Source organism: Impatiens glandulifera, chromosome 1 (genome assembly GCF_907164915.1).
Source record: "Impatiens glandulifera chromosome 1, dImpGla2.1, whole genome shotgun sequence".
Lineage (NCBI taxonomy): Eukaryota > Viridiplantae > Streptophyta > Magnoliopsida > Ericales > Balsaminaceae > Impatiens > Impatiens glandulifera.
This window is the reverse complement of record NC_061862.1, coordinates 153,744,392-153,816,480: the sequence shown is the minus strand read 5'-3', so window position 1 is coordinate 153,816,480 and position 72,089 is coordinate 153,744,392. Positions and strand designations below refer to the sequence as shown.

The 72,089-nt window shown below is 30.8% G+C and overlaps 6 protein-coding genes and 3 non-coding genes across 9 annotated transcripts; 4 read left to right on the top strand and 5 right to left on the bottom strand.

Moving 5' to 3' along the window:
• The first annotated feature begins 7,786 nt into the window (after positions 1–7,786).
• On the top strand, positions 7,787–9,240 carry LOC124920237 (probable galacturonosyltransferase-like 7). The gene has a single exon (XM_047460681.1). The coding sequence runs from the start codon at positions 7,955–7,957 to the stop codon at positions 9,056–9,058; it is 1,104 nt and encodes a 367-aa protein (XP_047316637.1). The 5' UTR covers positions 7,787–7,954; the 3' UTR covers positions 9,059–9,240.
• Positions 9,241–9,323: 83 nt separating this feature from the next.
• On the bottom strand, positions 9,324–13,357 carry LOC124920236 (cellulose synthase-like protein D5). Its single transcript, XM_047460680.1, has 3 exons — positions 12,303–13,357; positions 11,405–12,215; positions 9,324–11,315 (listed from the first exon to the last, which is right to left on the bottom strand). Exons 1-3 carry the CDS (start codon positions 13,253–13,255, stop codon positions 9,543–9,545), a joined length of 3,537 nt encoding a protein of 1,178 aa, XP_047316636.1. The 5' UTR covers positions 13,256–13,357; the 3' UTR covers positions 9,324–9,542.
• Positions 13,358–29,781: 16,424 nt separating this feature from the next.
• Positions 29,782–33,476, bottom strand: LOC124916255. The gene is made up of 5 exons (XM_047456987.1): positions 32,884–33,476; positions 32,446–32,657; positions 30,610–30,820; positions 30,455–30,540; positions 29,782–30,385 (listed from the first exon to the last, which is right to left on the bottom strand). The coding sequence occupies exons 1-5, from the start codon at positions 33,241–33,243 to the stop codon at positions 30,061–30,063; spliced, it is 1,194 nt and encodes a 397-aa protein (XP_047312943.1). The 5' UTR covers positions 33,244–33,476; the 3' UTR covers positions 29,782–30,060.
• A 4,241-nt stretch (positions 33,477–37,717) lies between these two features.
• On the top strand, positions 37,718–39,824 carry LOC124916246 (programmed cell death protein 2). Its single transcript, XM_047456979.1, has 8 exons — positions 37,718–37,824; positions 37,900–38,381; positions 38,452–38,549; positions 38,622–38,710; positions 38,794–39,015; positions 39,084–39,154; positions 39,246–39,360; positions 39,451–39,824. The coding sequence occupies exons 2-8, from the start codon at positions 37,912–37,914 to the stop codon at positions 39,622–39,624; spliced, it is 1,239 nt and encodes a 412-aa protein (XP_047312935.1). The 5' UTR covers positions 37,718–37,824; positions 37,900–37,911; the 3' UTR covers positions 39,625–39,824.
• An 815-nt stretch (positions 39,825–40,639) lies between these two features.
• Positions 40,640–44,032, top strand: LOC124920235 (alpha-L-fucosidase 2-like). The gene is made up of 10 exons (XM_047460678.1): positions 40,640–40,928; positions 40,998–41,143; positions 41,215–42,050; positions 42,118–42,250; positions 42,327–42,485; positions 42,574–42,798; positions 42,875–42,976; positions 43,055–43,190; positions 43,296–43,491; positions 43,576–44,032. Exons 1-10 carry the CDS (start codon positions 40,688–40,690, stop codon positions 43,904–43,906), a joined length of 2,505 nt encoding a protein of 834 aa, XP_047316634.1. The 5' UTR covers positions 40,640–40,687; the 3' UTR covers positions 43,907–44,032.
• Positions 44,033–45,588: 1,556 nt separating this feature from the next.
• LOC124916235 (ribosome production factor 2 homolog) lies at positions 45,589–47,863 on the top strand. Its single transcript, XM_047456968.1, has 7 exons — positions 45,589–45,822; positions 45,895–45,969; positions 46,052–46,255; positions 46,774–47,019; positions 47,103–47,348; positions 47,429–47,494; positions 47,576–47,863. Exons 2-7 carry the CDS (start codon positions 45,901–45,903, stop codon positions 47,684–47,686), a joined length of 942 nt encoding a protein of 313 aa, XP_047312924.1. The 5' UTR covers positions 45,589–45,822; positions 45,895–45,900; the 3' UTR covers positions 47,687–47,863.
• Positions 47,864–52,826: 4,963 nt separating this feature from the next.
• Positions 52,827–52,899, bottom strand: TRNAK-CUU. The gene has a single exon. It is a non-coding gene; the product is annotated as a tRNA-Lys (tRNA).
• Positions 52,900–53,721: 822 nt separating this feature from the next.
• On the bottom strand, positions 53,722–53,950 carry LOC124923222. Its single transcript, XR_007098224.1, has one exon. It is a non-coding gene; the product is annotated as a small nucleolar RNA U3 (small nucleolar RNA).
• Positions 53,951–54,826: 876 nt separating this feature from the next.
• Positions 54,827–55,064, bottom strand: LOC124923234. The gene has a single exon (XR_007098236.1). It is a non-coding gene; the product is annotated as a small nucleolar RNA U3 (small nucleolar RNA).
• Between the last annotated feature and the right edge of the window lie 17,025 nt (positions 55,065–72,089).

Sequence of the window (72,089 nt, the reverse complement as noted above, 5' to 3'; positions counted from 1 at the left end):
TATTCTGGCACGACCCTTGGTTCGAAAACCAGCCTATTATCCATAAGGAGGAGTTTCAAAATACCCGTATCAGAAGGTCTGCGCAAAAGCAAAAATCAGAGACATCAAAGACGGGAATTGTAACTCGCTCCTGAGAAGAATTCTAGAAGGGAAGATGATACTTGATCATATAAGTAACATACAACTACACGACAGACCGGATATTTATGAATGGAAAGTTGATGACAATGGGAAACTGGTATTAAAGAAAATACTGGAGGTAACCCGGGAAAAAGCGCAAAAAGTAGAATGGGCTCCTCTTGTATGATCAACGAAGATTATTCCTCGACACCAGTTCATCATATGGCTCGCCTTCTGGGAAAGACTCAGCACTCGTGATCGTATCAGCAAGTATATAAGCATCCTGGACGCGAGCTGTCTTCTATGCATAGGAAATGAAGAAACCATATATTACCTATTCGGGAGCTGCTATATTGCTTCGGAGCTTTGGGACAGATTCTATAAAAGCCTGGAGCTGGTCAGTTTCCCGAGCGAATGAAAAGAAATCAAAGAAACGACACTACTCAAAGCCAAGGGAAATAGATTTGCAACAAGCGTGTTCAAGTGCGGCTTTGGAGTAGTGGTGTATAACATTTGGCAAAACGGAATGCAAAGGTATATGGTAGAACCCGCATGAGCGTTGAAAAGTTATGGAAAGATATTGTATCGGATTGCAGCACCCTCGCGGAAACGTGGAGAAGAATTCCAAGTACGGAGCAGAACTGGAATATCTGCAGGAACTAGAATTTACCGTTTTTTGAACTCACTAGAATTGAAATCATTGTAATCAGATAATTCATTTACGTTTTTAGCTTTTTAATTTTTATTCAGAATGTTACGACTTCAAAATCATTCTAGGTCTGTCTAGAATAATCTCTTAAATTCGTGGGTTTTTTTTCCCGTTTTTGAGAATTTTTAATGAAATGATTGTAAGTCGTTTTAAAAAAAACAATTATGCATCAATCAACCATTATTACATCTACTAAGATTATTAGATTCATCAGACATTTCAGGCTACATTTAATCATAATAATGTTTAAAAGAAAAGTATGTGCATTTGCTTAATAGGACTTCCAACTCAAAAGTTGTCTTGCTTAAGAATAAGATTTGATTCAATCAAATCCTTTATTTCTTCATTCTTTGCACTCCTAACAAAATCCAAGTTAGCTTTAGCCTCACCATTTTTATCTTTCCCCATTTTAGAATGTTTGATCAACACCCTTCTTTCCTTTCCTCGGAGATTTTAGCCACCTTATTTTTCCAACATTTGGCTCTGGCTAGCATATATATATGAAGAAGTGAATTTCTGATATAATCTTAGAAATCATTCATGTGTAGAGATTTTTTTACATAAGATTAGTAAGTCTTATTTTAAGGAGCTTCTCCTCTACAACTTCATTACTCATTAGAATCATGTTCCTTCTCCTTCGGCCTCTTGGAGTCATTTCCCTCCGGAGGAAGTAGGGAATTCACCAGACTCTTAGAAGATTTCATCAGCTTTGAAGCTATTCTGGAGAGGATGAAACTATATATTACATATAGAAATTGTATCGATCAAATAGAATAAAAATCCATAAATTCCTATATTTGTATCAATAGTATAATAATGATTGATTTCTAATTTTGGTTTTGTAAAATTGAAAGAAAAAAAAATCATTTTTTTAAAGATTTTTGTTGATTTTACAAATCACAAAAAGAAAATCAACAACTGCTCTTATACCATTGTTGACCTTGAATTAAATATTCTTCTAGTGTACATCCATTCATTCCTGTCAAATTTTATTTTACTTACGCGCAAAATAGGAATCAATAAATCTAATACCATTGTTACAACTATAAGAATTTAAGGACTTCCTTATATTATTGGATCAATACAATTTCTATATGTAACATTTATTCTCCCTTTTATGAAGATGACGTCCTCATCGACTAATTCGCGCTAAAGTCCGTAAAGAATAAATATTTCAAGTCGACATTCTCATCGTTATGCTTAGGTCGACGATCTTTTAATTCAGTGTGTGATAGATTTAGTAAAATTTAAGATAATGGTGAGTCACTTCTTCAACTTTGTTAGGAGACTTCTCTCGTAGTATTTTTTTTTTTTGATAGAATCTAAAAGTGAGTCTGGAGGTCGTTCTTGAAGTCTTATTTTAGAAAATTTAAATGTTTATTTTATAGAATATAAGATAGTGGCGAGTCGTTTTTTCAACTTCGTTAGAAAGTTTCTCTCGTGGTCTTTTATCGGTAGAATCTACACAGAAGTTTGGAGATCATTCTTAAAGTTCAGAATTTGTAACAACTCAATTTGCATTAAAAATTTGTAAAATCCTTTACTGTGCATACCACACCATTTGAATAATTTGACAATCAGACACTTGTTCATTCGTCAAGATATCAACGTCTTCCAAACATAACCTTAAAATTTTTAAGAGTTCAATTATAAGAAAATCTTATTTAATCATTATATAAGGATCTAAACGAGAGCTCTAAAGTTGTAAGACCTTAGAGTTGCTGTTGTTGGTTTAATATTAGGAATAGTTTTCATTATTTTTTTATAAATATTTTATTTTCCATGTAGTTTATTTATTAATTAATTATATAAAATTATTATAATATAGATTTATAGTTTATTATAAATATATATAATATTATTATGAATATATAAATGTAATTATTTTAAATAATAAAATATTTATATCTATATTTTATATATTTATACTAATGAGTGAGTGATATTTTCTTATTTATTTAATTGTATTTTTTTTTATTAATTTTAAGGTTATATATTAATAGAGATTTATTAAAAAATAATAAGTAAAATAATAAATAATAATAATACAATAATTTGTAATAATAAATATAAAATGGAATAATATGTTATTTATTATTGATAATCAATAAAAAAAAGTTGATAAAAAATTAAAGTGGTTAATATTTAAAAAAAAATATAATATATATATCTAACTATCTATAATATTATAAAATATACATAATATTAATAATTAAATATTATTATAAATAAATAAGTTTAACTTTTTTCTAAGTTTAAATTGTATTCCAAAGATTACTAAAATATAATTATAAAATATTATTACTAAAAAAGTATTTTATTTTCTTTTTTAAAATTTCACTTCATTTGTCATTTAAGATACTTAGAAATTATTACATTTTTTTAGGTAATTATGTATGATTCTTTTATTTCTGAAGAAAAAAGTTATAGAAAAAATTAAATACTTACCAAATAAGGTCGACAAACTTTTAGGCCCATGGGCCGAATCATGTGATCCTAATATAACAAGCAAAAGTAATTTCGCAATGATTGTAAAAATAATGTATCATTTTATTAACAAAAAAAAATGGTTAATATTTATTTTTTAATATATTAAATCTAATATTATATCCTGTTTTTATTATATTCATTTAACTTAAAATATTTTAAATTAAAATTAAACTTGTAATTGATCATCTTAGTTACCTTAGTGTGGGTTAAACATGGTTCATCCATATTGGTATATATATTTTTATTTTTATTTAGAAAATTAACACAACCCAAATATTTCAAATCTAATTAAGGCATTTTATCAAAATTAACTTTTTATCACTTATCATTACTTTTTGTATGAGAATGTATACTTTAAATATAAAATGTCAAAAAAAATCATAATAGTCATTCATGAAAATTATCTTTAACTTTTGTTTAGATTGAAATTTTTTTGACACATAAACAATATAAATAGTTTTCAAACCATATATATATATATATAATTATAATGTTGCTTAATTTTTAAAATTTTCGAAATTGTCGAGTCGATTGTCGAGAGTTACGATTAATTTGAATATATATATATATATATGAGAATAAATGAATACTTATGTCGAATTATAAATTGACCTACTCATAAACTTAAAACGATTAAAAATTATATTAAAATATTTTAAATTAATGATAAAAGAAGTCTGAACAGTTTTTATATATATATATATTCTACCGACAACAAAATGGACAGTATTGATTGTACGATTTTTTTTTTTTTTTTCATTTAATGTCTAAATTGGTTATAATTTTATGTTAGTTTTTGTCTCAAATCAATTGCTTCGTTTACACAATATTTTTGATTTATCTATAAATTCAATAATTATAATAATAATAGGACAATCAGACAATTGTTATTGTTTACTCGTCATTCATATATTTATTCTTCATTTTTTTAAATAACCTTCATTTTTCAATAATAATATAAAGACTTCATTAACTAATTTTCACAACATGAATTTTGTGAATCAATATATTCATCTAAATCACTAAAACCCTAAACACTTTATTGATTTTGTATTGTGCTTGATCAATTTTATATTCACAAAAACAAAAAGTATTTTCAAAATAAGAGTATAAAAGTGAGTTTTAAGTAGGGCGAGAAATGAGGAAGCCGAGTTCAAGTCAGCTTTAGCTCGACTCGAGTCATTATTTATTAGCTCGAACTCGAGTTCGAACGAGTTTATAAATTTGAGCTCGAATTCGACTCGACTATTTGTCTACAAATTTGGTTCGACTCGACTCGAAAAATTTGAACTAAAATTAAAATTTTAAATATTTATGAATAAAATATTTATTTTAAATTTTAAAATTTTAATATTAAATTAAATAAATAAATATATTATATATTATGAAACTCGAAAACTATCAAACAAATATTATATTAGCTCAAACTCAATTATTAAATTAGGTCGGATAAATGTATAATTAAAATACTTATATAAGAAATATTTAAAAATTATATATATATATATATATTCTTTAATAATAAAGAAAGTGAATCAAAATTTAAAATTAGGTCGGATAAATATATAATTAAAATACTTATATAAGAAATATTTAAAAATTATATATATATATATTCTTAATAATAAAGAAAGTGAATCAAAATTTAAAATTAGGTCGGATAAATGTATAATTAAAATACTTATATAAGAAATATTTAAAAATTATATATATATATATATATATATATATATATATATATATATATTCTTTAATAATAAAGAAAGTGAATCAAAATTTAAAATTAGGTCGGATAAATGTATAATTAAAATACTTATATAAGAAATATTTAAAAATTATATATATATATTCTTAATAATAAAGAAAGTGAATCAAAATTTAAAATTAGGTCGGATAAATATAAATGTATAATTAAAATACTTATATAAGAAATATTTAAAAATTATATATATATTCTTAATAATAAAAAAAGTGAATCAAATTTATAATGAAACTGGGGCCATATGTAAATGTCCGGACAGCCCGCAAATCAATTTAGGCTTCGAAAAATGAAACCAGGCTGGCAATGAAAGGTTGTGCCCTTTACTTTGTACGGAAATTACTGCTATTGGACCTTCTTCTGAGTATTTGACCAATATGTCATTGTTTATATTTAATACATTTGAAAACAAAATCATCATTATTTAATAAATAAATAAATTAATTTTATTAACAATTTCTCAATGGAGACAAATTAAAATCATATTAAAATCTAACTAATCAATTCAACAACTTACAAAATATATAAAAGAATGTGAAAGGAACCTTAATAATAATAATAAGATAAGGTTGATATAAAGTTTTTTTTTAAAATAATATGAATTATTTAAATAAAAAATTGATTATTTATAATTTTGAGAAAGTGAGATATTTTTAATAAAAGAAAAATATATATGATATCTTTATATTTTAATTAATAAATTAAGTAATTTATTATTGAAATAATATTAAAATAGTATTTAATTATATTAAGATTATTTAAAAAAATCAAACATGAGATGGATTGAATCTTATTGAATATAACCAATAATATATACAAACTTTAGTTTTAATTGTTTCAAATTATACAATTTTTTATTACCTAAATGCATAAATATGTTTGATTTATTTATAAACGAAATGTATCGTTAAAATCCTTAATTGTACATGCTTTATATAACATATTAGAGGATTAGAAGTGACCAAACATTTTATCTAAATCAACTACTAGTTAAGAATATTCTTTTTGTTTAATTTATTTAGAAAACATGCTTTTCAACTTTAGATCAAATAATTTATAATTCAATTATATATTTTCTTATGAATTAAATAATAATTTAAATTATTAATATTATTTTTGTTTACTTAAACTCAAATAATTTTACCCTTCAAACTCCACTCTAATTAAAACTATTTGAAAACAAGTATTTCCTTTACCCAAATAATCAATTTAATGTACAAGTCTCAAAAAAATCCTACAACAAAGAATAAAATATTTTGATCAATCTATTTTCAAGAAGAATAAAATTATTAGTAAAGAGAATAAAACCAAACTAGGCCTAAATTAAGGTTTATTCTTTCAGGATACTTATACGTATACTATTATTCTTATTCTTTTTTTTAATTATTTCCGATTCTATTTAACTTATTTAAATATATATAATAAATTATTCACAAATATTATTATAATAATTAATTTGTGATTATAACTTATAATGCTAAACCTGTGGTGCAGCAAAGTGCCATAATCCCGTGTTGCACTATTATCTATAAGATGTCGGTGTTTGATCAAATCAAGTCCGTCCACGTAAGTTGGATTGATCTAAGCCACACGATAAAATAGCCCTATTTTCCTGATATTTGTCCTCCTCTTAAGAACTAGAGAAAGGGAAATGACAACGGAGGACAGCTCCCCTATTCATTACTATCATAGGTCCCACGTGGTCAAGATCGTCATTTTGCTCCGATAATAAAATATATTACTTTTTATCATAATTATCATTGCATCACATTTTTTTATAAAAAATAATTTATTATAATTTAATATAAATATGTCACTAAAAAATAAAATAATGTAAAATTAAAATATAAATATTTCAATAATAAAATTTTATTTTTAATAGAACGTAAATCAGTATTATGCGTTGATAATAATTTATATGTGGGATATTTTACAAGTTAATTGTTTTTTCTCAAAAACTTAAAATTTAATAAATTATCGAGTACTTTTTTTTTTAATGTTATTTTTATTCTTAAATAATTTTTTTTCAAATAAAAAAATAAAATATATGAAAAAGATAATTTTTTAAGTTAAAATTACATTAAAAAAAAATTTTGATTAACTTTATATGACAAACTTAATTTTTTGATAAAAAAATATTTTTTAGCAAATAAATTCAATATTATTTATTAATAAATATAAATTAATGATTTTTTAGAAAAGAGTTTATTCTGAAATTTTATTTATTTAAAAAATATTAATTATTGTTGATTGTAAGAGAATGGTTTTTAATTTAAAAAGTATTAATTTCTAATGATATATATCTTTTTATAAAAAAATATATATATATTTTAATATTTTAATTAATTAATGACTTAAAATAAAAAAATTAACCCAAAAAACATTTAATTTAAATTTGTGGATCAAATTTTTTGATGTTTTTAAGTACAATTCTTAACCATTAAGTCATCCTAATTATATACATTAATTTACATTCATTAACTGGTTTTTAAACAAGTTGTTAAGGAAACTACCATATATATAAATTTATTTAATTTTATACTAAAAATATACCAATTTCAATTATTACAGTTCTTAATTTAAATTAATATTATACCATATTGATTGAGATTATAAAATAAAATAAAAAAATAAAAAAACAGAATGAAATTAGCTGTGTAATTTATCTGTTTTGAGAAATGAACAAACTCCAACGCACGTCGTCGTTTTCATCTCCTTCTTCTCCGAATAGATTCCATGGATTCTCATCCAAGCTCGCTTTGACCCCACGCCATCGAAAGGAAGGAAGGAAGGAACCTTAGCGTTCCTTATCTTCTCGCATTTCTGATCCAAACAACAACAAGAAGAAGAAGATCAACTGTGTTCAAACTTCAAAGATGCTATGGATGATGCGGTTATCAGGTTTTCTATCAGCCGCAATGGTTATCATAGTTCTTTCACCATCTCTACAGTCTTTTCCACCTGCAGAAGCAATCAGATCATCAAATCTAGATGGAAATCTGCGTTTACTAACTCAAAATTCACCAACAGATAAGTTTTCCTTCAGAAAATCATCTCAATTCCGTAATGCTAAAGAATGCAGCTCGTTACTATTAGGAAGAAACGGAAACGGAAACAGTGTATACGTATGCGATCCTTCCTTTGTTCACGTTGCGATCACTTTAGATGTGGAATACCTCAGAGGCTCGATTGCTGCTGTTCATTCGATTCTTCAACATTCTCAATGTCCAGAGAGTGTTTTCTTTCATTTCATTCTATCAAATACGGATCTGGAAACCCTAGTTCGTTCTACTTTTCCACAGTTGAAGTTCAAGGTTTATTACTTCGATCCGGATATTGTTCGTAGCTTTATTTCCACGTCAGTTAGACAAGCACTCGAACAACCGTTGAATTACGCGAGAAATTACTTGGCTGATCTTCTAGAGCCTTGCGTCGATAGAGTTATATATCTTGATTCGGATCTCATCGTCGTCGATGATATCGCCAAGCTATGGAGAACAAAATTAGCAGGGAAGACAATCGGTGCGCCGGAATACTGTCACGCGAACTTCACAAAGTACTTCACGGCGAGGTTTTGGTCTGACAAGCGGTTTTCCGGTACTTTCTCCGGTAGAAACCCTTGCTATTTCAATACTGGTGTTATGGTTATTGATCTTTATAAATGGAGGCGGTTTGGATATACAAAGAAGATTGAGAAATGGATGGATATACAGAAGAATGAGAGGATTTATGAACTTGGTTCTCTTCCTCCGTTTTTACTTGTTCTTGCTGGACATGTTGCTCCGATTGAACACCGATGGAATCAACACGGTTTGGGTGGTGATAATGTTAGAGGTAGCTGTAGAGATTTACATCCAGGTGCGGTGAGTTTACTTCATTGGAGTGGTAGTGGTAAACCTTGGCTGAGAATTGACTCGAAACAGGCATGTCCTCTTGATGCACTATGGACACCTTATGATCTGTTTGCACATTCAATGTGAATTGTTGTTTTAGGGTTCATGTATCTGATAAATTCCTCATGTGATTTTGCTCCTTCTTGTTCATTTATTATTATTGTTCATTACCCTTTAGGCCATTTGTATTCTATTCCATAACCTTCATCATTGTTATCAGTGAATAAGAGAGAAATAGAAAGATTGTTACCATTCTAATTTGACCTAGTTCTTGGATGTTGTTTGCTTTTATTGATGTATTAGCAATCTAGGGTTTGTTTTCTTTGTTGTTATCGTCATTGATTGTGTTAGATAACTGAAAAGACTTGTCAACCAAATACAGAACATTTGTTTAAACTAATACAATTCATGGTTTGAATAAGAGGAAAGTGATGAACATGAACAAGAACATGAACATAAATAAGAACAAACATCCAAAATGAATTAGAAATTCACAGACAATGAATGGCTGACTTGGGAAGAAGTTTGAGTGCAACTTCTTCTTTGATTGAATTCAATTCATTCTTCTTTCTCAGGGAAACTCAAACGCCATGAATGGCTGTCTTCCAGAAGGCGGGTCGATGTAAACCGCCAACAGCGAGATAATAATACAAAGCAACATCGACCAGAGGTAAACAATAGTCGGAATCTTTCCCCTTTTCCCCATCAACCCTTTCGCAAATGGATATAAATGAGCCAAAACCCAAAAGCTAAAGAACACGCCTCCTATTAACTTACTCCACTGAGGAAACGGGCTGTACATTGTCCTGAATACTCCAACTGCAATCGCTGTCATGTTCACCAATATAATTGTTATCGGAGGAATCATTAGAAATGTAAACCTGAAGTCATGAAGCTCCGCGAATTCATCTTCCCCTTCTTCAGGAACAGCAGATTTCGAAGTCAGAGTGAAAGAAATATCAACACCAGCTATCACCTTCAACAGCCCTTGAAAAACTGCAGCCAAATGGGCGCTTGTTCCTCCAATCAGCCAAAACTGCTCGTTTCTCCACCAATCATGGAGAGTAATTCCAGACCATTTGATCTCAAGGAGAGCCAACATCGATAAAGTAAGCGTGATCGCTAACAAGAACACGAGGAACGTGGCACTAAGCGACTGCACGATGAATTTCCCAGTGAAAAGGGAGAATGCAGGCAAGAAACAGTAAGTCAGAAGGAAGATGGACGTGAATGGATACATCCCGACGTTAAAGTACGCAATCCTCTGAAGGAACTTCAATCGCCCCGTCGCGAAAAGCGCGTTGTTTCTCGAAAAGAATATCTCAACTGAACCCGTAGCCCATCGCAGAACCTGATTGAGTCTATCGGTTAGATTAATTGGAGCTGTCCCTCTAAACGCATCCGGCTTGGTGACACAATAAACTGATCTCCACCCTCGATTATGCATACGATAACCCGTCACGACATCTTCTGTAACCGAACCATAAATCCAACCAACTCTTTTTCCCCACTCTGTTTTATCCTCGTAAAAACATGTCACAACGCTGATCGCCTCCGCGAGCGCCAAAGCATCCAACGGCTCCCGTTGAACTGCAAGTGATCCAGATGGTCTACTCTGGCTTCCTCTCCCACGTAAATCATGAATTGGCCTCCCACCAAATTCCGCCACCATTATCGAATCGATTAACGATGTTGAATTCCCGAATCTTTGAGGAACAAGCGCCTTAGTGAACTCATCTTCATCCTTATCCTCCTCGTTTATCGGAAGAATCATTTCCTCATCGTCATCAATTTTCTTTGCAGTCTTTTTCCTCAACAAGAACTTAATCTTCTTAGTACCGAACAAACCCAAATGTTCGGTTGCTCTTGGAGGACTGAATCCATATAAAGCAATTCGTCTGAAAATGCAGCCTGTTCCCACATACATTGGACCTTGTAAACCGTCAAGAGCCCTCATGCTTACATCGAAGAAGACTGTGTTGTGATTCGCGTAACGATCGTTTGGATCGATTCCTTCGAATCTCTGAGGAAATTGGACGTAACAGATTTTATCCCCGCCTCGATCGAGCATGAAACACATTCCTTCCCTAAGAGCCAATGAATTGTAAATGTAGTGATCGCAATCGAGGTTCAGAATGAACGAGCCGTTGGACATGATTGCACTCGTTCGAACCAATGCGTTCATTGCTCCAGCTTTCTTGTTGTGGTCGAAACCTGGTCGTTTTTCTCGAGAAACATAAACCAGCATCGGAATTCTAGTGTCCACTTCTGTTGTACTGATTAGATTTGATATGTCTGCTTCTGTTCCAAAAACCGGCTCTGGATTTGGTGGTACCAACATAATCTACGGGAAAAACACGAGATCATTAAACCCTAAACCTTAAACTCTAAACCTGTAAAGGCGTAAACATTCGAAATAGAACAATAGATTACCTGGATAATGCCTTCGTGGTCGCCTCTAGAATGGCCTGGTTCGGAAGAAGACCAAGTTCCAGGCCAATGAGAGCCATCAGACATCCATGTAGCTTTTGGGACTTTAATGGGTTCAAACGGATTTCCACCCATTTCCATCTGTTTCTTCTTCGTTCTAAGTTCATTCTGAGCATTATAAGCATCGGATCTTCGTCTAATTGATTCAGGTAAACCATTGATTCTCACTTTAAACTCATCATACTCTCTCTTAACTTTCCTCCTTTCTCTAACGAAATCGATTCTCACTTTATTCTTCAATGGATCACGTTTCGAACTGAAATAAGCCTCTGGATTTCTCGGTTCAATTTTGTGTTTTCTGCAGAAAGGAACCCAGATTCTAGCAAAGCTTGCTGCTTCAGCCAATGCTTCAAATGTAACTAAAGAAGCACCGTCGTCTGAAACATAACAAGCCAACTTCTCCACCGGATAATCAACCGCTAGAATCGAGAGGATTGTGTTTGCGGTTACTAAAGGCGGTTCTTTTTCAGCATCGGCTGTGGAGACAAAGACGTCGACTCCGGGAAGATCTGATAGGCCTTTTGGGTTTCGAAGGTTTAAGCTTGATGATTCGAATCGTTCTTTGAGGACGGTTAGATCTGTGATTCTGTTGACTGGACATAACTTGGGAAGCTGATCTAAAAGCCATGAAAGTGCGAACCAGAATTCGCAAATGACTGATAAGATCCATAGCCACATTGCTTCGTGATTGGGATGGGATACTCTCCATGTTAGAAAACATGCTAGAGCTGCTAGACGGGCGAATATCAGTAATCTGCAAGAACATATCACAAATCACAAAATCAGATCAATACAATACTGGGTTTTTTTGGGTTTATTTGAAAATGATGAACTGACTGACCTGTAAGGGCTGATGATTGCAGTAGAAATCCCGACTTTTCTAGTAAGAGGTCTGTTTCTTCTCTCGTTGAAATCTGGAGGTGGGTTTGCTTCTCTACCAAATTCATATTCATCTTTTGGCCAAACAGCATTTCCATACCCATAAGTTCCTTTTGTCTCAAACAGCCATCTTGCATGGTCAAACTCGTGATTCTGTCCGCCGGCGCCGACACCGGCCTTAAAGGACTGAACCAGAGAGAAATTCTTCTCCACTCTCGGGATTCCTTTCTTCGCCGCCGCCGCCGGCAAAGGACCAGCATGATCCTCTTCTTCAGTACCAGAACCAGAAGATTCAGAGGTTTCATAATCGGTTAAATCCTTATAAGCCTCTTTACAACCATTACAATATCCAGTACCATTAGAAATACAATCCAAATAACAATCTTTACAAATTCTAAACCCACATTCACACTGACCTTTCCAGTTCTTATCCTGTGCATTATCATCACAACCTTCGATTTCACAAATCAATTCCGATTTCCCAATCTCTTCTCCATCGTTGATAGACGAATCGATTACGTGGGCACGTGTCACCGAATTGAACCCGCCGGTGTAAAGCGTATCCTTTACATAAGACCCGATGTGGGGTCCTCCGGCCGCACTCTTTCTGCTCTCCAACGGACTATTCTGAGATTCCGATGTCGTTCCTCGGTCAGGTGTCGGCGGGATGTGAACTGTGTAAGCTACGAATTCATCGGTGTCTTTTGAAACGGAAAGACGACGACTTCCTCCTCCCCCACCGCTGGAAGCTCTCTGTCCTCTGTTTCCACTCAGAGGTGAATTAACATTGTTTGAACCTGAAAGTCGCCGGATCGGACTGGTTAATCCGATTGTACGAAATGTAGAAGATGAAGAAGAAACTGTTATCTTCACCGGAGATGACGACGGAGAAGTGTGAGAAGTCACCTTCACCATCTTTCTCTTAGATCTGAAACAGATTAAGGAAAATAGATCTAAAGAAAGAGGATTTGGAAGAAGATGTTTGAATTCTGAAGAGTGTCAGGTGGGTTTTTGTAAGTGAAAGATTTGGTAACAACGGTCGAGTAATCTCAGCCGTTGATGATTTGAAATCGGACGGTTGTGTTCACACATGAAACGTCTCTGTTTTTTTTTTTTTTGAAAGTCGCAAAAAGTCAAGAGTTAAAAAGATAAAGGAGAGATCTTTTTTTCTTCTCTCTCATTGATTTTCAAATTCAACGGTCGAATAAATTAAATGAGACTGAATTTCAAATTATTTTAGTATGAATATTTTTCAAATAATTAATTTGAACCATATAAGTAAACCCTAGATCTTGCCTTATCAGCTTCGGTTGTCTTTTTGTAAATTTAATATTTTTTAAATGATATACAAGTTATTTGAATTTGAATTTTAAAAAGTTGTGTACAGTATAAATATTAAAAATGAATTATTTAGTAGATCTTTATTTACATACAATTATTTAAATATAAAAATATTATTACTTTATATATAAAAGAAGATTACATTAATTTAACCATTTAACAAATAAAATCAAACAACCCAATAAAAATCTTAAACTTTTAAGCGTTTTTAGACTATTAATTTTATAATAAATTAAATTTGGAAAATAAGTAAATTATTAGGAGAAAAAAATCCTTCCAAACAAGTTTATTTGTTAGCCTATGACTCATTAATAAATATATTTTTTTAGCAGTCAATCCTGATAATTTATTTATTTTCTTTTTCAAAATGGTCAAAAAGATATCTAGATAATTTATTTCATCAATAGATGTTCATTAGGTTTATATAAATAATAATAAAATTCAAAATTTAAATTCATAGATAAATTTAAAGTGACCACTCAATTAAAGTTTTTGCAGATTGTCACGGTATATACATGTAGTAATAATAATAGGATTGATTTTATCTTTTATTATGTTGTTAGATAGAAAAGTTAATTATTTAAATAAATTATTATTATTTTAAATGTTGTTGTAAAAATTTAATAGATATATTTAGTATTTAGTTAATAATTTTAAAATATAATAATAATTGATTAGATACTTATTATTTAAGAGAAATTATCAATTAAGGTTGTTTGATATGGTTGAATTACTAAAATATTTTACTTTTATTTAATATTTAAATTTATAAAAGATAAAATAGGAATAGTTAGATATATTTATTTATTTATGATTTAATTGATTCAATAATTGAGATAATATAAATAAAAGTTATTTTGAAAAAACAAAATCCAAACAAGTTATGCACTTTCAACCCCCAACGGTCACCTACTTAGGAACTATTTCCCACCTAGCTCCATTTTTTTGGATTTATTTGGATTTTGTTTAAATATTTTTTAATCATATTTATTTTAAAGGTAGTTTAATGATGATTAGAATTTTAAATGATATCAATTATTTGAGGCCACAAGATTATTTGAAAAAAATATATGTTAGGTGTTTAGTTTAAACTTTAAACAAAAATAAATCATTTTGTTAATCTTATCATCCTTACTTTACATTTATTTATATTGTTTTTTAATTGAAAATATTTGTACATCCTTTAAGTTTATAATAAATAAATGAAGTATCATTTTTATGATAAATATAATGTAACTCAACTGCTAAATTGTCTATATTGTCTATTTTGCTGAGACCTTATTAAATGTAATTTACCCTTACAAAATATTGTAATATTTTTTATTATTTAATTTGTGTGATTAAGTAAATGGTGTTTGATGGCATAATATCTTATTTGAATATAATCTCACATAATCAAACTAGCTCCAAAATTTATTTTGAAATACATATTTTCAAAATAATATGTTGGAATAATGTAGATAAAGTAAACATTAATAATACGGTTTAGTTCAGATAAGATAAGAGAATGAGAATATGAATATTATTAATAAAGATGTGAAATGAGAAATAATATGATTACATGATTATAGAAATGTAGTGTTTGGTTAGGACGATGTAATTATTATCGTTGATTCGAGTAATCGTAAACTAATAACAATAGAGAAAATAAAAAAACACAATATATAACGAGGTTCGACTATATTGTCTATATCCTTGAGAGTGTCGTCGATTATATTAATCTCACATTTAGGGTTAAAACTCTATATTACATGGTATTTATAAAGTAGTATATAAAGTCACAAAGACTAAATTACTCTAGGTCCAACCCATTAACTCTAAACTTAATTAACATGTGTACATAAACCAAATACACAACAATCTCCATATTGACGAATATTCCATCACGTATGAGAGAAATCATATACATCCACTTTCGAGAAATTTCAGTCTTTCTAGAAGATAACAACATAGAGTCTTAGACACTCAATGGGATGACCTACCACCATTCATTAGCAACTTGAAACATTCAAAAAAAATCAAGCAATTTGAAATTGTCGATAGTAAATGGTTTCATCAACATATCAGATGCATTCTTACTAATATGAATCTTCTATAACAATATCTAACCAGATGTGATCAACTCTCCGATCTTGTGAAGTCTCACATCAATATGATTCGTTATAACATTGTACACCCCATTCTTTGCTAAATAAATGACGATATAATTATCACAAAGTAACTGAACTCTCGCCCTACTCAATACTCAATTCCTTGATTAACCTATTAAGTCACCACATTTTTTAGCAATTTTAGTTATTGCCATATATTTTGTTTTTGTTGTTGATAGTGCCACAATAGACTGAAGTGTTGATAACATATAAGTCCCCCACAAAGAGTAATACAAACCCGATGGTAGACCTTCTTGTTAGAGTATAATATAATATATTTGTAAGATATTATCACAATATTATAAATTGTGATAATATCAATATTATATTATTTAGTTTCTTTATATGTCAATTATAATGTCTATATAATAGACATAATCTATGTAACCATAAATAATAATTCAATATAATCTTTCTCTCTTTAGTTTAACATGGTATCAGAGCCTTGTTATCGTTCTTAAGTCAATCAAGTGATAGACTTCCACTGCCTTCATCAATGGTTACCTTAGCCATTGATGGGGGGCTCTAATCATTTAGTATTATTATTATATTTTGGTCTTTGTTTGATTGGATTTCATTTGAGTGGATTTGTTTTCGTTTAGTTGGATTGGGGATTTTGGTAGCTCGATAAAAATGAGTTTGGTTGCTTAGTTGGACGGATCGAATGTTGATTTGGTTGAATTAACTGATTTAGAAGAATGTTGGTTTTATTATTAGTCTTGGAGGAGAGGAAATCAAAAGTGAGTTTTTGAAGCTTGGTTTGATTGGTCTTTCTTTGAATGGTTTTGGTTTGGTTGTTTTGTTGAGTATAGGAAGTTAAATTTGGTTTGGTGTTTCCTTATGTTTGTGAAACTTGGTTTGATTGGTTTTGGTTGTTGTTGATAATAGGGAGTTGAATTTGGTTTGGATTTTCCCTAAGTTTGTAAAGTTTGGTTGTTGTGAATTGTTGATTTCAGTTTGGTTTTTTGGAGGAATTTGTGAAACATGGTTTGATTGGTTTTGGTTTGTTTGGTCTGAATCAAAGAAGAACTGTTTTTTTGTAGATGGTTAATGGATTGGGCAGAAGAGAGAAGAGAAGGAAGAGAAGAAGATTAAGAATGATGTGTAACTTCTTGTTGTTCATGCTTTCATTTTCTGACTGTCAAACTCTCAATACTTATTGTTATTACATCGTGAGTTTGAGTGAGGATGTTAGAGTATAATATAATATATTTGTAAGATATTATCACAATATTATAAATTGTGATAATATCAATATTATATTATTTAGTTTCTTTATATGTCAATTATAATGTCTATATAATAGACATAATTTATGTAACCATGAATAACAATTCAATATAATCTTTCTCTCTTTAGTTTAACACTTCTGTCATTCATATCACCAGCATAGTCTGAATCCATATATTCAACAACTATAAAATTAACTCGTTGACCACCAAAAATAATAATATAACTTGAATTGTCCGTTAGATATATTAAGATCCATTTGATTGCTTCACAATGTTGTTTACCCAGTTTTACCATTAATTTACTAGTTTGACTCACAACTTGAGCCAAATTTGAATGTGTACAAACTATTGCATACATCAAACAACCAACTACACTTGCATATGGAACATTTGTCATGTCTTCAATATCCTTGTCCGTCTTTGGACATTGTTTAGATAAAAATACTTAAAATGATTCCCCAAAATAGTGGACAATGTTAGAATTAAACTAATTTCATCAATTAAATGAAAATGATAATTTAGATAAATTTAATCCAATCGAAATTCACATTAAATTCAAATGTGTATTAGGATAAAATTTAATCCAAATTAAAATGAATCTGTTAATTCTTTAATAACATTAATTCCTTAAACGGGGTAATTAACAAATATTGAATACATCCAATGTGGTTAATTGTCATTGTAACAATTATGAGTTTATTACTTTTATCGATTGTTATTGATAATTATTGCTAGTAGTAGTTGAAACTATGTGAAGATAAAAAATGAAGAGGCAAGCAATGTTAACCATTGGATGGATGAATTAGTAGTCGTTTGATTAAAGAATTAATGAATGATTTTAAGGTTTAATTTCCAGGTATAAATATCAATTCACTTTAATTAATTTTAACACACTATCTTATCATTTGTCACTCAAGAATTCCAAAAGTTATTTTTCTTATCTTTGTGAGTGTTCTTCGAATTTTTGACTCGCCTATCTTTGTTAAAATCGATGATTGGATTTATGTATCTTTATCATGTTCGATGCGTAATGATTCTAGTGTAGAATCACTACTAGATTTGTTGTATCTTAGGAGACAATCATCTGTAATAAGCTCCAACACAAACGGGAGATGATGAAACTATTTTAATGGAAATATGTGTAACACATGCCTCAAATCATAATTGTATTCCGATGATTTCATTCATTGTATTTAATTAATTTCCTTGTAATATCATTATATGTATATTTTTTGTAATTTTGAACAAAATAATACTAACAATCTTAAAACATTTCTAGTGTGTTAAGCTATATAGTAGTTTGCGCAACCAAAATTTTTTGTCTTTATTGTTTCAGAAATAGGAGTTGCGATGTTGCAAAAAAGATAATGAATCATTTTGATAAGTTAAAATTATTCATCTTGAGGAATAGAAGAATCACTAAAAAGATAAGTCTTTATTGTATAATGTTAATTAACTATTAACAACATTTTTGTGTGTTGTAAAAGCTTAAATGTTTAAGCTAATATTTGTTATATATATATTCTCATAAAAAAATGTATATTAATTATACAATATATAAGTCATTCTCTATTTTAACTAAAGACTTGGTTGATTATTAAGAAACAATACTAACAGGAAAGGACATGGAATTACTCATCCCAAATATGTTTAGTACTTTCTCAACATAGTCTCGTTGAGATAACCACAATTTTATTGAACTTTTATCCTTGTGAATTTTCATTCCAAAAATCATTTTCGTAGCAACTAAGTCTTTAATATCAAACTCCTAACTCAATGCATATATTGTGCAACAATCAACATATCATCCACATAAAGTAACAAAAAAAATAAAAGACTCGCCATCAAGGCTTTTAACATAAATACAACAATTATACTCACATTGTTTATAACCAATTTTAATGATGTAGGAGTCAAATCGTTTGTACCACTATCTTGGAGACTATTTTAACCCATACATCAATTTTTTAACCTGCACATTAGATGTTCACGTCCAAGTTGAGTGAATTCTTCTGGTTGCTTCATGTAAATTTGTTTCACTAAATCACCATACAAAAAACAGTTTAACATTCATCTACTCTAAATGCAAATCACAATTGGCTACTAACACAAACACTACCCTAATTGAAGTATGTTTAACCACCGGAAAAAATAATTTATCATAATTTATCCCCTTATGCTGCAAAAACCTTTTTGTAACAAGTCGAGCCTTAAAATTTTCCCTTTTTTCTGACACTATTGATTTCTTCTTATAGACTCATTTACACTCAATCGTCTTCTTATCCTTAGGAATCTCATCTAACTCTCATGTTTGGTTCTTATGAAAATATTACATCTCTTAAATCATCACACTAATTCATTTATCTTTCATCAGACTCGTAATAACTTTCTGAAAACTTATCTGATCATTAGAATTGATAAGTAGTGTGAACGAAACAATGTCTTCATAATCAAATCTATTATGAGGTCTCACATTTGTGTGTATTTGTCTACTCTAAGTAGACTGTAGTCTTGTAGACTATTTGTATCATGGCATTCAAAAGCTGATTTTGAACTCTCACCCCTATCGAATATCACTATAGGATGTTCTAAATCCATCTCAACCCCGCTAGATTCAACCAATGTTTTTTTAATTGATTTGTAATGTATTTGAAATAGAACAATCTTTCATCATATTGTCTTTGCTCTTTTACAACATAGATTGATCATCAAATATCGCATCTCTGTTTATCACTGTTTTCTTTGTAGTTGTATCCCTTAACACCTTTTTAGAAACCTAAAATGATGCATTGCTTGAAATTTATATCAAGTTTTGATCTTTCATCACTAGGTACAAGAACATTAGTTGGACAAACAAAAATCTTTAAATTATTAAAGTCAATTGCATTATTTTTCTACATTACTTCAGCAACTTTACATCTACAAGATGATTGTAGTGATCTATTAATGAGGTAATCTGCCATATTTAAAGCTTCTACTCAAAAACTTTTAGGAAGTCTCACATTCAATCTTAAGTACCTTGTCTTCTTAGCAATGAATATGTTCATCATTTCTACCACATCATTTTGTTGTGGTGTCTTACATATTGTAAAATTCCTTTGAATATCATGTTTTTCAAAAAAAATATTGAATGACGTATTTGAGTATTCTATACCATTATTAGACCTAAATACTTAGTTTTTTACATGTCTAGTTCTCTTCCTCCGTTTTTCATAGCTTGAATTAATCATAAATAAATTCAGTCTAGAATAATCATAAATAAAAGTCACATAGTACAAAGTTACACTCAATGACAATTCTCTTGTAAGACCACATATGCCGGAATGCACATAATAAAAATCCTTCTATATCGTGCTTATCAAATGCAAAACTAATTTTAGTCTGATTTCTAAGAGCATAAAATTTGCTAAATGTCTCTTTACACCTTTCAACATGTCTATTTTATGTAATTCAACCATTTCTACAATTGCCCATACGCCTAAGACTAGGGCTGCAAATGAGTCAAGCTACTCGTGAGCCGCTCGGTCAAAGCTTGGCTTGAGCTTGACTTTGATCGAGCTCGAGCTCATATAATGCTTGCTCGATGGCTTGTCGAGCTTTTTCGAGCCTAAGTATATAATATATAATTTCTTAATTTAATATTAAAACTCAAATAATATATTTTTCCCTCTCTTTCTCTTCAAATCCCATATGAAGGCCCACAATCCATAAGTAAAACCCTAATTTCTAACATATTTACGACTCTTCATCTAACTTAATCTTCTTCATCTAATCGCCTCTTTTTTTCATTCTCATCTAACCTAATCTTCTTCGTATTTCATTCTCATCTAATCTAATCTTCTTCATCATTTAATCGTCTCTTCTTTCATTCTTCCTTCATTTTCTCTTCCATCTTCACCATTTCTTTCGCTCACTCTTCACCGTTCTTTCACTCTTAATTTTTTCTTCATTCATTCTTCACTATTTTTTTATCTCTTATTCTTTAGTCTTCATATATTTTTCACTCTTCATCTATTCATTTTCTTTTTTTTCGTCTTCACATCGATTTCATTCAGAAGAGGCTTATAGGTAATTAAATTTTTTTTCACTTTTATGATAACTATTGTTTTTGCTTTTTATTTAACTTTGATTTTTTTTACTTTAAGGAAATCCAACAACAAAGAAGAAAGGAAAAAACTATTTTACTGGTGAACTTAGTGGTAAGATAAGTCTTATTTATCTTTTTTTCATGTATTAAAAGAAATTTATGCTTATATATTCTTTTTTTCATGTATTAGGATAAACTTAGACTTCGATTATTCTATACATAGGTTGGATGAATATATATAATAACATTGATTGGTTATAAAAAAAAATTATATAAAAAAAGACGGAAATGATTTTTTTTAATAAATTATATATAATATTGATAGAGATAAATAAGACTTAATATATTATATATAATAAAAATAATATTAAGATATAATAATTAGTTTAGTATAAAAAGAAATAAAAATGGTTAATATTTTATTTATAATAAAAGTATATTATACTTTATATTGAAAAGAGATAAAAAGAAAAGGTTAATATATTATATATAATAAAAATAAATATTATGGATATAATAATTAGCATGTTATAATATATAATTATTTACGGATAAAAATAGTTAATATATTATATATAAAAAAAATGTTTATTATATATAATATTGAAATTGATAAAAAAATGTTAATATATTTTAGAATAAAAGTATAATATATATATATTACAAAATATATATATATATATATATATATATATATATTGTAATATTTAAAGAGAAAAAAAAATTAATATATTTATTATATATAATATGGAGATAAAAAAGGATATATATATATTATATATAATATGTTTAGAGAAAAAAAATAATTTATAAGATTAATAATATATTATAATATATAAAAAAGTAATAAATTGTTGTTATGAGTATGATTCTTTCTATAATGTTTGAATCTTATTATATTTGCACCAAAATAATTCAAATATATATAATAATATCTAATAGTAAGATAAGTTTTCATTATTAAATTCTTATGTTACATACTGAGAATTTTATCACCTATTTAATTAATTTTTCACCTTTTCGGAAAGATAAGACATATTAATTGTTGACGGTATCTACCTCTTAAAGTAAGTTAAATTTTAGCTATTTGTTTTAAAATTTATTTTTTATATTAATTATTTTTAACATTAAACATTTCATATTGTTGAATGCAGGTAGTTGTACGTGTGGTATGATTGAAGAACATGAGTTAAAAAGATTAATATATTGAATGTTCAAACAATTTTTATAATTTTGTACTTTAATTTTTTAATTTTATGTTTTAGAATTTTGATTAGTAATGGTAATTTAATAATGTTTTGAATTATTATGTTTTAGAATTTTGAATAGTTATGATTGTTTCATATTTTAATTTTGAAATATCATGTTTTAAATTATTAATATGTATGAAAGTTTGATATTTTAATTTTATAAATAAATTTGGTTCGAGTTCGAGCTCGAGTTTAAGCTTGAAAATTAAATTTGTGTTCAAGCTTTCGAGTCGAGCCGAGCTTGTAGGTAATATAGTCGAGTCGAACTCGAGCTCAAATTTATAAGCTCGTTCGAGCTCAAGTTCGAGTCGAGCTAATAAATACTTAATCGAGTCGAGCTCGAGCTTTAGCAAACTTGAGCTCGACTCGGCTCATTTGCAGCCCTACCTAAGACACATATGTCATAATTTTGTGACATCATCATTTGACTCAACATAATGAACTTCACATGCTATTATATTTTCCAACAATGTGTAGATATTCTATTAATTCGCTTTTCTTTCATAACAATCAATGCACTTTTACGAATCTTAATGGTTTCTCGATATTCATCTATTTTGTGAGAATAACCATTATCATGTAAAATATATAACGAGATCAAGTTTTTTCTTCACTTCAGATATATGTCTAACATTACAAAGAGTTTTAACAATATCATCATACATATTAAATTTAATTTCATTTATATCAATAATATTACAACATCTATTGTCACATAGTGAACAAAGTCAAAATTACTTAACTTGTATGAATTGAACCATTCTTTGTTGGACATTATGTGATAAGAACATCTTGAATCAAGAATTAATGTAACTTTTGTGTGTAATTGAAAGTACATCACAATCATTTTGTTTTGAGTCATCTTTCTAGATAACGTTCACATATTTGAAAAATTCAACATCATTAGTTGACTTTGGACAATATTTCTTTATATGTCTCGATTCATTGTACTTATAATAACGAAACATCATTTTGCTTCTTGACTTGGATTTAGATTTTTCTCTTTCAGAATGGTAAGCACTAAAATTTTACCTATCCAATTTATAAATTTTAAAATAATTATTTTGAATAAATAAACTCAAAATAATTAAAGTTAAGGCCAATGCATGATTAAATAATTAATTTAAATAATTATTGTTATAATTAAACCCTAAATAATTAAAATAATGGCCAAGTAAAATAAATAAAATAATTTGAGATAAATGTTGTATTCATTTTATCTCAAATTAATTTCAAGAGGTCAAAAGAAATTAAAATAAATAATTTAAAATAAAGTTTGTATCCATTTTATCCCAAATAATTTATTTAGAAAACCTCAAAAATATACAAAAATAAAATAAAATAAATAGGTAACATAAATGTCATATTTATTAAAAAATATATTTATATATTTTATAGGTTAAAAATGGAGCCAAAAGGGATTGAAAAAAACAATTTCAAACAAGCCCTAAGACTAAAAATAAAGTGTGATCTGTTGCCGTCGAAATTGGGAAGATTCAGTGCAGTAGACCCTACATCCATTAGATGAGCGTTGGAAACTCATCCAACGCACAATAGTTAGTCGCGTTGACCGCTGCAACGAAGGAAGCACGCGTTTACAAAGTAGGGAAAGTACTAAAGTGTGCCTCAGCTTTGTTATCCCGAGCGTTGACAGAAAGCTCAAATGCAACGGAGTGCTAACGGAACGCCTAAGCGTTCGCATTTCAACCCAAAGCGACGTCGTTTTGTCTTTGGTTTGTCTTCTTCCTCGTGACGAACAACCATCATCATCGGCCGAAACTTTTGATTTTTCCAAAGTAGAGCTCGACTAATACTCAACAAAAACGGTTGATTCGAAAGCTAAAATGATCACCCTAACACGGTGATCATTTCACCTACAACCATAGGCTTCATCATCCCTTATATCGATCAACTGGATAAAGAACAGACAAAACGTCATTAATGGCTTCTAACTGAAATTCGATCCACTTGGTCGATTAACCGACCTTGTGAGGCAAACCGAAGGCAATGATCTCAATCACAAACCCTCAATCAATTCCATACGAAATCTGCCATTAAAATTTTCAACATTTACTTGAAATTTTTGAATTTTGTGTAAGGATGTATAGCTCGGATTTGGGCATTTATAAATCTTTTAAAAGAGTTCAAAATTTCTTCAACTCATAGTAATCTTCAAATTACATTATAATTCGATTTACAATTTCAAATTAAAATATTTACATTTTAGTTTGACCAATTCTATAAACTACTTGATTGTTCAATTTTTTGATTAGAAAATGATCCTGAGATCATTTATAAGCTTTTTATCGTAACTAATTTGAATCAATCGATCCAAATCAAGGAAACCCAAATTTGATTTTGAAAATTTTCAAAATCAAGTTTCTATTCATGAGTTATAACTCAATAACAGCAACCTAGAAACATTCTCAACATATTTCTAAAAATGTTAAGAGTGCATCCAGACCATTTACAAACAATCATGTTTATGTTTGATCAAAAATTATTATTTTTTTTTATAAAATTAAAAATCTTAGTTCTTGAATAGTTCAAAATGAACAATCAATGTTTATGTTTTGGTTTCATTAAATCATATGAAGTATAAGAAAGTTATTGACAAGCTCCTTACACTTCATTAAACCTTAAAAATGAAAACACGTTTTTTACTTCAAAACTATTTGATTTGAATGGAATATCATCCCGATCGAATGATGCATCGGGATGATATTATAAACGACCATTAGGCCTAGACGAAGCTCCCCATGCCTTTGGATCGAAGGATTATGACCCTAGTCAAATTCATCAAACCTGTAGTTTGATGTTCTTGACAACCGATCGAGAACTTGACCTGGGTTCAATTTCTGACTGAGAAAATTGAACCCTCCCCTTCATCCAACTAAGAAAAATCTAACACATGCTTGATTTTAGACCGAAGATTTCTAGCCCTAACTGAGAGAGATTTTCACACCCTGACTGAGGAATCTCGCACCCGACCGAGAATTCCTAGACTAGGATCAAGAGTTCCTCGCACCCTGACCGAGGAATCTCACACCCGACCAAGAATTCCTAGTCTAGAATTGAGAGCTCCCCGCACCTTGATCGAGGACTCTCCACACCCGATCAAGGATCCTTAGCCTAAGACTAAGAGCCTCCCATACCTTGATCGAGTGTTTCCCACACCCGACCAATAGGTCTCGACCTAGGACCGAGGGTTTTAGCCTGAGACTGAGGGATCGGCACCCTAGACCGAAAGGACCGATCTTAAGGTATGTTTGGTTGAAATTTTGAATTTAAAAAATTATATTTTTTAATTTGAAATTCCAAACCATTTTCTAAAAATCTGGAAAAAAATATATAATATTTTTATAAAAATATTTTGATAAGGGTTTGTTTGAGATTTATTTTTAAAACATAATACCTTAAACTGATATTTTTCAGGTACTTTCATGAACAACTATCGATATCAATCACAAATACCATCATTTAAGTATTATTCTATAATTTTAAATGCAAGAAAAATATATGCATATCTAGGACTTGAAAATAATTTGTTAAATACAACGTAATAAAACCAATTTTTCAAAAGCCAATATTTTATAAGGTAGATATCGTTTTTTAACGGGTACGAATGATATAGTGTAAAAGTCCTTTCCTGAGTTTCATCAAACACCGAATTCAAAAGAATCTCTAGTTAAATATACGTTTATATACGTATACAATATATTTTATTGATTTTAAATTAAAAATCAATTGGAGACTCTTTTATCGAATAAATAATTTTTTTAATTAATTAATTTAAAATATAAATTTCTCTTAATCAAACGATTATTTAATTATCCTAAATTTAAAACCTACATTTATCGAATTTGAAAAGTGTCAGAAGAAATGGTTTGAACCTCTTATTTTTAGATTATTTAAATATGATCAAAAAACAATTATTGTTATAATTAATTTTAAAATGTCGGGACATATTTTTATAAATCTTTTTAAAATAATGTTTTATTAAAAAAATTCTCAACACAAAAACCGATTTTGAAATTTCTCGAAACTCGAGCTTTTTAAGGACTATGGGGTTTTCGAGGTTACAAAAACGCTTTTCTTTTTTCTTTTCCATGACCCTGATTTCTCGTAACATATAAATTGTCGAATTGAGAATTTTCTCATGCATTATGCTTCCGTTGATTTTGAACTAACAGTGTTCTAGTAATATCTTCAACTTTGGTAGTTTCTTTCTCATATGTTAGATTGTTTATCAAGTGCTCATAGAGAGATAGTAATGAGCACCAAAAATCATTATTTTATCCTCATAATCAATAATCACATCAATATGTGCTAGATTCGTGATTATCTAATTGAAAATGTTCACATGCTCATCCAAATTTAAACCATCATTCATCTTCAGCCCATATAATATCTACATCATATACATCTTGGTCGTCAATAATTTAGACATAAACTGACATTCAAACTTTTTTTATATCTCAACTGGAGATAACAGACTCATTAAATGATACACAATTTTATCTTCGAGACAAAGTCGCATGGTCCTGATGCACGTTGTTGCAGTTCTTTCCAATCTTCGTCATTCATTTGTGTTGCCTTTTGAGCATGGAAAACTTTCATCATTATTTGTTGCGCCAACCAATTTTAACTCTCGTTTTTCATAGACCGATATTATTAATTTGATTGAACTTTTCAATTTCAAATTTATCATTTAAAATAGACATTTCAACACACTAAAATATCCACTTAAAACGACAAGTTAGGTAAGCTCCAATAAAAATCAAGTAAATCCAAAACCAAATCAAATAAATCTTCAAGAATTTATTGAAATCTGATATCAAATAAACCTTTTAACTTTTTTTTGACAAACAAATAAGTTCTAAGCTTTTTGATTTATTTTTCACTCCTTTTATTTTAAAAAATTATTAAAGATGTACCATCGTACTTCTCTTCTTTTAATGATCGAACCAAATACTCATTCGAATTGGATATTTCAAATTGATTTGAGATCAAATCAAATTAAGTTTGGAATAGGATTATACAAATTATTTAAACTATTCAAACAAAAAATATCTTTTAATTTATTTTTCTATAAATTAAATTATATTTCACATAAATATAATATATTTTTTATTTATTTATGCAACACTAGTCAATCAATTATTTTTTTCTCATATTAAATTATTTTACTATCAAATATTAAAAATATTTTTTAATTTATTTTTCTATAAATTAAATTATATTTCACATAAATATAATATAGTTTTTATTTATTTATGCAACACTAGTCAATCAATTATTTTTTTCTCATATTAAATTTTTTAACAAATTAGAGATTTTAATAAAAAAAAAATACTAATATAAATAAACAAAAACAATTATGACACTAAATATTTAATAATAATTTTTTATAATTAAACATAATTCATATTACTCAATATAATGAATGATTTAGATTACGAATTTGATAAATATAATTTGAACTTAATACGAATCGGGTAAAACAGATCGGATTTAATCATTTGTTCGCCCCTATCTATTTCTAGTAACAAAAAGAAAACCGAAAACCTCATTTTCAGTTTTTCACCGACTAATAGAGAGGAAGTCTACTTAAAGATTCGACTAGTCAAACAAGTTTCACAATTTCTTATCTTCCAATATTGTGACAATTATCATTACCATTGTTTGGACTTTGGATTGATTAGAGATAAACTATTACTATTATTTTGTAAGGAAATTAATATTAATATCTCATTTCATTTTTTACTATATTTTATTTTATTAAAAATATATAATATTATTATTTTTTATATTATAAAAATATTTAAGTATGTCATAATTTAATAAAAAAAAAATAAAGATATAAACACTTGATATCAATTGATCATATTAATTACATTTATTTTTTAAAAAATTAAAACAACAAAAATTGGATTGTCCCACCAAATTTACACTACAAGATTTATAAATAGATTAGAAATATATTTATCAAACATAAATAATATAAGATAAAAAATTAAATTATTATATACTAACAGTGGATAAAACATTTAGATTAAATATAACGTTTATCTTAATAAATATTATAACATAATATTATTTTTTATATCAATTTTTATGAAAATATTTTTTTTAATCAATTTTTTTAAATAAACTTTTTTCTTATTGTTTTTGTATTTTTAATTTTAATTAATTTATTATAATTTTATTATTAAAATATAATATTTAAAATTAATTATATGAAAAATGACTTATATTATTATTATTATTAAAATTTAATTTTATTAAAATTATTATTAATTATATTTTATTTTAAATAATTATTTGATATTATTAAAATAATTTATTCTAATAAATAAACAAAATTATTATCATTATTTTAATTACAGGAAAACTAGTAATATAATTCTAAACATATATATAATATAAGAGAGATAAAATAAATTTATTAGTGTATGGAGTGAAAATTTGGGTTAGGCCAGTTGGGTTGGACCGTCTCGTCAAATAATTTAGACGGATTGGGTTGAAATATTAACAACTTATTTGAAAGTGGGCCTACACAGGTCAGTCCATTCGAGTCGCGGGTCGGGCTTGGGTTGGCCCAGGGGTTGGCAAAAAATCTAATCTGAGACATATGTTGTATAGCCCTAATTTTTTTATTTTGATGTATATTATGACTATTTGATCGTTTTCTTGAACTCTTGTTTTTTAGAACTATTAATGATTTTTATTTATTTTTATTTTTAGTGAGACAATCCGCAATTGGGTTGGGAATTTTCAGCCCGCCGGGATGGTAGGTCAGCCCGCCATTGACCCGTCAAATGGGTTTTGGTGGGTAAGCCCGCCCGCCATGACCTGACCCATCTGACCTTGGGAATTTTCAGCCCGCCGGGATGGTAGGTCAGCCCGCCATTGACCCGTCAAATGGGTTTTGGTGGGTAAGCCCGCCCGCCATGACCTGACCCATCTGACCGCTCTAGTAGTGAGATAGAACACCCCAATTCCCTCCCACATTCTTCAAAATAAAATATTTAAATACAGAAAAATTTATGATAAAATAAAATTTTATTTTGCTTAAATGAGATAATTCAAATGACTAAGAAGATTATCTCATATGACTCATAAATCAGTTGTAAAGCTAGACTATTTCTGTATGAACTTATAAAGACTCATAAAAGTAATGAATTTGAGTTTTCTCGTACAGTAATATTTTTAGAAGAAAAAAATAACTATCACTTTATTGACTAAATTACTACCAGTGAGGTTGTAGCCAAAGAGTTTTACTCTATCTTACAAATAAAATAACCCAACCAATAACAAATGCAAGAGCAGAAACCCTTTAAAATACAAAAACAAGTAAAAAAAATCATTAGATTATCACTAACAACAAAACAGTGCATCATAATTATCATCATAATCATCTATAATGTTTAATTGGATACTGAAAATGGAGCCAAAATTTTGTTTGAACCAGATGGTTATAATTTTACAAAAATAATCCATCTTGGCTCATACTTGCTTCAATTAAGCTATGGAAAGGAAGATGGTGCTGCCAAACAAAATACATCAACATCATCTTCATGGAGCTCCCTCCCTTCAAATCAAATTAATTAAACAACACCCGATTCCTAATCATATTCAACGATCCAACTCGATCCTCTCATCTCCACTGAGAATAATAATGCGATCGAAAGAATTGGTAATCAGGAAGAACAACCTCAAGACTGTTGAGCCACTTATCCGCAGCTTCCAGCAAACACTTCTCTTTCTCACATTCAGGACTGCTGATCACAGCCGAATCCTTGTACTTGTACGAGGCTAGTCCAAACACTGGCAACGAAACCCTAGATATCGTTTTTTCAACTCCAATATGATACCTTGCAGGAACATAGCTCCTAGAATGTGTCGATAGAGAGTGAAATGTTAAAAATGACGCGTCTAGATCCTTGAGTGTTGAACCAACCGGAATTCTATATATTGGATACCTGCATTTTCGAGTTATATTGCCTAATTAAAATCAGAGAACTCGGCTGGAATAACAAATAAACACGTACCAAGCCACGGATATCCAACTTGCTGGTGATAGATCGCAGCTTCTACACTTGGTAAGCTCCGGAAATTGGGATGCAAGACTCGAAATCTGTTTGTTTCAATACAGCATTATAGAAAAAACATAGAAATCTCTCAAAGTGGAAATTGCTGAACTTGCCTTATCAGCTAGAGGTCTGCGATTATATGGTTGTTCTCGTTCCAAATATTCATATAAAAGCGTCCCTGGTGAACTACAGATGTCAGTTTCCCTTAATGAGAGACTGTTCATCGGCTCGCAATTCATGTTCATCGCATTTTGCCTATCGGCTTCACGGTCACTGTTACCAGCTCTACTAGTGTCTCTTGAAGACTCAACATCACTCTTGAAACTGAAATTGAAATCAGAACAGTATAAACCCATAAGCTGTATGTCCACTATCTGTACAACTTATAAATCTCTAGATGAGTAAAGGCTTGAAAAACACATGAATATTATGAATTTCCAAGCTAAAAAAAGATGAAACAAATAGAAAAGAAATGGACACCTAGAAAAATAATTGTGTGGGAAAAAGAAAAGCGAAGATAACTACTCAACATAACTAAGGAATTGTAGATGTAACTATAAATTTCTCAACACATTATAGCACTAGTATCCAACTGATAACTCTAGTGGAGATAGACGGCGTGCTTCAAACAGATGAATGGTTTGTGCCCTAAATCCAAGCAAAATGAAAAATAGAAAGAAAATAAAAACTAAGAATTTTCGCTAAAATGTATCAATTATTGATATACCTCAGGTGTTCAACTCCGTGGTCAAAGCATACATACAGATTAGTTTTGATTATCCTATAAAGACTTAAATTTTCTGATTTGCTAATATATGAAGAAATCAGATCATTATAGATCAACCTTAAATTGTGGTCCCTCAACCATTTCATATGGGATTCTGTACTATTACTTTCAAAAATGAAAACAGCAAACAAACTTAGCAACAAGCATTATAAGTTCAGTAGACAGTGATTTAAGGTTAAAAGAATCTTCATGAGAATGCATTGTAGTAAGCACTTCTAGTAGGCATAAGTATCACAACAAAGAAGGATCAAGTTGATCCAAGTATACGGTCCTCTAAGAATGTGGACAATTTTATATCAACTATCAAGAGTTGCCAAAGTGACAAGGAAATAAGTTTAAAGAAAAAAATAAAGCTCCGTTGTAAGTGTGCTCTTAGTCTTCCAGAGTCATCTAACTTATCATCTCAAAGCTTTGTGTTGGAGGGTAGATAATTTAGGGTGCCATAAGAAGGAGCTTTGTTAGGCTAATAGTACAAGAAGACTCCTAAATCAATTTGCATAGAGAAATAGGCTAATAGCTACTGAATTCTATAATAAACAAAAAAAAAACTCAAATGTCCAAATTTCACCTTCTTCCATTTATCAGTGCATGTTATAGGAAGGTCACATAGACTTCAAAAGTAATAGTAGCACAGTTGCAGTTGTAAAGAAAGATGGTCTAGGCTTGTAAGTAAAACTCAACCAAAACTTCAGGTAACAGAAGAATTAGGTGTGCCCGTTTCATGGAGTATCAAGGATACATCATGACATGCTGGCAACTTTAAGCTAGAAATCATACTTCTTCTGAGAGAACTTGGCTGCAAAATGCAATTCCAGAGGAAGTACCCCCATTCATTAGGCTAATAAAGAAAGACAAGTAATTTCTGATTAATCTGTAACAAAATACACGCGATGGCGAACAGAAAAAATATCGATAGTCACCAAAGCTAGGTTAACCCCAATCAGCTAGCAGTTGAGTTTCCCGGCCTGGAGAAAAGAACTGGTTCGGTATACCGTATACCACGAGAATAAACTACATGCAACCACAGAATAGGCATATTTGAAAATGGTATTCAGCAATACAACCATATTATACATCAAGGAATTTCCTGAACGTAAACAACTAAGAATACTGCAGGATAAACAACATAAAGTGATAACCTTGGACGGTATAATTCACATACCTACACCTAGAATTCGACTTCTCTTTGTCCTCGTACAATTGTATGCCTGATAAGAATGGGACATAATATTGTGTGACAGACTCAACCCCATTCAACAATAGTGGCACTCCTGCTCCATAAGCACTCCACTCACTAAACGAATTCCATAGATCGCCAAGTGAATAAAAAGGACGTAACTCAGCTTCTCCAGTCCTCCTACCTCGAACATTCGCCTGCAATTCAAAATGTCAATAAATAAACATCTGTATTCTATCACGGATTGTAAGCTTATGAGTAAGGAGCTGAATCTCTGAACAGTTTGGATAAGCAAATTACAGCTGAAACAAAAGAATTCTATATCTTCTATTCTAATTGTGATCTCTATCTATCTATCTATCTATCTAGCTAGCTTAAAGTGCTTACAAATATCATAAACCATAAATCAAAATCTTTTGATACCTCAGGACAATGTTGAACAGGAATTAACGGAGTGACTGATTCCACGAGACGATCTAAATTAGTCACGGTAATCGCAGGTACTGGAGGAGGCGGCGGAGGAGGAGGAGGAGATGAACAGGGAGGAGGCGGCGGCGGCAGCGTAGACAGTTTAGATAATGCTACCGCTGCCGCTGTATCATCAGAATCAGTCCGATTCTCCGTATCCACCGTCACTACCGCCATAACCGTCTGTTCCCTCACCTGCGTATTAAGTTTCTGTTGCTGCTGAAGCAACAGCCGTTGCTGTCGCCGGACCTGTGGATTGTAAAATCGGTCGGCGCCGCGAGTTCTCGAGACAGTAAAACCTCCAACACCAGACATTATTATAAATTACCCTTCCTGTATGTAAAATTAAAGAATATTTGGAAGGATATATGAATTAGTGAAGGATCATGAGTTTTTCACAGATCGAAAATGAGAGCGGTTAGGGTTTTGAGAGGTTTTGTGATGATGATGATGATGATGAGAGAGAAGAAGACGAACGGCCATTACAGAGCGGTTACCACCGGCGGCTTCCGCCAGGCAAGATCTTAAGCCGCTACTCTAAAAACCAAATCTTTGATAACATTTTGACTAGTTTAATTAGTCAAATTCTTTTCAAACAAATCAATAATTTATATATCAATTGAAATTAAATATATATATTTTTTTTAAATAATAAAATTAAATTAATCATTTACTAAATTAAATGAAATGAGATTTATTAACATAAATATCTTAATCACTATTATTTATGTTAATAAATCTATTTATTTAATATATGTCTAATTCTTCACTCCATTAATAATCATTTATTTAGTGTATATTTTTTTCCTTTTAAAAATATAGTTTATAAATTTGTTCTTTTAACTAATTTGTATTAAAATTTATTAATTTATAATTTTGTGACAATTGATTGGAATGCCAATATCAAGGTACATTCTTTTTCGAAACCATCAGGTTCGGGAATCCGGAACCATCAAGTTAGGTTCGGGAAATCTGCTTAGTCATTTGTTTAATGGAAACATGTTTTTTTCATTGCTAATAGGTGAAAGAAATAAATTATTTAATAAATTTGTTCTATATATTGTCTAAAAAATTTGTTAAGATAATATTTTTGATATTCATTTCTTATGTAAGACTATTTATAAATAATCCAATCATATTTTTTTTATTATATATATTAAATAACTCCATAAACTAATATTCATATATATCCCTAATATATTTATTTTAATATATATAATAATTATATTTATAATTAACTCATTAAATTGAGGTAATTTAAGTTGTAAGAATTATTTTGAAGAGACAAAAATATTATTCATAAATTGAGTAGGTGACATAGTTGTGAGGTCATACTATCTATATATGATATTTATATACTTCTATTTATAATTATTAATTATTAATTTATTTAATTTTTCTAATACAATGAGTCACATGTTTAAATGATTGCTACATTAATAATAGAATATTTATGCAATTCTATGGAAAACAATAAATATTCCTATTTTGGGTACATTTAATAAGAATTGAGAAACTTAATTACAGAGATTATATTGATTTCTATGTTAAGAAATTTAGATTTATTATATAATTTGAAAATTACTACTATAACTTATATAACATGTGATTAAAGGAAACATTTACTAATTAGTATCATCTAATAAAAAAGATGTTTATCTTAAGAGTTTTATGTCTCATTTCTGATATTCTATTATCACTAAGTTAAAAAAAGGAGTATAATTTTAGTTAGTGGCAATAATTTGTTTGTGTTAATAATATATATATATATTATATATATATATATATATATATATATATATATATATATATATATATAATTCAAGTAAAATAATGAACACGTATTAATTTAATATTATATTGATTTTAATTAGAGACACTCATTTAACTCTCACTATTTATAATTTTTAAATAGAGAAATGATTAGGTGAGGGAATGACTTGGAATAATCTTTTTCGCTGAAAAAATCAAATAATTTCTCTTTTTTCTCTCTTTTCTCTCACTTTTACATTTTCTAACCAATGAAGGTAATTCTCTCACCAAATTCCATCTCTTTATCACTCCTCTTTTAAATATTGAGAAAACAAAGTACTGATTCACCAAATTAATGTATAATAGTTAATCTGGTTTGTGATTAATTATTATAATTACAGTATAATTAAATGAAATTAAAATAATATTTTAAGAAAAATATATCTATTTCATAAATAAAATAAGGGTTTAAATGTTTTGGTTCGATCCTCAAATGAAGCCCAACTAGTATAAATAATTTTATTTTTTGACAAGCCCAACACTTCTACTAACCCATTATCCATAACCCTAATTTTATTTTCCAGAGGAGAGGAATTATGATTAAAAATTGTAAGTATAATTCTAATAAAATTCAAATCAATTTTATTTTATAATATATAATTTTATTTTTTTTATTCAAAATTTAATTTCAATATATATATTTTCCACACAAAATATTTTAATATTTTATCATTTACAATATTTTTTATGACCCATAACCATTATATTTTTTCTTAAATATTAACTTTTGTCATTAAGATCATCTATCAGATTAAAAACTTTTAACACTTAAGATATATAGTTATATGTGTGAAACAAATATCATAATAATATATAAAGAAATGATTAGGGGAGGGAATTTGGTAAAGGAATGACTTGGCATAATCAAAAATCAAATAATTTTTCTCTTTTCTCTCTTTCCTCCTACTTTTACATTTTTCAACCAAGGAAGATAATGCCAAGTCATTCCCTCACCAAATTCCCTCTCTCTATCACTCCCTATACCCCTAATATATATTAGATTATTTTTATTATATTTTTTCAAATATAAAAATTAAAATTAAATTACACTAATATAGTTTTTTCAACAATTTTATATGATTTTGTTTTATTCCTAATTTGTACTTAATTTATTTTATGACTCCTAAATAGATGTTAGCATAAATGTTGTAAAAGAACCGGGGCACGAGCACATCACAAAAATCCCAACTTGAAATTTGACTTTGGAATTTGTATGACCAACTCTCTTTTGTCCTAGTAGGGGTAAATATGTATTATATATATATATATTTAATCCGTACACCCTAATAAATAAACGATAAAATTACAATATATATGTATTGAATTTTAATTTATAGATTTTTGATATTATGAACATTTATTTTGTCATTTCAATAAATTTTATTTATTTTTATTGAAATAAGTGATATGATTTAATTAAATATCATTCATTATTTTTATAAATTTTTAATTTTTGAGTCTGGACACTATTTTGTTTTTCAATCTAAAAATCACCAAATTTGAAAGCTATACATTGGAGTAATGCAAGACTAATTTAATATTGAAAATTTAAAATTGTTGAACATAATATTCATTTATTTATTTCTCAATCTATTTTAATTTATAAAATTTCAAAATTCAACTATACCAAATTCTTAAAACAGAGTATGTTTGTGAATGTGCACAAAGAACATCATATTCTTTTCTACTCTCCAACAAAACACTAAACTAACAAAAAAAAATTAAAAATTAAAAAATTAAAAAAAAATCTTTTATTTAAATAGAGTATGTTTGTGTATTTTTATTTTTTATTTTTTAAGAAAAGAAGAACTATTGACAATTTTAAAATCGAAAATCAATCGATCTCATATGAGCGTGGTGCATCTCAGACGAGCTGATACGACCAAAGCAGTTTGTGGCAGTGCTCGTGCCAATCAATCTAATGTTTTAAAAATAGATTATTCAATAAAAGAGATAGTACATCTATGAAAGTTTGACGGTCCTATGCAGTTGCATGTGTTTTAGCCTTCGATATAAATATAACAATATTATTGATTATATATTATATTATTAATTTTCTTTTCTTTCATATTAAATATTATATATATATATATATATATTATAATAGATGTATATAACTTTTTTTTATCTCATTTTATAATTTTTTTCATAAAAATATATTATTTTTACAATTCTATGGCCACAAAATTTAAATTTGTATTGCTCCAATTCTTAGGTCCGATTATGACCTGAAGCTAAAAGTGATAGTTGCGATATGCTTAGGATCGATTATAGTATGAAGCTAAAAGTGGTGGTTGAGATCTGCTCAGGACTGATCTTGGTCTAAAGGTGGTGGTTGCGATCTACATTTATATCGTTAAGGTGCTGGGCCGAAAAGCAACTCTCTATCTCTATAATCCATTAATTGGGTAAAAGGATTTAGGTTAATTCTAGTTTTAGATTTAATACTATTTTAAAATTAAAATAATAGAATTTATATAAGTTTATGACTAGATTAAAAAATAAATAAAATTTTTACGTGTAATATAAATTAGTGAAAAATTAACACGGTTATATATTTTTTCCATTTAGATAAATATAACATAATTTTACAACATCATAGATATATCCCCCAACATATTTTTAATTAGGGAATGAAATTAAAAAATGTAAAAAATGACCCAACCCCATATATAAATATACCCCATATATAAATATAGTATTCTCTCTTATTTTTAAATATAAATTAATTATATATACAATATTGATATATATATATATATATATATTAATATCTTATTTAAATATTAATTTAATTGAAAAACAGGACCCATGTTAATAAATTTAATAATATTTCATTTCATCTTAAAGTTTTTCCAAACAGGACTCATGTTATGCCTCTACATCTCAGCCGTCTGTCTGTCTGTCATCCAGCGGCTCAATATCCACACGTGAATTTAAAGAAAAACCTAAAACCCGTCTTCTTTCTCAGCCCTGGACCAAACGCCTCCATTAGTTAGTTAAAATGACTTCCTGAAGGCCACCTCAAATCCGGTAACAACCGCCGCCGCCGTCAACTCACAGCAATCTCCGATCACTTTTCCGGTAAGCTCTCTGTTTCAATTTCTCCCTTCATAGGTAGTTGTACTGCACAGACTCTGAACTATCTTTTGTTCGAAGTTCACTTTGAACATGTCTGAAGATTGGGATAAGCTAAAGGATATCCATATATCATCATTTGACGAGGAAGAAGAAGAAAATGAAGAAGTTCAAGTTAAAGATAACGGAGACGTCGATTCATCCGATTACACTGAATTCGATGAATTCGATGATGACGATGAAGACGGAGATGAAATTCCAATAACTCTAGGTTTTCTTGAGAAACCTAAGAACAATTGGTCATTACTTCGTCAGTTGTTTCCAAGCAAGGCTGGCGGTGTTCCTGCTTGGTTGGAACCGATAAATTTGCCTTCTGGAAGATCAAGTTTATGCGATATCTGCAGCGAACCTTTACAGTTCTTACTTCAGGTTTATGCACCATTTTCTGATAAGGATTATGCTTTTCATCGTACCTTGTTTGTGTTTATGTGTCCATCGATGACTTGTCTTAACCAAGACCAACATGAACAATGGAAACGCCTTCCAGAGAAAGCATCTCGCAGGTATGTTTTAACAGATGGTAATATGGATTTTATACTTGGCTTTCTTCTGATTGATTGATATCTTGTGAAGTGTGAAGGTTTTTCGATCCCAACTTACTCGATCGAATCCTTTTTACTCAAAAGAGGCTCCAAAATACAATGGAACTGATGAACCTTCTATAATTGGAGGTATTAACTGATTGTTTGCGTTTTTCATTGACTGTTTTTATTGAGTATTAAGTTTGCTGCTTATTTTGTTAGCTTCACTCTGTAATTGGTGTGGTACATGGAAAGGAGATAAAGTTTGCAGCAGCTGCAGAAAAACGCGGTATTGTTCAGAGAAACACCAGGTATTTAACAGATAGAATTAGCAAAACGGTTCATAATCGTCTTATATTTGCTGAAATCTCGAATCAAATGTTGGTGTTTGCAGAGCTTGCACTGGAAGTCTGGCCATAAAATCGATTGTTGTCAACTCGACGCAGCTTCTCAGTCATCTAGCTGCACAGGAAACAAAACCACCTGGCCCCAATTTGAGATTATTAATGAAGATGAAGTCCTTGAAGAAGAAGAAGAAGAAGAGGGACTGAACAATTCATTGGTTGTTGGAAGTAAAATCGACGAATCAGTCAACTCAATGCTGCATGATTTTGAGGTAAAGATTATTTGTAAATATAAGTTTTAGTGATTTCTCAAAACACTCTTGAAAATTTGTTAAAACAGGGAGATGCTGACAAACAGAGTTGGGTATCGTTTCAAGATCGCATTGGCCGCGCCCCAGAGCAAATAATGAGGTAATTGATGGAAAATGTTTCGATTTTGCTTATGATTCTAAAGTGTCATCAGTTTTAAAACTAACTAAATGTTATAAAATTTGAATAACAGATACTGTAGGCATGAAAAAGCTAAGCCCCTTTGGCCTATGCACAGCGGTCGACCATCAAAGGCTGATATTCCCAATTGCAGCAGCTGTGGTGGCCCTCGAGCTTTTGAATTCCAGGTATATTTGTTAGCTCTGAGGTTTTGTTTTGTTTTGTTTTGATCTTTCATTAATTGTTAGCTGAGATTGTAATTCTATGTTTGATTACAGATATTGCCACAACTGCTTTATTATTTTGGCGTGAAAAATGATGTTGACTCTTTGGACTGGGCATCGATCGTTGTTTACACATGCGAAAATTCGTGTGAAGGAAGTTCGTCGTATAAGGAAGAATTCAGTTGGGTTCAACTTGCTTCGCAGACGACGACTACTACTACTGTTTGATAAATTATAGTAATTGTTTTCCAAATTACACAATTTTGGTTTCTAAGATGCATTGCCCCAAATTTTGTAGTTGTCTTTTAATTTTGTTTTGTTTTCAATGATATTTGATTTGGAATCTGGAGTTCTGTTCTAATTCCATTGTTCATTGTTTGTTTGAAACTATAATATTAATTTAAACTGTTGCTTGTTGATTTTGAGTTGAATCTTGTTTTGGTTTTCTTTTCTAAATTAAAATTGTATGATTTAAAAGAGATTAATAACTAGTATATTCTTACAAATTTACAATTTATTTGATTTTATATAATTGTATAGGGGATAAAGTAAATTTATATCTATATATTGAAAATTAAATTATTATTTATTTGATAAATCAATTATAACTAATTTATATTTATTATTAATTTTATTATATTATATTTATAATAATTCTTTTAAAGTTATTTTTATCATTTAAGTATTCTATAACTGAAAATTAGTATTTTGTTAATAGAGATGGAAGTAAACTAAAAGAATAACTTATATATCAAATTAATCTAACTTAACTTTAAACTGATATTTATAAAACTGTTAAACCAAAAGTCAAACTCCCTAACTGATCAATCAGGATTAAAATTTAAAATATATTTATCTAAATAATTTTTAAATATTAGAGTACAATATAAATAGTTGTTAAAAATAAATATTTATTTTAAATGATTTAATAATAAATTTTAGGAATAAAATCATTTAATATAATATTTGTCGGCATATTCTATCCAGTTCCCACGTGTTCTTGTTGGCTGTTATGGGAGAAATAATGGTCTCTCTCTTTTCTTTGTCTTTCTTTCTTTGCTTCTCTAATTTAAAAAAGAAAGTTAAGTTTGATTAAAATATATTAATAATACTTTCTTTTGATTAATATGTATAAATTTAATATTTTAATAATATAAGTTAATTTAAAACAAATTATTCACTAAAAAAACCAGTAATGAACAGTAATCAGTTCTTCACTGATTCTGCATGAGAGAGAGAGATTGATAACCAGAAGCTTAACAATGTACACTGGTAAGAGAAGATCTCTGAAATGGAGATGGAGAAGAAGGAAGAAGAAGAAGAGAGAGAATGGACTCTAGTCCAGAGACCATTAGATAAGGATTTATGGAAACCAACCTTCATTGAAGAAGTAGAATTTCCACCTCCGCAGCCTCTCAAAATCAACTTCAACAATCCAGCCAGCCATTGGACCGATGCAATCCCTATCGGCAATGGCCGTCTCGGAGCCATGGTTTGGGGCGGCGTCATTTCCGATTCTCTCAATCTCAACGGTACGTACTTCATTAGATCTCGCCCTAACCATCTTCTTCACCACTAAATCATTAGATTTTTGTTCGTAGAGGACACTCTTTGGACTGGAAATCCTCATGATTACACTAACCCTAATGCTCCAGCAGCATTATCTGAAGTTAGAAAACTCGTTGATGACGGAAAATACGCTGAAGCTACTGATTCAGCTGTTAAATTGTCAGATAGTCCATCAGAAGTATGACATTTTTATCTCATTATTCATTAATCGAATGAATTTATAAATTATAACTAAACATTTTTTTCTAGGTTTACCAGTTTCTGGGAGATATGAAGCTGGAATTTGATGAATCTCATGGTGAATATCGTAAAGAGACTTATAAAAGAGAACTCGACTTAGACAATTCGTTAGCGAGAGTGACTTACTCAGTTGGAGAAGTTGTATTCACAAGAGAGCATTTCGTTTCATTTCCTGATCAAGTAATTGTCGTAAAGATTTCCTCTAGCAAGTCAAATTCTCTGTCGTTTACTGTCTGTTTCGATAGCAAGATGCATCATCAATCGTATTCGAAAGGAAATAACAGGATAGTCATGGAAGGAAGTTGCCCCGGGAAGAGAATACCACCGAGATTGAATTTTGAAACCGATAATCCAAAGGGAATTCAGTTTACAGCGATTCTTGATATTCAGACTAGTGATGGTGATGGTTCTGTACATGTTTTGGATGACCGGAAGCTGCAAGTTAAGGACTGTGATTGGGCTGTTATGCGGTTGGTTGCATCCTCTTCCTTTGAAGGACCATTTGTAAAGCCTTCAGAATCGAAAAAGGATCCTACTTCAGAGTGTCTAAGAGTATTGGATTCGATAAAAAGCTTGTCGTATAGCGAGCTTTACGCCAGACACTTGGATGACTACCAAAGCCTCTTTCATCGTGTCTCGTTTCAGCTCTCAAAGGACTCCAAAAGTGTTGGAGAAGAAAAGATCACAGCTGATAGAGTGAAATCTTTTGGAGATGATGAAGATCCTTCTTTAGTTGAACTTTTGTTTCAATATGGTCGATACTTGCTTATTTCTTGCTCGAGACCTGGAACCCAAGTGGCCAATCTTCAAGGAATATGGAACAAGGACATCGAGCCACCATGGGAGTACGATTTCATAGTTTTTATTTGTACCATCATTCAAATATTAGTACGTTTAACATTTTTTTTACAGCGGAGCACAACACCTGAATGTCAATCTTCAGATGAACTACTGGCCGTCACTCCTCTGCAACCTTCACGAGTGCCAGGAGCCGTTATTTGATTACATCTCCAATTTATCAGTCAATGGGAGTAAAACAGCCAAAGTAAGACAGTATTGAAATTTTCAGAAGAGTTTTGAACAGAAATTTGTAGTAAATGAAATAATTTTGTTCTTGTTAGGTAAATTATGAGGCGAGAGGTTGGGTGACACATCAAGTGTCGGATATATGGGCTAAAACCAGCCCAGATCGAGGTCAAGCCTTATGGGCTTTGTGGCCGATGGGTGGAGCATGGCTATGTACACATTTATGGGAGCATTATTCCTATACAATGGACAAAGTGAGATCATCTCATCTATGTCTAACCATCTCTAATGCATTTTAGTCATTGTAGCCATTTTGTTTTATTTAGTTTTGGTTATATTCAGGAATTTCTTGAACACAAGGCATATCCACTGATTGAAGGTTGTGCTTTATTTCTATTGGACTGGTTAATTGAAGGCCGTGATGGGTTTCTTGAAACAAACCCATCAACATCTCCCGAGCATATGTTTATTGCTCCGGATGGAAAACCTGCCAGTGTGAGTTATTCGTCAACAATGGACATAGCAATTGTTAAAGAGATCTTCTCCATTGTTGTTAATGCTTCTCAGGTAGATAAACCTTCTATTATTCATGTCTATTATCTATTCTATGCTTCAAGTAAAAAGAAAACTGTTAAAACTGCAGGTTTTGGGTAAAAAGGAGGATGATTTAGTTGGAAGAGTAGTTAAAGCTCAGTCAAAACTTCCTCCAACCAGGATTTCTAGAGATGGATCCATAATGGAATGGGTAAATTTTATCCTTAATAATATTAATCTTCTATTCTCAAGTAAGAAATTGATCCTTTTTTTTAATCTTTTGTCGCAGGCACTGGATTTTCAGGACCCCGAGGTGCATCATCGGCACGTGTCACATCTATTTGGATTGTTTCCTGGACATACAATAACACCCGAGAAAAATCCTGACCTGTGTAAAGCTGCAGATTATACTCTCTTTAAAAGAGGTAAGTTTGTTATTTATTTTTCAAATCTATGGAAATTTATCAACGATTGTTTCCAAATGGTCCATTATCTTGCACCTGACATGAAACATGGGCTTGAAATAACAGGGGAGGAAGGTCCGGGATGGTCAACAACATGGAAAACCGCATTGTGGGCCCGTCTCCGTAATAGTGAGAATGCATATAAAATGGTTAAACATTTATTTGTGTTGGTAGATCCTGAAAACGAGTCTGCCTATGAAGGGGGTCTTTACAGTAACCTGTTCACTGCACATCCACCTTTCCAAATTGATGCCAACTTCGGGTAATTTGAGCCCAATTTTTAAATGTTAAAGTAACAACTATGTGGAAGCTGAATTGAAATGTTAATAATGATTGTTTGTGTTAGGTTTTCGGGTGCATTAGCAGAAATGCTTGTTCAGAGCACATTGAAAGATATCTATTTACTTCCTGCTCTTCCTCGCGAGAAATGGGCAAACGGTTTAGTCAAAGGACTAAAAGCACGAGGCGGCACCACCGTTAATCTATGTTGGAAAGAGGGAAATCTGCACCAAGTGGGTATTTGGTCAAAAGATAAGAAATCCATTTTGAAACTGAACTATAGAGGGATTACAGTTGTGACTAATACTTTGCCAGGAATGATTTATACCTTCAATAACCGCCTCAAATGCATTAATACATGCAATTTGTCGGATGCTGCTGCGAAGGCTTACTTTTGACACGAAGATATTGTTGTTCTGTATTTAAACTCGACTTTGATGTTTGTTATTATGAGTACGAAGGTCTCATGAATGTATGCTTTAAATTAGATGGTTAACTTATATATGAGTGTTGTAGTTTACCTTGAGTTGAGATTTGAATGTTTAAGCCAAAATAAATAGAAACGGACTCATTTCAATTCAAGTATTTCAAGATTTGCATTATTTGAAAAGTTGCAAAATTTGAAAGACTGATCCAAATAAACATGAAAAGGAATCACAAATGATTTTGAAACTATTAGACCCGAACTCATAGATCGAATAGCTAAGTAGGAAAGTTTTTTTGGTAAATGAAAAATCTATTTACTCAAACTGATTTGCTTATAGTTTTGTTTTTATAATTATTTAAAATAAACTTATATATATATATATTTGAATTTAAAGCTAACATCACCTTAAAAATATTATCCTAAATTAAATTAGTTATATTTATTGTTGTGATGTTTGAATAAAAATTTTGAATTCGGTTGAATTTGATTCCATATCCAATTATATTTTGGTGGACTATTTAACTCAATACGAACTATTTGACATTAAGTGTTGCATTTATTGCACCACACTATTATTAGAACGAAATGAAACGTCTCATCTGAAAAATCGATTGAGGCGGTTGTTGAACTCATTGATTTTCTTTAAGAACTCCGAATTCGTTTATGTTAGATTTTATGTTTGTTCGTTTGTGAATATTTTTTTTATAGTTGCCAAATGATTAATCTACTTGTATTTTATATGTATTCGGTGCAAAGCTGTTAAAATCTCGAGTTGACTCTTAAAATTTTACGATTTTACATGAGGTTAACGAGTCTGATTTTAAGTAAATTCTTAAATAGGTAATTCTTACGATTTTAAATTTACGGTAACAAGATTTTACGATTTCACGAGTTTATAAACAATATCGGTTTTACGATTTTACGTTTAAAAATAAAAAATAAATTATTATTAATTCAAATAAATAAATTAATATAATTAATTTTGTAACTATAATTTTTTTATAATATTATTTACTTGTTAAATTTTTTTAATTAAATATATAAATTTTAAAAATTAGTTAAATATTTAATTATATATAATAATAATAATAATAATATATAACTATTATTTTTAAATTCAAACTCTTACGATTTTATTAAACTCTAGATTTTACGAGTTTACAACTCACCGACGATTTTACGTAAATTCTTAATTTTAACCGCCTGGATTCGGTGATATTCTACGAGTTTAGTCTTAATTTGTCGTTATCTTAAACTAGTATTTTTTTATATTATATTGTATAAATTAAAAAAAAAATTTGTGTTATAAGGATTATTTGAATAAAACAATTTTTTTTTTTACTTCACTTTCTTTCTCATATTTTTTATCATTATATATTAATATTTATTTTTTTATTTTTTTAATCAGAAGTCTCTTTAAAATTATTACCCATCATATTTTTAAATAACCATTTTTTTTAAATATCAATTTAAATAAAAATATTTATGTTGGGTACTAATATATAATGTGATTTTGTAAATAAAATTAATTTCAGTTTTTATTTAAAAAGAGAAAATATATATTTCGGGTAGCTGCATTTCAAGAATTTGACCTTGGGCCGACCCGCTCCCCTTCAAATAAAAACAACTTAAATAAAACCCTAAAAAAGATCCAATTTTTATCTTAGCGCCTCCTTCATTCTTTCTTCTCTCACCCCTAGAGGGCTTCAACCATCTCCTCCATTACTTTACTTACTTCAATCCCATCTTCATGCAGGAGAAACCCAGAAATACTCAATATTCTCCCACTCCCTATTCTACTTTCATCCATACCCATCAAATCAAGCTTTAAATTCCATCCTTCATCTTTTCGCGGATTTCAGCCCACATAGCTCCGATCAGTAGCAGGTAAGATAGACATGAACTTTCAATTGATGTACTTAACTATACCCATATATTGATTGATTGAACTTATTACAGTTAAATATGACGGATATAAAAACCCCGAAAACTGTAAGAGGCAGGCGAGAGGTTGAGAAACGTGCTCCAAAACTTGTGAGTGTATTTTGTTTTAGGGTTTTTGATAGACAAGATTCAATTGAAACATATCAATGATAATCTTTGTTTATTGTTGCAGGAGGAAAATGGAAAGAAAACTTTGATTCTACATGGAACGAAAACAAGCCAAGTTATTAATTCCTTGTTGACTGATATTTATCATCTTAAGAAAGGCAATGCGATTAAATACTCAAGGAAGAATGATAACATCAGACCATTTGAGATTGGTGGTGAAACTTCTTTGGCGTTTTTCTCTCTGAAAACTGACTGCAGTCTTATTGTGGTACATTCCTATAAATTATGCCTTTGTTTGATTTGATTGTATTGTTTGTTTTTCTTGATTTAATCATAAACAAGGGTTATAAAACCCTAGGTTTCAATAGTATTTATAGTGGAGCACATTTAATCACATTGACTAAATTACATGTCTGTTTAGAGCTTGTTTGATCTTGGGTTGTTTGATTATTTAAAACATACCTTTGTCACATCACCAATCTTTTTATCTGATCACACAATTCATCAACCGAAATACCTTTTCTTTATCTTTTCATAAACAAAATTTGGATTTCATAACCTAGATTTCCACAAATAACCCCACATCAAACAAGCTCTGATTCTTGGTAGTTTAACATACTCTTCTTTAAATACATTGTAACCTAGGGTTATGCACGATTGGGATAACCTCAAAAATGTTGTTTTTCTTAGTAATAGATTGTGTGGTTAGTTGAATCAACAATTTGTATGCGATGTTATTGTTTGATTGCTCAACCGGATATCTATATGCTATGGTTGTCCTTGCAGTTTGGTTCACACTCTAAGAAGCGACCCAACAATCTCGTCATAGGACGTACATATGATCACCAAATATACGATCTTGTTGAAGTTGGGATCGAGAATTTCAAAAGTATGGATTCGTTCTCATACGATAGGAAAATAGCTCCAAAGACTGGTTCAAAACCGTTCTTTGCTTTCATCGGAGAAGGATTTGATAATGTGGAAGAACTAAAACATTTGAAGGAGGTTTTGCTTGATCTTTTCCGAGGAGAGGTTTACTTCTCTTACTTTTTCTTTTTTTCATTTCCCTTAAAGTTGAGTTGTCAATAATTTAACCTCATTTTTTGTTAATTCAGGTTGTGACAAACTTGAATCTTGCTGGATTAGACCGTGTTTACTTATGTACTGCTGTGTCTCCAAACAAAGTATTCATGACTCACTGTGCACTTAGGTTAAAAAAGTCTGGCAGCATTGTCCCGAGAATGGAACTTGTGGAAGTTGGGCCTTCAATGGATTTTGTTATGAGGCGAAACCGTTTTCCTGATGAAGGTTTAAGGAAAGAAGCAATGAAGAAAGCTTCTGAAGTAAAGAAGAAGAAGAAGGTCTGTCTTTTTGTCTGTCTGCTTAGCCATTTGCTTATTTACACTTTTTTTTTTGTTAATTTTAATTTTGCGTGCTGCAGGTGAAGAATGTGACCGGTGATGCAATTCAAGGGAAGTTTGGAAAGATTTATGTTCCTGATCAAAAGGTAAGACCTGACCCATCTTATAATCATATATTGTCGGGTTTCTATGGTTTGGTGGCGAATATTGAAATGCTTTTATTATAGGTTGGAGAGAAAGCTTTACCATATAAACCTAAAGGAGTCAAGCGGGAGCGCAAGGAAGCTAAAGATGGGTCTAAGAATAAGAAGATTAAATTTGACACATCTGATGACTAAACCTAGTTTTCGGTATCTATTTTATGTCAATTTTGAGGATTTTCGATAGAACTCTATCTGGTTTTGTTAAGTCAAATTATAGCAAGTTTAGAACTGTTTAACTTGTGATATTTGCAGAATGCTTATTTCATTTCTTCTGTTTGATTTTATAAATTATGGTTCATGGTTGATTTTATATTTTGGTGACTTCTTCACATATCTTAAAATGGGTTTTTGAAGAGCTTAACATGGTTTGATCTTGATGATAAGAGGTTGCCATGTTTTCTGATTTTTCATGTTTCATCTATTAAGACTAAAATTTCATTTTTAGAGCAATAGACATAATTCATTTGAAACTAATCTATGTTCATTATTTGAGAGAGAAAAGGCAGATAAAAAAGACTTTCTACAAGACTTCAATGATAAATCTAATCAACTCTAGTTCTACTCTTTCAGCTATTTTTTTACTATTTTTTTCTATTTATGTAAAAGTTTATACATGTGAATTTGTTTGATTTGTTTTTTTTTTGGAGGGGTTTTGGATAAATTTTGTGTTTGTCTTAAATTTTTATAAAATTTAATGATGATTCTATCTTTTTTAAATAAATGAAATAAAAAGATAAAAAATAATATATTAAATAAATGATATTTTAGTATTTAATTATATAGTTGATGAAGTGAGATAAGGAAAATATTATGTTTCAAGTAAAAGTTTTAAAAAATAAAACAAATATCAAACCAGCTTTTAATAGGAAAGAGAGACAAATACAAAAATAGAATATAGATAAGAATACATTTATTTTTGTATAACAATTTTTAAGATGTTATAAGTTTTATTTATTTGGTAAAATTACTTAATATAAAAAATTTAGCCTAAAAATTCTGTTGCATACAAAAGAAAAGACAAATTTGAGCGACAAATGGTTGAATCTCAGCCGATGGTGGCTTCAAAACCATTCTACCACTTGCAATACCCATGTCTCATATTTAAGTCGTCTGTAAATGATTTAAGGATGTAAGCGGTTCGATTTGATCGGTTTATAGATCACAATGAACATCAAAACCGTTAACGTCGATTTGCTAAATTTCAAACCGTCTGTTTATTATTATTTATTTATATATATATATATATGAACCAATACTAATATTATGAATATGATTGATAACATAATTCATGAAATACTAGCATAGTTTTCAGAATAAAAATTCCTTATACTAAGATTTTTTTTACTAACACACTAAAAATGAGACATCAATTTTAAAATTAAATTTGTCTACTAATAATTAGATAATATTTTTGATAATTTACTCACAAGTCTTTAATTTATAACATTCTCTCATTATTATTAGTTTAAACTAGGAAAATTTTCGATCGCAGACGTATAAGAATAAAACAAAATAAATTTAAAAATTATAATTATATCTATTTAATGTTTAAAATTCTTAATAAATCACAAATAATATATTAAAATAAAAAATATAACACTCTCATTCCACATTTTATTCACTTCGGTAAAACAACTTTTTTTCTCATATATTTTTTTCCGAATGAATCTCTCATCACGTGATTTTACACTTTCACTTTGTCAGTTAAATATTTGATTCATATTTTTTAATAATTAGCATCGTGACCTCTCACTTTGGTCAATCAAATATTTGATTCATATTTGTTTAACCACTTTCAAATAATATCGGTCTATTATTCCTCGGCAAACCATATCTCAATCACACTTGGTAAAAAGTTGTACTTGTTTTGTTAGGTTGCAAGTTTGAAACATACAAATAACATTTTTATTTTATTTTAAACCATTTTAAGTTTATAGGCGGGTCAACCCACAATCCGACCCAAGTATCATTTACTCTCACCAGATACAGATTCCTCTCACATATATATCCAAATTAACCACAACTCTCGACCCATCAATCCGGACACTTTAAAAATTAAGCATCATTATATATATAGATTAGTTAGTTAAAAATTTGAACTTTTATTGTTAAAATGTCTCGCGTTCATCAAATTTAGTGTTGAATCTTAAATATAAAGTGTTGTTAGTCTAATTGGTTAAATGATTGTATTAGTTTTGTTAGGTTGCAAGTTCGAATCATACAAATAGTATTTTTAATTTTATTTTTAACTGTTTTAAGTTTATGGGCGGGTCAACTCACAATCCGACCCAAGTATTCATTTACTCTCACATATATATCCAAATTAACCACAACTCTCGACCCGACAATCCAGACACTTTAAAAATTATGCATCATTATATATACTAGCATTTAGCTCGTGAATTTGCACGAGTAATAATATAAAAAATCGTGAAAAAAGTTATGAATAACATTTTTAATTTTATTTTTAACCGTTTTAAGTTTATGGGTGGGTCAACCCACAATCCGACCCAAGTATCCATTTACTCAACATCATTATATATTAGTTAGTTAAAAAGTTGAACTTATATTAATATTAAAACGTCCCGCGTTTATCAAATTTGGTGTTGAATTTAAAATATAAATTCTTTGTAGCCTAGTTGGTTAAAGAGTTATATTTGTTTTGTTAGGTTGCAAGTTCGAAACATATCTCTAGCATTTTTAATTTTATTTTTAACTGTTTTAAATTTAAAAACGGGTCAACCCACAATCCGACTCAAGTATCCAAATTAACCATAGCTCTCAACCCGGCAATCCGGACACTTTAAAAATTAAGCATCATTATATATATATATATAGATATGAATGTGTGTTATGACATAATAATTATAGTACATTATTTATCGTTTGTAAGTTTAAAGTTCGATTTTTGTTCCCGTCTTATTTCAATATTACTTTTAAGCATTTGGTTAGTTTGAACCGTTTGAGCGGTTTCATTGGCGTTGAATCTACAAATCGAACCATTGAGATCAATTTGGTAAAAATGAAACCGTGATGTTTTAGACAAGTTCAAAGAATTTAATGCTATTGTTAAAAGAGAACGGAAAGAAGATCAAATGCATTCGTAGTGATAATGGTGGTGAATATTGTGGTCCATTTGATACAAACTACAAACAACAAGGGAATCAGACATCAGAAAACAACACCAAAGACTCCTTAGTTGAATGACCTTACAAAAAGGATGAACAAAATGATTGTTGAGAGGATTAGATATTTGCTTTCAGAAGCAAAGTTATCTCAAACATTTTAGGGTGAAACATTACTCACAATAGTACATGTTATTAATTTGAGTCCAATAGTAGTTTTGGATGATGAAGTTCTAAATAAGGTATGAACTCATGAAAATATTTTTATGATTACTTACGTGTTCTGTTCAAATTCCAAATGATGAAAGATGAAAATTGGATGTGAATAGTCATAAGTGGATGTGAATAGTCATGGTTAGAAAAAACAAATCACTGTGAGTTTTTGCTTTCATTGTCTTACACATTCACATCGGAAAGAATAACACCCTGAAAAGACAAGACCCAACTACAGGAATTAGGGCAGGGGAAGATAAAAAAAGAAAAGAAAAATTGAGCCTGTCAGACAACTGCTAGACCAACAGTCAGGGCGAAGCATTGATATTCTTAGCCCAAAAATTGCACTACCAGATGGAGATATTTTATTATTCTCTTTAATATTATTATTATTCTTATACTTGTTGCCACTTTCTTTTAGGGGATTATATTTCACCTCCACCTTAGTTTCGTTTACACTATAGCCCGAGCTCGGGCTGCTCTCGGTGTCTCGTCTCTTAACATACGCAACAACTCTGTAGCTATCACCATTCCTTTCTCATTCCCATAATTGGATATACTAACCAATCCAGGAATCACCCCTTCATTGATGACCAACTGTATGTACTCAAACCAACGAGAACACAGTGTTAGGAGAATCCATGACGACGAAGACGTGTTTTCCTGCACCTCCTCATCGTAAAATTGGAGTGCCTCTGCTACGAAATCGACGCCTCTATTTGTTTCAGCTAACCAGAGAATTATCTTTCTAACACATGTATTTCAAGATTCTCATGCAGTATCTTGCTAGTCTTGCATCTTCAAAAGAATGAACCAATTTATGCATTGTCAGAAATAAAAACCATATAAGGCTGACCTGTAAAATAAATAAATAAAGTTATAAATGAAATAATATATGTAGCTATAATATATATATATATATATATTATAAAATCACCTACAAAAGGAAATTATAGATTCTAAATCGAACTGTTGAAGTTGTATCCTGCGATTTTTTATTGAAAAAAAACTTATCGATTATTGAATCGATATCTATCAATGTAGTATCTCTTTTTCAATGTAGATAATCATAGAATCTGTCAAAAATTCTTCTTCCATCTTATTCCGAAGAGATGTTTTAAGAAGTTTCATAACTGAGAATGATCGTTCCATTGTTGCAGTAGAAACAGGGAGCATTAAAACAAGACGAATCAATCTGTCAATTAAGTGATAATGATGTGTTTTTTCAGTCTCTACAAATCGTCGACATAATTCCGAAATGGTAAAAATATTCTGAAACCTTCCATGATTAACTATATCAAACTTATAATGCTTCAACTGACTTCTCAAATAATGTAGTTCTTGACCACTAAAATCATTAGGATAAAATTTTTCTGCAACATTGTAAATATCATTAACATTAAACAACTTACAGTTGCCTCGAGGTTCCAAAGTATAGCTAAGTTTAAGAAGTTCTATAGCCTCATCATCAAATCTGTTATTGAGTTCCTCAATTTGATAATATATTACAGCATGAAATACGTCAAAACAGTGATGATGATCAACTGTAATAAAATCTCTTTGCTGACATGAACGTCTTGTAGTTGATCTATAACAATCATATTAGGTATCTCAATACCATTATTTTCACAAACTCTAATGATTATCCTTCTAGAAATGAATGATTTGAAAAAGAATTGTTAATTAAGTTATGGTAATATATATTTTGAACAATCCCTTTCCAATCCTCCTCTTTTGGGTAGAGCTTCATTTGAACTAAATTCAGTTTAGCTGGAATATGTATGGTTAAAAATAAGGCAGGACAGGGTGGACCCCACTCACATGTGTAATAAATAAATTATGGCATTCAAAATGGCACATGATTGGTCTTTGATCCCCACCCAACCCATATGGGCACTTTGCTTGAATTTTATTTTAAATGAAAAACAAAAACCATACGCCCACCGAGGGGCTCGAACCCTCGACCACAAGGTTAAGAGCCTTGCGCTCTACCAACTGAGCTAGACGGGCTTGGTGTTGTTTTAATTTCTTTTATTATAATAAAAATCAAAGCAACAACGGAAGTAACAATCTTCATTGAAACAAGACTTATAGTCTCAATTGCAGACTTTTCAATTTCAATTGAATCTCCATTGAATGTGGATTGTTGGAGAAATGTCCGGATGATTTTCCCAGCCGCTTCTTCAGATGAATCGAAGATGAAAGTAATACGACTGAGATCAGATATTATGCCAGATATCTGCAAATTGGGATGAAACTTAGTATATCTTCTTCCTCAGAATACAAGTAAATAACTCACAGATATATTTCAAACCTCAGCAACTAATATTACAGGAACTGAATTTTGAATCTGGAACAAACACTGTTCCAGTGCATTTCTCGATTTTTTACATCTTTGTAGTATCGAATAACTAGTTAATGCCTGGAATATAAGTTTGAGAGGTGTTGTCAAAGCTAAATAGAGTTTACTTGACTCTGCACAGTATTGAAGTAATGACTTTGCATTATCAATTGCAGTTCTTAAAGAACAAAGAGCTTGTCTCCCAGAAGAACATCCAGGACGTGAAGCTTCAATTCTTGGAACTAAAGTTATGATTTTGCCTATCAGTCCTAGTAATTCAATCTCTGTTTCCAAATATGCCCATTCAAAAGATAAACACCCTCCAATTCATTAATCCATTGTTGTAAAAATTTGCAGGAAAAACCAAAAAACAAATCATCGTTTTGCCTTCATTTCGTTGAACTCTTACACATTCATATCGAAAACAATAAGACCCTGAAAAGACAAGACCCAACTACAGGAATTAGGATAAAAAAGAAAAGAAAAAGTTGAGCCTGTCAGACAACCGCTAGACCAACCCAGCCAGGGCCGAAGCACTGGCCGAGAACGATCCTCTACAGCAGTGTTGACCACAGCCGAAGCAGGTGGGCAGCAGCGCCGTTAATCACGCTCAGGTCTAGCGGCAATATCTCATCAACCAGACATAGATTCCTGTCTCCTTAGAAATCAAGGATACAGATGTACGAGCCTATAGAACAGATCCTGTTCAAGTAAGGTCGTGACTCATGTTCTCAAAACTTCTTAATATATAGTACAGAAACTTAGGTTATCTGGGAAATGTGGGATATAAACTAAACATCAGGCAACTTAAGGACTTGCTTGGACTATGGTAATATTTAATTAAATAAAATGATCAACACAATTTTTACACCATAATTTATCCACAAATAATCCATATAAATATTTATTTACCCAAACAAGATTACACTAAAATAACCCCAAATTAACCCAAAAAGCTCTAAAGAGTTAAGAGATGAAACTGTGATAGAGTTAAGATCATACTAGTATAGGGGGTAATTTCTCATATTCAAATACTCTCTCCTATACTATATTGTCTATATACTAGCTAACTTACTAACCCTGCAGCTAGAAACTGAATTCAATATTTTTCTATAATTATTAGCTTTACTTTCACCTTCTTCAAGTATTACACACCTTACCCCTTTTGCTAAGAAGGCCTCAAATCGAAAAGGTTTGGGCTCAAGTAGCTAGGCAGTGAAATAGTTACGACATATTTTGACACAGTAGAAAGAGCATATCTAAGAAAACCCTCTTTTTTTCTTCAACAAGTAGAAAGAGCATATCTGAAACGGCAAGACTGTCTCCCCAAGAACTAATTAACAAGTCATCAATATGAGTTTTGCTTTCAGTGTCTGCATTTAGGTTAAAACGTTGTGAGATTCTTCTTACACGAAAAGAAAAACATCATGCGAGGAACTCCATCTCAAAGGGAGTTTTTTTGGCAAAGTATAATATGTTTCCATAAAAACATTTTCACACAAATAGAAAAAGGCGTACTTTCTTGTCTTTTCATATCTCAAAGTATGCAGTGAGACAGAAGAGATCATCTTCAAGTAAAGTCGCTTAAAAAAATTGAGTCTGAAATTGAGCCAAAACATATGCCTCATAGTGTCAAAAAGATTCAAGTAAGCTCAACTGCAAGACCAACCCTCTTCAACAATGTGACCCACAAGCCAAAGCGTGGCGCTGTTAATCACGCTCTGGTCTAGAGGGCATGTCTCATCAACCAGACACAGATTCCTGTCTCCTTAGAAATCAAGGATACAGATGTGCAAGCCTACCTATAGAACAGATCCTGTTCAAGTAAGGTCGTGCTTAGTTTTCTCTATACAATTATTTACCCAAACAAGATCTAAAGAGTTGAGTTGTGTTGAGAGTCTAAACATTGATATGGTAATAATAGAGGACACAAAAATGATAGAGAAATAGAGATCTGATCTCATCAGATCAGATGTTGGAATTAATAAGTCATGGATTTTGAAGCTTGGAAGGGAAGGCATTGGTCAAGACTACCTTTATATATATCCTGACTGCCTGTTCGAACATCATCCCCAAATTAAGCAGCACATGAAGAATGAATTCCATGTATGTATGTATACAAAGAAAAAAAAGAAAGAAAGAAAGACTACCAGTATGATCAAGACTAGCTACCAATAAATTTATCCCAGGTGTTTGTCACATCAAACAAACAGTGAAAAGACAAAACCCTAGCCTATTGCGTCAAGCTAAGGGAAGAAATCATATCTTACAATCCGAGAGAGAGCTGATGCGAAGAGTGGAATTTCCGTCGGAGAAACTGAGTGACGTTCTATCTTCCGATCGTAGTCATAGAACTCGACGCTACTTTATCCGATCATTCGACGGAAGAGAAGCCATTTCCTGAAGCGCGGGACCATGGTGGTGCATCTTGAAGGTGAAATTCGAGAAATGCAGCGACGAAATCCGCAGAAAGCAATCAAAAAGAAGATGAAGCGGTTGCATCTTGATCGTAATCAAGAGAAAAAGGTGTTCTTAACTATAAATTGGCGGTTGACATGACAGAAACTCACCTCTCGTCCGAGTTGACTCACTCCGTCATCTCTTTCTTATTGATTTAAATCAATATCACAAATGTCTCACTTACGGGGAAAATTTGATGAAATGACCCTCATGCCTTAATTCCAAAAAAAGCCCGCGCCTACTAATGTTTGTAAAATGGGCCTTTTTGCCCTGCGAAATGTCCATTTTACTCCTGTAATTGCACTTACTCGAATTACACTTACGCGTAATACACTTACGCGAATTACACTTACGCGTATTACATTTATGCGAATTACACTTACGAGTATTACACTTACGCGAATTACACTTACGCGTAATGTGTAATATGCGTACATTGAAAGACGCATATTACATATACGCGCATTATGTAATATGCGTCTTTCATACTATATAAAGCGTCTTTCATACTATATAAAGCGCCTAATTTTGATCCTCATTTTAAATCTCTAATTTTTAGGGTTTCGACTCTCTCTCAAACCCTATCCCCTTCGATCCCGCTGCTCCTCTAAGGTAAGACATTCTCGTCTCAATGCATTCTTATGTATTTTAAGGTTTTGAATATTATCCAAGTGCTATTATGTTGGATGAGAATTTAAGATTTTAAGTAAATCTTACAAGTTTATCTATATAAATGACAATCAACAACACATGGGTTTGTACTTCATTGATCTATGGAAGCAGAAGTTAAACATTTCGACGGATATGGAAATTGAAGAGGAGAATCCGACGGAGCTTAACACTCTCAACATCGGTAGAGGATTCGCTAGCGTAGGCACATTGATGGATGGAGTAGGCAGAAAGTCAGATTGGACGATGAACCATGAATTCAATGCTCATTTATATTAAAAACATGCTCTTTCATTTTGTCTTCCATCTTCCATTGATGATGAACCTATTCCTATTTTGATCTTCTAGAAGGTGCATCCATATATTTTCTACCAAATTTTCCTTTTGCTGCAATTAGGTAAATAACTTAACATATGGATTAATTACTATGATACACATTTTCCATTTCCTAGTTTTTTGAAATAAACATAATTTTCAATTTGTTTGAACATTATTTTCCATTATTGCAGGAGATTCTTGATGGAATTGAGTTTGCTAAGGGTGACTCCAAATCAACCTGGGGTTCTATGCGTGCAGCAATGAGGAACCCATAACCTTTTGACTTGAAATATGTTGCTATTGGGAATGAAGACTTTGTTACTATTCAATGATATTTTTTTATTGAAAAATATCCATATTTTATGAATAGTAATAAAATATGTTAGTATTCAATGATCTGCGAATGTGAAACCATCAAATGGCAAAATTCTGAAATGAAATGCATAATCTATTTGAAATTGCGAAAACCTATGTTGTTTCAGGGAATTACCTCCAGTTCTATTCTGCCATAAAATACGCCTATCCAGACATCCAGATAATCACAATCTGTGACGGTTCTTCTCAACCATTGGATCATCCAGATGATTTTTATGATTTTCATGTAAGATAAGTAATTTTGTATAGATTAGAATTTGAACTAAATATTCTTACAATCTTCCTTCCTGTTATTAGATTTTGTTGTTAATAGATTGATTTTCTCAACAAATTTATAACAATGCAGATGATGTCTTCTCTAAGACTTATAAGTTTGATCAAACATCACGAAATGGCCCAAAGGTACGCGCTAAATCTTGTCTTATATTTACTTAATTCCATAAATATATATTAACAAAAAGATAACTGTTGCAAGAAACATTTAGATGATTCTGAGGCCGACTTTATTATTGCAGGCTTTCGCTGTGACAGGAAAAGATGTTGGTCAAGGAAGCCTTCTAGCAGCATTAGCTGAAGCTGGATTCCTTATTGGTGTAGAAAAGAACTGTTTTTTTTTTATATAATTCTAAAATAAGATCATTAAAAGCTTGCCTATAGATGATAATACTTGGTTATATGTAAATACAATTTTTTTCCATTGATATGCAAAAAATGAACAAGAAGGCAATTATATATCTTCTTTGCTTTTTCGGATTTTTAATCTTTCTTTGCTCGCCTTTGATACTTGAATGCAATGATGTTGTGTCAATGGTCAGTTATGCACCTCTGTTTGTTAACTCCAATGATAAAAGGTGCAGGTGCATATGTTTTATTTGACTCTTGTCTACTATAATACTATTACACTAATGATGGTGTTTATATCAAAGTGATACTCTATTTTTTTATATGATCCCAATGAAGAGTCAACATATTTTGTGAAGGTGGTACATAATGGAACACATAATCTGGAACAACAGATTTAAGGAGGATTTTACCCATATATAAGTTCGTTGCAATGAGCAGTTGGCTCCAATCCAGAGTGTGTTTGATAACATAGACACGAAAATAGATGTAACGATCTCCCCGCATTCGTTTACATGTTTAGACTTGACAATTGATCAGTTTAACCATCTGCATACAATATCAGACAACGCCACTGCAGTCAATGCTTTCAACATGAGAAAGACTCAATCTATCTTACTCGAAATACAGTAATAAAATTGTGAGGATGTATAACTATGATCACTACAAAGTAGTTAATTAATTATATATATGTTTGACTTCTTTATTATTGATTGTGCCTCTTGGACTGCACTGCACAGATGCATGTTTATTTTATTCTATGGCTGTTGTTTATGTTTGAATTTGAGAAAAATATCTCATACTAATTTAAGGGTCAAAATTAATCTGGTTTCTTTTAGTACTTCCACTTAAAAAGCAAAAAATATGTAGAAATGATCTCAAACCAGTCATTCTGGAAAATATAAAGACAAACAAGAAAATAGAATTAAGCCACAAGCTTAAAGAAAAGATATCACTGTCATAGTAACATTTTTAACAAAAGATCACAAACCAGATGACCATTATCTCACATTATGATTGTCTAATGTAACATTTTTAACAATGGTATTATTACAAATATCATATGACAGAAATTACTTGGTCGGTCGGTGTCTTATGAGTTCACAAGTTCACACAACTAATAAGTAACTTCATAAAGTCTTAGCCTGGTGACCAGTTCATTTGACGTCCCCCAATGAGATGGACAGGAAGGTGTTGATTTACATTCTGCTAGTCCATCATTAATCACAACTCTAAATCCATCTTCAAGGCCTTCCTGCTTGGCAACAATTTTGGCAGTGCACATTAGTCGGCCAAGAATCTCACAGTGCCTCTCCTCAGCCTGACAATAATATTAAGCAGCTATCTATTAGTTTTTCGTAGACTTCTGTTATTATGCAGCTTTCCATCTAGAAGGGTTAAGGTTTCGAACAAATTCCTTTTTTCTTATATAAAAATACAATTTTTTAGCTTGTCCAAGTTATATGCCCATTTATTCTTCTGAATTTCTTTGGGAGTGAATGAAGCAACTAGGTTCAAAAGAAAATATAGTCAACCAAACCAATCCTTGGATTTGCACTGAAAAATGAGAATTCCCCATCAAATAATTGGTTTAGTTTAGTTATGTTGTCATAGGACCACAAATGGAAAGTTCTCAGGGTCATGTGGGCTAGCCTAAAAGACCCCAAAAAACTAACAAAATAGTTAGTTCAGTAAATTTATGAATTTTTTAACCAAAATAGTTAGTACCTTGAGCAAAAACGAATTCATCACATTAACATCATAGACGTTCTCAGCAATCAGCCCCTCGATAAAAAGCCACGCCAAAGCTTTGGAACCTTTCTTGTCCTGTTGTGTTCCATATCTGCAGGGATTGATTACTATACTAAGAATATTGAGAAATTAAATATATAACAACTTGTGTAATGAAAATTGGAAGTAGAAGTGAGACATTTAGTCCATCACCAAACTGACATTTCCATGTTCAACTTATTTAAGAATGAAAAATGAATATAAATTATCATCTAGCCATTATATCAAGTATATAGGACCATATTGGCATATTCAACATAAACATTTTGTTCATTGCAAATCATTAGGTGTTTGAATCCCGTTGTTAAACCCTAAAGAAAATGACACAAAATTTAACCTCATTATCCTTTTGTGACCACCAAATACATTTTTTAATGTGTTTAAGGATCTTGAAAAAAAAAATCTAGTGCTGACATTACATACCAATTAAATAATCCAATGAAAATCTAATAGTGAAGAAAGCTGACCTGCAAAGTGAAGGCTCTGTCTTCAAACTTTAAATTGCTGAACTTCTTTACTAAGGAAATCAGCTCCAATGGTAGCCTTATACTGATTGCTAAACTTACGATTCACATACTTACAGAGTCGAAGCAATAAATAAAACACTAGACAAAGAAATACATCAAAGAACTTCAACAAAAGAAATCATTATCAGAATGTAGGGTACCACATGATTCTTATTGATTCATCAATGACGTCTTCCCGACCTACCAGAAGAAGATGAAAGATATATCTATGTCAGCAAATCAAAACCTCGAACCTAATGATAATGTCAGCATGTTTTGACCAAATTCAGAAAATAATGTTTCAGATCTACGAGCAGCCAACAGGATATCTCAAGTAAATGATTCGAATAACAACATATTTCAAGTCAAAATGTTATGGATGCCCCATTACTGCACGCATAGAACCCCATGTTGATTTGGAGTCACCCCTAGCAAACTCAATTCCATCAAGAATCTCCTGCAATAATAGAAAATAATGTTCAAACAAACTAAAAATTATATTTATTTCAAAAAAACAGGAAATGGAAAATGTGTACCATAGTAATTAATCCATATGTTAAGTTATTTACTTAATTGCAGCAAAAGGAAAATTTGGCATAAAATATATGGATGCACCTTCTAGAAGATCAAAATAGGAATAGGTTCATCATCAATGGAAGATGGAAGACAAAATGAAAGAGCATGTTTTTAATATAAATGAGCATTGAATTCATGGTTCATCGTCCAATCTGACTTTCTGCCTACTCCATCCATCAATGTGCCTACGCTAGCGAATCCTCTACCGATGTTGAGAGTGTTAAGCTCCGTCGGATTCTCCTCTTCAATTTCTATATCCGTCAAAATGTTTAACTTCTACTTCCATAGATCAATGAATTACAAACCCATGTGTTGTTGATTGTTATTTACATAGATAAACTTGTAAGATTTACTTAAAATCCTAAATCCTCATCCAACATAATAGCACTTGGATAATATTTAAAATCCTAGAATACATAAGAAGGCATTGAGACGAGAATGTCTTACCTTAGCGGAGCAGCGGGATCGAAGGGGATAGGGTTTGAGAGAGAGTCGGAACCCTAAAAATTGGAGATTTAAAATGACGGTCAAAATTAGGCGCTTTATATAGTATGAAAGACGCATATTACATAATGCGCGTATATGTAATATGCGTCTTTCAATGTACGCATATTACATATTACGCGTAAGTGTAATTTGCGTAAGTGTAATACGCGTAAGTGTAATTCGCATAAGTGTAATACGCGTAAGTCTAATTCGCGTAAGTGTATTACGCGTAAGTGTAATTCGAGTAAGTATAATTACAGGGGTAAAATGGACATTTCGCAGGACAAAAAGGCCCATTTTGCAAACATTAGCAGACGCGGACCTTTTTTGGAATTAAGCCAATTATGAGAGCCATTTCATCAAATTTCCCACTTACGGAGGCCCGCCCAATTCTACTTTTGATATTCCCTTTGCTACCATTTATGTTTGTCTATATTCTTAACAAATTAATTTTTTTTTACATTTTTTATAGAGTATAATATATTAATAAAGAAACAAATCTAAAATATTTATAAATATTAAGAATAAATAATATATTAGTGTGATATTATATATTTATTAAGTTTTTTTATTAATATTAGAGAAAAAAATACAAATAGTATAATTGTTTCTCAATTAATTATTGATTAAACACAAATAGTATACTTGTTTCAGCCTATCGCGAGTATATAAGAACCACAACCATTTTTTATTTTTCAAAGATGGAACTTTGTCATTTCTTGACTATTTAACTTCATTCAAAAAGTGAAATGATCACCGTATTTCGGTGATCATTTTCCCTACATCTAGGCGCATCATTGATGCTTATACCGGTAACTGGCTTGAGAACGGCCAAAAGACCATCAATGGTATTTTGACTAAATGAAGCCCACTTATTTCTCAAACCGACCTTGAGAGGCTCTAAATAACCGACCTTGAGAGGCTCTAAATAACCTCCCTAGATTGATTTCAAGGCAAAATATCCACTCTCAAGTCCTCAATCAAAAAAATTAGAACTCCGCCTTAAAGCTTTAATCTTTTGGATTTTTGGAAATTTTGTATAAGACATTAAATCTTAGATTCAAGCATCCCCAAAACTTCCTTAAGGTCTAAGGAGTGTTCTCCAATCTTTGGTAAGCTTCCAATCATCCTTTATATTGAATTACCAATTTGAATTAGAATTTTTACATTTCAGTTTTGATAGTTCGGTATATTATCTAGTTATTCGCTTTCTTGATTGAGAAACAATTTTATGATCATTTGTGAGAAATCTGTTGAAGTCAAACACAATCAATCAATCTTAATTAGAAACCTCAAATTTGAATTTGAAAATTTCAAAATCGGGTTTTCTAACAACAACTCAGAAAACTTCCCGACATGTTTCTACTGATGTTGGGGACCTATTTGGATCATGTTTGATCCATCCCGATCATGTTTAATCAAAATAAAAAATTTCATAAAAAATAAAAATTTCAAGTTCTTGAATTGGTCAAAACGAACATTAGTGTTCATATTTTAATTTCAATCAATCATATGAAACATAAGGAAACTATTGGCAAGCTCCTTACACTTCATTAAAGTCAAAAAATCAAAAACCAGATTTTTACATCAAAACTGTTTTGGTTGAATGGATCATCATCCCGATCGAATGACACCTTGGGATGATGTTCATAATGCTCTTGGGAGCTTTGTGAAACTTTCCATGCCCTCACATCAAAGGATTCGAGCCTCAATAAAAAATGCAAAACCTGTAGTTTTGATGTTCTTGAGGACCGAGAATCTTCGATCAGGATTGAGAGATCCGACCGAGGATCTTCAATTAGGACCGAGAGGCCTAACTGAAAATTTTCGAGCCTAGGACCGAGGAGGTTCAATTGAGAATTTTCCTGCGAGATTTTTTTTTCTTTTAAACAAAAATACCATCATTAATACAAATCATTATTTCTACCATTTATTTATTATTACTATTATTATTTTTGTATCTTTTAATTTTATTTAAAATACTAGTCCAATTTTAGTTAATCTTGGAACGAATTGATACAAAATCTTTTCCAAAATTAATTATTTTAATATGGTACTTTAAGCCTAAAAATTAAATATGTTTTATTATCATAAAATTAAATTTGTAGGCTCGAAATTATCGAAAAATTATAAAGTTTGGGGGGTAAAAATTAAGTGTGTACAATGAGCGAACCGGGAACCCCAACATGAAAATCAAATGACTCCGTCGTTCAAATTGTAGTCTAGAGAATTGTCATCAATTGATGATCGAACCCAAGTCCCCTAGAAGGAGGCGCTAGAGAGATTGAGAGCTACGTCATATCCGAACTCTATCGTACAACGAGACGCTATCCTCGAGTCCGATTGTTTGGGAATGTAGCCTAAATCGGGAGGTAAATTCCATCCAAAGCTAAATATTGACGAGAGACCAATATCAACATCGTGAGGGAAATATGAAAAGGACTTTGAAAATATAGTCAAAGTACTTTAATTGTCGGGAGGGAAGCTGATGAGAGTCGGCAATGCACCCCAGTCGGATGTTGAACGATTAATAGCTAGTCCACCAATCGACTCGTGGTGTGGAAGGCCAAAGCCCAGGCTTTTTTTACGCTCATGTAGACGCCTTCGTCTTGACCGTTTTTATAGTATGAGCTTTTTGGTGTGTTGGCGTATCTCGACATCTTCACGCTTTAAGCACTGGCTCGTGGGCTTCTATTCGATCCATCTTAAAACATGGATGAATGAGTCTAATATGTGTGTGAGTCAACGGATGAGTAAACTCGTAAGGCATAAAAAAGTTGATTGACGGGATCCTTGTGGGTTGTATTGTAGGAATATTAGTTAGAAATTAGTTTATTATGATAAAAAAAATAGTTATAGATAAAATTGTAATTCGATAAATATATTGAGGACTATATTGTACCTATATAACTAATTACAATTAATGAAAATAACACTTTTTCGGTCCAACCCTATTTCCCTTCTTCTCTCACTCTCAATCTCAATCTCAATCTCATTCATTTTGTGCACATGGTATCAGAGCTAAGTTGCTAACAAGAAAGCGTAAAGAAACTAAAATGGTCGAATCAAGCAGCATGATGACATGAACGAACATCGCCGAGCCGAGTGATATTTCAAAAAATCGCTCTAGTGAAAAAAAAATATAACATCGATCCACTAAATCTTCACAGTTTTGACAATCCGAACACCGTTCTAAGCGCCATAACTCTCACCGGAATTAACTATTTCACCTAGACGAAGAGTATCAAAATATCTCTCAGGACAAAGTGAAACTCGGTTTCCTCGATGGAAGTTGTGTAAAATCAGAAGATGATGATGGAGCAACTCAGTGGATGATCGTCAACGCCATTGTTTTCCCTATATCTTAAACACTATCTCAAAAGAGATTTGATCAAATTTTGAAGGAACATTTACTATAAAAAAATTATGGCAAGATGTCAAATCTCACTACGAAGTAAACAATGGACCAACACTCTACGAATTAGCAAGAGATATTTCAACTATGTAACCTATCTACCGAATAATATTATTCAAATATTATATTATAATGTGAAAAAATGATTGGTACTAATCTCCTTCCAAAATGTGAATGTCATGGCTCAAAAATAATAATTTACTTAGGTAATAGAGCAATTAAAAAATTATATCTAATAGATGAGAATGTTAAACTGTTATAGTTCTAACTATGTCTAAATGAATATGTTATGACTTAAATTTGTAACTGGGGTTAAGAGTTCTTAATCTCAAAGACCGAGACTAAATCTATTATTCAAAAGGCAACGGAAGAGTGTGGGGAACAAAAATTAAGGTGTCCAGAAAAAGAAGATGAAATAGGGGTGAGAAGAGAATACTGTTAGTATGCCTAACAGTCCAAGAATTGAAAACGACCGAGAAAAAAATCAAAATACAGTAAGCTAAGATTTTCACATTCTTATTCATATTCTGCAATTGTGGTGAGTTTAGCTTATATATGAGCCAAACCTACAAATTAATTCAATTACAACTACTGAAAGAGAAAAAAGGATTTAACAAAATGTAGTTTTCAAATAACAAAAATTAAAACAAACACATAATAGACCATAACTGTCCAGAATTGTAGTATTATCTCACCCTTCAAAAGTAGTCGTCCTCGACAAAGAGACCTTGGCCTGGTCAACTTCCAATGTCCATCCTCCAATCTCTACAGATAACTCTTTTCTCTTGCTGTCTGAGATATTTTCAGCAGGGCCATAAAGGGTCGGACTATGAAACCGCAATCCTTGATAAACTCACAGTAACATCCTTTCAATTGTTTTACTAATTATGGAACTGGTCATTTTTTTATTGTTTTTAGCTTTTCTAGGTCAGTAGACACTCCATTTTAATTCAATATATGGCCCATGTAGGAAATGTGTTTGCATCCTAAACTACATTTTCTTTTGTTAATGACTAATCTTTGTTGTTGCATTGTTGTCATGACTTGATGTAGATATAAAAAAAACTCCTTTCAGCTCCGACTATACACTAGAGTGTCATCGAAAATCCAAGACAAATCCTTCTTTCGGACCAGCACCATAAGGGTAACAAAAGAACCATGATTTCTAATTACTCCCTTGACTGGTGGTAGGTCTTTGGGTTACTAGAATAGAGTGTTGAAGTCTTCGAGCAATCGCTAGAGATCCTCATGAATCTCTTCTAATGTCATTGTGGTAAGTGAAATAATTTGGCCTTCATGGTTACTCCTTATTTGCACCATATCAGCAACACTACATTTCTTTAATGACTTCTCTAGTTGGTTTCCTTGTATCAGGTTGATATGTGCATGAGATATACCCTGCAAGACTGTGGTTCTTCATTGCTTCTCATAAGAAATGGTCAGTTTTTCGAAATTTCATGATGAATGGCCTAAAGTAATCAGTTACTCGATGCCTTGCACAATGTCGTATTCGTCCATGGTAAGCACCTTCATATCTGTTTGGTAATCATTTCCCTCCATTGCCCATTTCAGGTCTTGGCAAATGCTGGAGCATAATATGTTGGAGCCATCTGCCACTCGAATCGATTGCACCTGGGTAGGCATACTATTGTGGCTTATTTTCTTCATAATCCTGTTATTTATGAAGTTATGGGTGCTTCTTGTATCAACCAGGATCACCATCGACAAGTTCTCAATCTTACCGAGGATCTAGAGTGTTTAGAAATTATTAGAACATGTGAATGCATGCAAAAAAATGGCAAGTTCATCCCCTGCCTCAAGCTGTAAAGGAGAATCATCAAAAACCAGCCCTGGAGTGGGTTCTTGGGCATATGGTAAAACTTCTTGATGATTAAACGAGACCATGAATAACTTTGATTTACATTTATGGTTGGGATCCCACTTTTCATTACAAGTGAAACATAGGTCTTTCCTCTTCTTTTCATCCATTACAACTGGGTCTAATTGCTTCATGTAGCCCTGATTTATGCTGGAAGAAGGTGCATGGGAAGAATGCTTGAGGTCGGTAGTCCGGTTGGTGCATGGCCAGGCCGTGTTAACATTGGATGGCTTGGGCAGCATGCTGAACTACAAGTACCCGCTGCTAATTAGGGACTTGTATGTTACTTATTGGACCTTGTTCATTGACATGGCTTCATTTAGGGACCTAGGAAACCGTAGTCTGATACAATTTGCAATCTCCTCTCTCAGACCAGACATGTAGTAATCTATAACATATTCCCTCTACATGCTATACAATTTTTTGGAGATAGACATGTATTTGAGATTGTATTCTTGAACAGAACTGACATGTTTTAGATTCATCAACTGTCTCATTGGAGTGTATAGATTACTACTTGTCTGGTCTACAGTCCGGATCTATCATCCTTAACTCCTTAGATCTACAATCTCTTCCTCTCTTAGTGTATTGCGTATTTTTCTTTAGATCTACATCTCTTCTTCAACTGGAACTCAGGTTCTCGGTAAGTTTATCATGTTTCTGATTATCATACTATTAGTATTTCAGATACTAGTAAAGTGAAGTATTTCCGATATTGGTAAAGTGAATTACTGGTAGAATGAGTTTTGTATGTATGATATGTATGTATGATATGTAATTAATAATTGAAAATGAAGAAGGAAATAAGTGATTGTGATAAGTTGGAATTGAGTTTAGGGAGTGAATGTAAGTAGAGAGAGTTATTGACGAGATTAAGAAGGAAATAAGTGAAGATGAAGAAGGGAATGAGTATGTATGACCTATATTTTAATTATTGATGAGTATGGGTTTATGTATGACCTGAGTTACTGATGAGAAAATATTAGTCAATTTTGTTAATCAAACAGATCAAAGATTACAAAATAAATTAAATATTTGTTTGATTTAGTATTCATCCAAATTCTACAACACAATTAAATATATATGTTTGATTTGTTTGATTTAGTAATCTTAATCTATTTTTCAAATCATTAATATTTATTAATTATTTATTGATTTGTTTATTTAATTGTTGATAGATAATTATTTAACTTATTAGTAATGTCTAACTCGAGAGCTACACGTCCTGAATCAAAAGTCCAACAACACAATCAAGCGTTATTCCAAATGTCAGATCTAAGTCGGATGTAGCCTGGGAATATGCAATTCCACTCGAGCTGGGAAATAGATCAATTCAATGCACATTGTGTGAAAAAATATTTCTGGTGGAGGAATTTCTCGGTTCAAGCAACACTTAATGGGAATAAAATGAGATGTTGTGAAATGTAAACAATTTTCAAATAAAGTACGGGAAAAACTTATAGGCATAAATTCTGAGAATCTCAAAAAGTTGGAGGAGAAGTCAATAAATTTAGAGAGTTTTGATAGTGATGTCAATGCCATTTTCAAAGAAAATAGGTGTTGATAAAGTTTTTCAAACATGATATTTCTAATCATTCTCAACCAAGTATTAAAACTGCATTGCAAAGTAAGGAAAGATGGCATGACACTAATTTAGCTTGGGAAATGTGGTTTTATGATGCTAGAATTCTATTTAATGTTTTGAACACGCCTTATTTTCAAATAGCGATTAATAAGAGTATTGCAATGGGTCGTGGATATACAAATCTAACATATCATGCTTTGTGTGTTGGATTGTTGAGAGATGCCAAAAAATTAGTGGAGTTGATTGTTGAGGATTATAGAAAATATTAGAAGGACACGAAATGCACAATGATAGATGGTTGGACAGATGGTAAACAAAGGTCTTTAATCAATTTTTTAGTTTTTGCAAGGTTTAAAAATACGCGGTCCAACTGCCGGTCCAACCGGTCGGACCGTGAAATGGGTGATTAACCGTACCGGTTACTGACTTCAATACGTGAACCTTACGAACCGGTCAAAATCCGGTTGGACTGGACGGTTTAAACGGAAAAGTGATCCCAAAATTCCCGATTGGAAAGATTTTCTCTCTCCAAACACCAAAATTTCAATATGATTATGAATCTTCTTGAGGGATAAAATTTGTATTATACGTTCAGTTTTCCCTCTTCCTCGCCTCCATCAACCACATACAGTGTAAAAAACAATCGAATTAAAAGACGGGCATTCGGTTCCTTCGATCACGAGAATTATCTTAAAACCTTAGAATTAAGATGTATGGTCAGATCTGTTCTAGGTTAGTCGATTCTCTATCTTCCTATATAATCTTTCCTTCATCTAATCAGATCTATTAAAGGTTAGAAGATCTCTATCTTCCTTCGTCTTATCAGATCCGTTCAAGTTTGATGTCCTTCCTTCGTGTCCTCCTTCGTCTGATCTGATTCTTCGTCTAATTAGATCTGTTCAGCTAAGATGAGAAGTCAAATAAAAGATATGGAGATTGAGCCTTCCTTTTACCTTCGCTGATAGGAAATTTACCGCCAAAAGAAGATGATACTTGGAGGAGAGAGAGACAATAGATTGGAGAAGACAATACTTGGAGAAATGATACTGAGAGAAAATAGATTAAAGGTTAAAAATTAATCATATTTAAGTTAAAAAGTTAAAAATTAATCATAGTTAAGTTAAAAGGTTAAAAATTAATCATAATTAAGTTAAAAGTAAAGGTATAGGATTTTGCAATGGTTATTTATTACTTTTAAATAATCCTTTTTATTTATTTATTTGTTTCACCATACAAAAATTAAACCGGTCCAACTAGTGGTTCAACCGGTTGAACCGGTCGGACCGAAGTTCGCCCAAAAAACCGGGTTGATGAACGGAACGGTTTTCAAAACCTTGATTTCTTGTCCTAAAGGGATTACATTTGTTAAGTTTATTGATGCATCGGGTTTCATATCAGATGCTTCAACATTGTGCAACTTGTATTCTAAGATTGTTGAGTGGACAGGTGTTGGAAATGTTGTTCAACTTGTGACTGATAATGGAGCTAACTATAAGGTAGCTAGTAAATTATTGAGTGAAAAGTATATGACCATTTTGGTCTCCCTTTTGTGCTGCATATTGCATCAATTTGATTTTTAAGGACATTTGTGAGATGCTTTGGATGAAAATGACATCTAATTTGGTGTCTAAGATTACTATCTTTGTGTACAATAACAAATCACTTTGAATTGGTTGAGGCAACGTCCCAGTTGGAATGAGATTGTTAGACCCGGTACTACTCACTTTGATACTACTTTTATAGCACTTCAAAGTTTGAATGACGACAAGACAGACTTGGAAACCTTGGTCGTATCTCAAGATTACTCAAAATATTTGAAGATGTCGAAGGGTATAAAAGTGAAACAAATTGTATTGGATTACAAGTTTTGGACCAATGTTGCGATTGCGGTGAAATTGATGGCTCCATTGATGCGTCTATTGAGAATTTGTGACACTGATGATAATCTGCAATGGGATATGTCTATGAAGGCATGCGTAGAGCACGTAAAACAATGAATAATATATTTTTGAATAAAAATAGACTTTACAAGACTTATACGAATATCATCAAGTCTATGTGGATATGTATGTTTTGTCAACTTATTCACATGCTAACATACCAATTGAATCTCGCCTTTCGGTATTATTAGGACACTTTCTGTAATAAACAATTTTTTTATTCAAGCTATACTTGATTTTGAAACCCTACAAAAGAGGATAGACAAGATAGATGAGAAAATATTATTTCATTAAGTTGAACACTTTAAAAATCGTAGATTACCATCTTTTGCACATGAGATGACATTTGAATATGTCGAAGTCTCAAATTTTGTATGTAATTCATAACTTTGGTATAAATAGAAATCATTTTATCTTTTTATGTTTATCTATTTTGGATAATTGGAAATCATTTTTAATAGATGCATGGTGGAAGTCATTTGAAGAAAGTACCCCAACTTTGCAAAAGTTCACAATTAGATTTCTTAGTCAAACATCTTCATCAGGTTATGAGTGTAATTGAAGCATATTTGATTGGATTCGTTAAAAAAAGAGAAACAGGCTAGAGCATGAAAGACTTAATGACTTGGTATATATTCATTATAACTTACGTTTGCAGAATATGTATGAATGCATTGTCAAAAACTTAATGACTTAATGAATATTTTATGTTATTACTAAACAATGTTTTAAATTATAGGTGCAAGCGTTCAAGACAATCGTATGATCCTATTGATTATGAATCAATTGATCAAGAACCAGAAGCAGATATTGGTATAAATGAATTGGAAACAATGCTAGAGGAAGCACCGGTTTGTGCTGAAGAACAAAATGAAAATGTGGGAGTAGGTTTGTTTCTCATTACAGGTTTGTAATATTTCTCATATTGTGATTTTGTGATATTGAGATGTTATTCAATGTAAAATATTAACTTACTAATATTGTTAAATATTGTATAAAGATGATATTTTAGTAATTCCTATTACTGGACGGATTGAGAGAATGAAGATTGGCTAACAAAACCATTTCTATGAGAAGAACTGTATGATTTGAATATTCAATATTGTGGTTGGATTATACATTGGAAGTTGACAATTTTGTTGTTAATGTTATTGACTTATTATAAGTATATTTGGTGTGATTATTATTTTGATTATAGATAATTAGGGATATTTGGTGTTATTGTTGTTTTGATAGTAGAAAATTATAGATATTTGGTATGATTGTTATTTTGATTGTAGTGAATTATAGATATTTGTTATTTTGATTGTAGAGAATTATTAATATTTGGTATAATATTTGAAAATTGGATTTCGTAGAATGGTCTAAAAAAAACTACTATGAGTGGAATGGAAAGACTTTCTTTATTAGTAAGATTAGATTATATCCTCTAATGATAAATTCCCTTAATCCGTCTGTTTTTTATGCTTTACCCCTTTGTTTATGGCAGGACTCAAGCGACCCTTTATTAAGCTAAGCGGAGTAAAAAAAAATTGAAGGACGCTCCCTAGTAGGCAGATCCCTTGAAAGATAGAAAGCCGACAAAATACTTTACCTTTTTTTCAACGCGCGAAGATTCCTGTGCGATGCACACATATAAACATATAAATAAATAAATTTAATAAAAAAATAATAATAATATATATTCAATGTTTAAATTTTTTAATAAATCACGAATAATATATTAAAATAAAAAATAAAACACTCTCATTCCACATTTTATTTATTTCGGTAAAACAACTTATCTTCTCACATATTTTATCACATAATTTTTCCAAAATAAACCTCTCATCTCGTGACCTTACACTTTCAATTTGGTCTTGATTTATATTCTTTAACATTTAGCATTGTGACCTCACACTTTGGTCAATCAAATATTTGATTTATATTTTTAACCACTTTCAATTGATATTGGCCTATTATCCCTTGACAAACCACATGTGATTGGTTAAAATGTTGTACTTGTTTTGTTAGGTTGCAAGTTCAAAACATACCTATAACATTTTTAATTTTATTTTTAACCGTTTGAAGTTTCTGGGCGGGTCAACCCACAATCCGATTCAAGTATCAATTTACTCTCACTATATACATCCAAATTAAACACAACTCTCGACCCGACAATCCGAACACTTTGAAAATTAAGCATCATTAATTATATATATATATATATATATAGGTAAATTATTGAGTTTAATTAGT

Excerpts from the sequence above, each read along its gene's own strand:
- LOC124916246 (XM_047456979.1), top strand. The coding sequence starts at position 37,912 with ATGTCTGAAGATTGGGATAAGCTAAAGGATATCCATATATCATCATTT. Across the intron at positions 38,550-38,621 it reads TGAACCTTCTATAATTGGAG|CTTCACTCTGTAATTGGTGT; the intron begins GTATTAACTGAT and ends TTATTTTGTTAG. Across the intron at positions 39,016-39,083 it reads CAATGCTGCATGATTTTGAG|GGAGATGCTGACAAACAGAG; the intron begins GTAAAGATTATT and ends TTGTTAAAACAG.
- LOC124916235 (XM_047456968.1), top strand. The coding sequence starts at position 45,901 with ATGACGGATATAAAAACCCCGAAAACTGTAAGAGGCAGGCGAGAGGTT. Across the intron at positions 47,349-47,428 it reads AAGTAAAGAAGAAGAAGAAG|GTGAAGAATGTGACCGGTGA; the intron begins GTCTGTCTTTTT and ends TGCGTGCTGCAG. Across the intron at positions 47,495-47,575 it reads TTTATGTTCCTGATCAAAAG|GTTGGAGAGAAAGCTTTACC; the intron begins GTAAGACCTGAC and ends CTTTTATTATAG.
- LOC124920235 (XM_047460678.1), top strand. The coding sequence starts at position 40,688 with ATGGAGATGGAGAAGAAGGAAGAAGAAGAAGAGAGAGAATGGACTCTA. Across the intron at positions 42,051-42,117 it reads GACATCGAGCCACCATGGGA|CGGAGCACAACACCTGAATG; the intron begins GTACGATTTCAT and ends TTTTTTTTACAG. Across the intron at positions 42,799-42,874 it reads TTGTTGTTAATGCTTCTCAG|GTTTTGGGTAAAAAGGAGGA; the intron begins GTAGATAAACCT and ends TTAAAACTGCAG.
- LOC124916255 (XM_047456987.1), bottom strand. The coding sequence starts at position 33,243 with ATGTCTGGTGTTGGAGGTTTTACTGTCTCGAGAACTCGCGGCGCCGAC. Across the intron at positions 32,658-32,883 it reads CTGTTCAACATTGTCCTGAG|GCGAATGTTCGAGGTAGGAG; the intron begins GTATCAAAAGAT and ends TTTGAATTGCAG. Across the intron at positions 30,386-30,454 it reads AGTTGGATATCCGTGGCTTG|GTATCCAATATATAGAATTC; the intron begins GTACGTGTTTAT and ends TCGAAAATGCAG.
- LOC124920236 (XM_047460680.1), bottom strand. The coding sequence starts at position 13,255 with ATGGTGAAGGTGACTTCTCACACTTCTCCGTCGTCATCTCCGGTGAAG. Across the intron at positions 12,216-12,302 it reads GCAATCATCAGCCCTTACAG|ATTACTGATATTCGCCCGTC; the intron begins GTCAGTCAGTTC and ends ATGTTCTTGCAG. Across the intron at positions 11,316-11,404 it reads ACCACGAAGGCATTATCCAG|ATTATGTTGGTACCACCAAA; the intron begins GTAATCTATTGT and ends TTTTTCCCGTAG.
- LOC124920237 (XM_047460681.1), top strand. The coding sequence starts at position 7,955 with ATGCTATGGATGATGCGGTTATCAGGTTTTCTATCAGCCGCAATGGTT.